Here is a 72,089-nt window from a genome sequence, read left to right as displayed (position 1 = left end):
CAGAAAAACAACAGTAATCCCTCAAGGGAGACTGGTCGAAAAAGAGGACGAAGGTCCCCAAATTGAGGGCCTAAGTGGTAAATTAAGGTTGGTGTCCTCCTTGAGGCCGACAATTTTAGGAATAGATACCTTAAGAAAACATAACATGTAAGAGCGCTCTGCCCCTTCCGGAATACCATAAATTCTGAGGTTGTTTCTTCTATTTCGGTTTTCCAAGTCTGTTGTTTAAGGAGATCAAATTCCCTGGACATGGTTTCAATCTTGGAAACAGTAAGTATACCCGCTAGTACCATGTATTATTCACTGTTTTTTTTCCAAAACCCTATTTGTAAATGAAAATAAACAAAGCTAAACGTATATATGAACTGTCATTGTATTCAGTTTATACAAAAATTAATCAGTCCATGTCAAATAATAACATTCATGATACAGGAACAATATTACTATGCTTAGTAATGCATGACATTAATCACTCTTAATAATGCAAAGGACTCAATAAACAATATTCGGTAGTCCAAGAACATAGTAAACAAAAACGTAGTACATGATGCATGGATACAAAAACATAGAAACTAAGTGCTGAGCAAACCTAAGTGCTAAGCATTCAACGAAGCTCACCTCAAGAACAACTATATGTAGTGCACGCTAAGTGTAGATCATAAATATGGTAGCTTGAAAAACTGGGCCTCCAGCTGGCTCATGTATAGGCTTGCAATACTAGGGGCAACAGTACTGCCCATGAAGGCCCCATGTACTTGTAGATAGCGTTGATCTCCAAATTTAAAGAAGTTTTCCATAAGGGCCATGAGCATGAGTTCCATGATCCACTCCACATGAGCGTCCTAGGGCCATTCTTGTGTGTGAAGTATATTCTCAATTACCCGCAGGCTTTTCTCTTGTGGAATGCTGGAGTATAGGGCCTCCACGTCTAGACATATCATAGCCTCATTCAGAGGGTCATGGTCAAGGTCTGCTAGGATATTAAGCAGATGCTTTGTGTCCCTTACATATGACCTGATTTTAGTGATGAGGGGGCGTTGAAACCAGTCTGTGTATTTAGAGAGAGGGTCCAAAATGGATCCAATCCCGGAGACAATGTTCCTACCAGGTGAAGGGATTCTGCCATTGTGTATCTTGGGGATTGTGTAGAACAAAGGTGTTCTGGGTTCTTCCGTATTCAGGAAGTCTCTCTCATTTTTCATGATCCAATTCCTCTCTAGTGCTTCAACATTGAATGTAGATTTGATTTTCTAGAGACGTGCAGTGTGGTCCCTCTGTAGTTTCTTATAAAGTCTCTCTTCCGATAGGAGGGAAAGGCATGCTGTCCTATAAGCATTAGCTTCCTGTATCACAATTTCTCCGCCCTTATTGGCTGGTGTTATAGCTAGGTTGTTTTGATTGTGAATGAATCCAACGCCTTTTGTTCCTTCTTGCTCAGATTGTTGTAGCTGTACCTTCTAGGTTGTAATGCCTCTACCCCCCGGCTGACTGCTTCTTCAAATGCGATGACCTCAAGAGGCATTAACGATAGGTGTGGACAGAACGTAGATTTCTGTTGTAAGGGGGTAAACCCTGTATCCTTCTCTTGCTGAGGTTTCCCTTCTAAGAAAGGGTCCTTCATGGGCCGTACTTTTGACCCTAGTATTGCATGCCTATACATGGGCCAGCTGGAGGAGGAACACTGTTGGAAGCCAGAATCCCAGTCCCGCACCGCGGTCACCAAATGCAAGACCCGGGACTCCTCACTCAACATTAGGCCAAGCAAGGGCACCGTTTGAGATAGCCCTGCTCACCCCCTTAGTAGCTTGGCACGAGCAGCCAGGCCTATCTCCAAGGCAGGAGTGTACAGTATGTGCAACCACAATCACAGCAACCCTCTGGTGACACCACAAATTGACTCCATACGAGTTTGATCAAATGAGTATAAACTTTATATAAAAAGATATACGATCAGACCACACGATACAAAAGCCAACATATAATAAAGGGTAATATTCGTCCGGCTGGCTGGTAGATTCAAATCCCAACCACCGCTTTCAAAATGCTACACTGGTCACAATGCTAGAATCACACGCGTTGCAATGGACAAACAATAGTGCACTGCGTAGTGATACAATCCTTGCTGGGCAAAGGAGAAATATTACAATGAGTAAAGATGCACCCTGGTGCCTTGCAATGGGAGAAATAATGCAATGCATGCCGCTACAATCATGTACTGCGCAATGAAGGAATGATGGAATGCGTCACATCCCAATCACATACTTTGCAATGAAATAATAATGCAATGTGCACAGCTAAAATCATGTACTTTGCAATTAAGGAATAATGCAATGCGTAGCTACAATCATGTACTTTGCTATGAAGGAATAATGGAATACGAGCCACTACAATCCCGTACTTTGCAATGGAGAAATACTGCAATGCGTAGTGCCACAATCGTGTACTTCGTTATGCAGAAATAATGTCAGGCATCATAAGACAGTCCGGCAGTTCGTTAGTAGCAATATTGGCAATGTGTATTACGACAATCAGCCTCTTCGATAACAGTTGTCCCCCACACGTATCAACGATGACATAAAGTACAGCTTCTCACTCTGGTCCCAGTACTGCAACTCCTTTGGTCAGTACAGGCCCTAATCGCCAGAAGGAATGAGAGGTCGAGAGAGTGTCCCTCCCAGCCCGCACCCCCGTCCATGTAGTGATCCACGTTACCTGGGGGCGCGACCACTCTCCTCGTCTCCTTCAGCGAACTGGGCCTTCCGTGCAGAACTTTCTCAATGGACCTCAGCGGCTTGGCCTGGAAGCTCAGCACCTCCACGGCTGCCGGTCCTGGCCGTGACTGTTAGAAAGGTATCAGGCGGGTGCAGGGCACACGTACCCCACGCCTCTGATATTACATTACTCCTGGTGCAACAGCACCCTCCGGGTCTCCTCTGGCACGAAGCCGCACACACTACGCTGATGCGACTTCACGTCAACTCGAAGGACATGTTTACCAGACACTCCTTCCTGTGGTCTCAGTTGGCACCAAGACACGCACATTGCACTGCAGAGACTCACTTTCTTCAATTCAATTCAAATTTCTTTATTCGAAATGTAAAAACATTATCATAAAAGTACAATAAAATCATGATTAAGATATCATAAATGACATAAAAGTTTAAAAAGAAAGGTAATAGTGGACATGATTTCAGTGTTAGGGCAGCCCTTATCAAATTCATTTGGAGGGAAAAAAGTGCATAACATAGAAAAGAGCATTTATCGTCTAAGGCTGCATGGAAGCCCTTATTCTTACAATTGTTTTCAGGTAAAAAGAGACCACTGCAATAGCTAATGGGTTATCTAGTACTTTCATTTTAAGATAAGCTGTCCTATAGGAACGTAATCCCCACTCACTTTCTTCCGGTTCCCCTATATCATGGCAACCGCTGCAAGGTCGCACACAGCGAGTGCCAAAGGCAAGCCCGTCTGAGCCCGTCTGCGCTTGGACCGCGCCCAGCGCCAGACCCCCTGGGCCAACAAGCACCATAACGCCAGACGCCGCTACGATGCAAACACCCTCCACGCACTCAACGACGGCTGATCCTCCACCTGCTTCCAGGCCACCCCGAAGCTCACCCACGGACCTTTCACCTGCCGAAACTGCAACTACACCTGCCAGCACACACCTGCACGTCCTGCCCACCCCACCAAAGCGGACCACAACCACCTCAGATGCATGCTGCTCAACACCCGCTCCACAAGCACACCGTCGAACTCTGGGACTTACTCGACTCAACCTCTCCGGACGTCGCTTTCCTGATGGAGACCTGGATGAACTCCTCATCTGCACCTGGCATCGCAGGTGATCTTGGCTTTGGATCGGAATGGAGGGAGGCGGACTCTCTGGGTTCTGTCGGTGAGGAAGGAGGTGATCCATTCCAGGGCTTTGTCACGGATCGCCGTGTTGTAGAGTCATGTGAGCAGGGTGCGGTGGCAGACGGTGTCAAAGGCGGATGAGAGGTCCAGGAGGATGAGGGCCCCGGTTTTGCCGTTGTCCAGCAGGGCCCTGATGATGTCGGTGGCGGCGATGTGGGCGGTTTTGGTGCTGTGGATACTGGGGAATCCAGATTGGGACGATTCCAGGGTGTTGTTCTCTTTGAGAAATTGTGTCTGTTGTCTGTTGACAATCTTCTCGATGACCTTCACCGGGAATGAGAGCAGGGAGATGGGCCGGAAGTCCTTGAGGTCCTTTGGGTCTGCCTTGGGTTTTTTGAGTAGGGCATTGATCTCTGCGTGTTTCCAGCTTTCCGGGAAGGTTGCAGTCTTGAATGAGCTCTTACGGAGTTGGGGTGCGATGACGGAGCTCGCTTTGTTGAAGATGTGGTGGGGGCAGGGGTCTGATGGTGAGCCGGAGTGGATGGTGTTCATGGTCTTGATGGTGTCTTCGACGTTGACGTGGTTCCAGGAGATCAGGTGACTGGTGTGACTGGGAGGCGGTGAGTCTGGGATGTCGGTGGCTGTTGGCGAGGTCTGGGTGTTGAAGCTGTCGTGGATGTCTGCTATCTTGCGGTGGAAGAAGGTAGCTAGGGAGTCGCAGAGGTCTTGTGACTGCGGGATGTTGTTGGAGCTGAAGCTGGGGTTGGTGAGTTCCTTCACGATGCTGAAGAGCTCTTTGCTATTGTATGCGCTGTTGTCGATGCGTTCCTTGAAGGAGGTCCTTTTGGCCTTTCGAATAAGTTGGTGGTGTCTGCGGCCAGCGTTATTGAGGGCTGCATGGTTGTCCAGCATTTGCTCACGGTGCCATTTCTTCTCTAGCATCCGGCAGGTCTGCTTGGATGTCTGGAGGTCAGCAGTGAACCAGATGGCTCTCCTGTCGGTGCATCTGTTTTGTGAGTTTCTTGATCGGGCGAGGGTGTTGGCGCAGTTTTCGATCCATCGTTTGAGGTTGCGGGTGGTTGTGTCGGTGTCGGTATGGTTGGTCGGTGGGTCTCGGACGAGGGTGGTGGTAAGCTGGTCTTCGGTGACCTTGTTCCAGCTCCAGTGGGGGATTCTTTGCTGGTGCTTGTGTGCGGTGGTTTTCTTGAGGGAGAAGTGGATGCAGCGGTGGTCGGTCGGTGGAGTTTGGTGGTGTGGCTGATGGAGACATGGCTGCTGGCGGAGAAAATGGGGTCGAGCGTGTGTCCGGCGGAGTGGGTGGGTGTCGTGACGAGCTGTTTGAGGCCGAGGTTGGCGAGGTTGTCCAGTAGTGTGGTGGAGTTGCTGTCATTGGTGTTCTCGAGGTGGAAGTTCAGGTCTCCGAGGAGGATGTAGTCTGTGGAGGCCAGGGCGTGCGTGCTGACGGTGTCTGTGATGGAGTTGGTGAACTGTGGCCAGGGTCCGGGGGGTCTGTACATGAGGGTTCCTCTGAGGGTGGTGTTGGGATAAATGTGCATCTGGAAGTGCAGGTGTTCGGAGGTTCTGTGGGTGTCTCGGTGTTGGTTGAGATTCTGAGGGTATTTCTGGTGACGATGGCAATTCCTCCTCCCGGTCCGTTGGTGCGGTCCCTGCAGGTGATAATGTAGCCATCCGTTGTGCTCAGGGGTCCCCGGCCCCTGCCTAAATCCATTCTGGGTGTCTCCCTCCCAGTGTCACCTTTCTCCCTTTGATACTGGGGGTCTGGGTCCTTAATCACTCAGCAGGAGACGGGTCAATTGTTTTATAGAAGCAACCCAGGCCTCTTCACCTCCCGGGCTTCACCTCCCCCTACTCTACAGATGCCAGTCAGCCTGGTGTCATCTCAACCACTCCCTGGGTCAAGACCTCCCCCAGCTCCTCTCACCTCTCACCTCTCAGATCCAGACAGTCAATCCACATTCAACAGAGAAACACAGAAATGCCTAAAGCACTAAACTCAGCCACTTTCTAAATGAGTGGTTTCTGAACACACAGTGACAAAACCACTTTCATAGAAAGATGTGTTATGACACTGTGAGTTCATACATACTAAACTTCACCTCTCCATTTTAAAACTATGGGAAACTAGGCTAAAAAACACAATAACCAGCTGTAAAGACGAGGCTCCAGGCGGTAAGTAAAAAACACAAGGTTTATTTGTGGAGAGGCATAGTACAACCAAACCATGCAAGGCTGAGGCAATAACTGATAACTAGAGACCTCTGGAACATCCAACGTTCAGGGGTCTCAGCTCCCATAGTTATACCCCTAAATGTCTTTAAAGTTCGTTGTGCTCAGGGGTCCCCGGCCCCTGCCTAAATCCGTTCTGGGTGTCTCCCTCCCAGTGTCACCTTTCCCCATTTGATACTGGGGGTCTGGGTCCTTAATCACTCAGCAGGAGACAGGTCAATTGTTTTATAGAAGCAACCCAGGCCTCTTCACCTCCCGGGCTTCTCCCCCCCCCTACTCTCCAGATGCCGGTCAACCTGGTGTCATCTCAACCCCTCCCTGGATCAAGACCTCCCCCAGCTCCTCTCACCTCTCACCTCTCAGATCCAGACAGTCAATCCACATTCAACAGAGAAACACAGAAACACAGAAATGCCTAAAGCACAAAACTCAGCCACTTTCTAAAAGAGTGGTTTCTGAACACACAGTGACAAAACCACTTTCATAGAGAGATGTGTTATGACACTGTGAGTTCATACATATTAAACTTCACCTCTCCATTTCAAAACTATGGGAAACTAGGCTAAAAAAACACAATACCCAGCTGTAAAGACGAGGCTCCAGGCGGTAAGTAAAAAACACAAGGTTTATTCGTGAAGAGGCATAGTACAACCAAACCATGCAAGGCTGAGGCAATAACTGATAACTAGAGACCTCTGGAACATGGATCGTAAATTGTACAACGCAGGTACAGAGTTCCATGTTCCAAGCTAAGGGGGGCGCGGGGGAAGGAAGGGGAAAAGAGGATGCAACATATCTCACCCTTAACACTGAAAAGAAAAGAGGAAGTGTTAGAAATGGGATCTCTGGTTGGCTAAGGCTTGTGCCAAAGCCAGGCAGAGACCACCACTCTAGTCAGAGCAAGGGAGTTACACACCAAAGATAACCCCTGCTCACCCCCTTGGTAGCTTGGCACGAGCAGTCAAGCTTTTCCCGGAGGCAATGTGTAAAGCCTTTGCGCAACACGCACACAGCCACAACATACTAGGCACACCACAAAAGGAACTCCACAGAAGGTCATATCAAAAATAACCTTTGTATTATCATAAAACACATTAGAATAGTAATCACACAATATACACTGTGCCACCTGGCACTGGGCAATATTTACAGGGGATTATATACACATGACAGGGCCACTTGGGCCACTGTCAGAATCATCACTTGTAAAGATAGTAAATGTAGAACATATAATAGACGTAGAACACAACCAGTAATTACTGGCAAGTACTGTACTAATAAACCATATTATGCACAGTATCACATTTAGGCGTGAAATACATTATGCACCAACCTCATACGCCTAAACATATTGTGCAATCATCTCATAAATCTAAACGCATTAGACAATAACCTCCTAAGCATAACTCACATTAGGAAATAATCTCACTAGCTTAAACCACAGTAGGCAAATAACCTCTTGCCTAAACCACAGTAGAGAATAACTCCAACATAAACACAGTATGCAAAACCTCATAATCACAAACTACATTAGAGGTATGAAACAGGGTGCATAAATTATAGCAGATAAATCACATTTCCTAGCACCACTTAAATCACATTAGGGCTTGGCCCCCTAGTAACTTAACAGTCCCCCTGGCCAACTGGCCTTCTCAAAGGGGCTCACATGCCCTGCGTCCAGAATGGCAGGGCTGCTGCCAAGGCAGCAGAATCTAAGGAGCACCATCGCGCTGGTGCAAAGGAGTGCACCTCACTCCTACCTCTGAAAACCTGCCCCCAAAGAACTGTGGCCTAAATGTGGCAGCTGGCACTAAGTCCAATAAAGGCCTGGCACCACTGTGCCTCTTCAGTCCCTCTCATGGACTCTCTCGCAACAAGGTGACCAAATGGGCATGGGCCCCTTAGGGCCCTACGAGCAAATGCGCCCACGTGGCAGCTGCCCACTACGGCGGCACAGCGGTAACATCACTCGGGAACGGGGGTCCCGGCACCTCTGTGCCCTCAGAACCCCCACGGACTCTAAAAACAAAGATGCCCCCTTGTTGGAGTGGCCCACTCTCTTGCGGGACTACTTAGGCACCGACAATGTGCCTCGCTATGCTGGGGGGGACACAGGCCCCTCTGAGCCCTTGCCAGCTATGTACCCCCCTCGTTGGAGCCACACGGGCTCTGAAAACAAAAGATTCCCCACCTTTGGAGCGGCCCGCAACGGCGGGTCCACTCATGGCAAATAGGTACTGGCACCTCTGTGCCTCGATCTCCTCTCCCCCACCCCAGCCCTCTTCACTCACCGGGCTGCGGTTGCAGGCTTTTCCTCTTCTCTCACGGTGATACACGGGGCTTCCCTCCCCTCACAGGAGTCCCGCTCGGTATCGGCTAACTCACGTCTCCATCCGGCACTTCTCCCATCAGCGCCGGGGCTGCTCGTTGCAGGGAGGCGCATGCTGACCCCAGGGAGCCTGCCAGGCTCCGTTCTCTTCCTTTGCCGCTGAGGGAACCCGCGAGTCACAATCCCGCTCTCCGGCTCTCTGCTTCCAACCCAGTACTGCTTCCGGTCGGGCACGCCTTCAGTCAGGCAGCTTGCCTCACTTCCGGGTCGCCGGTCTTGGTGGCCCGTTCTCTGCAATTCCTTTTCTCCAGGCAAATGCGGGGTGGGCACCCGCCGGTCAGAGAATAAAAATAGCAGCAATGCGGGATAGGCTCCCGCAAATAGGCACACAAGAGGGGTGGGCACCCGCTAGTTCCATATGCATAAAGCGGGGTAGGCTCCCGCTCGGTTTTGGGCAGAACGCGGGGGAATACCTACGTCGAGATTCCCTCAAGATAGGCTGCAGCTCTGCACTGCGAAGCCCCCACTCGTCTCTATCCCTGGGCAATTAAAATATAGCACTCACAAGGCGCTAGGAGCCAAAGTCCTGCAGGCCCTGAAATGTGCAAGGCGCTCAGAGGGCACAAGAAGTAGCCACAGTCCTGGGAGATGAAGGGGGCAAGGCTGGGCCCAGGAAGGCCAGCACACAGGACCCTCCAGCAGGGAGGTAAGCCCCCATGGCGGTTCCTCCTGGGCCCCAGCAGCAGCACAACTCCCAGTCAGGAACAAGAGCAAGAACAGAACAATTTCATGGGGTCAAATCCCCTCCTTTTATACACCCTTTCTCTTTGTGTAAAGTGCAGGGCATGGGGGAACCAGATGCAACTGGTTCAGGGGGGATTTGGAGCACTTTGTTTTGGAAGCTCCTCTTCGCCTTTGTCAGGTGGGGGCTCGCCATCAGACACACCACAGGGGGGCGGAGGCAGCATTCACTAGGGCAAGCACCATCCTATTTAGAGTCAGGGGATTACCCCTCCCACCACTCTTACTCCAGGTGCCCCATTCAGCCCAGCGATGAATCACCCTGCCCCTCCTGGAGCCACCCACACCTATCAGCTCCTGTCACTCACAAGCCAGACATGCAATTCACACCAGGCAGGCAGACACATAGCACACAGAAATGTGAACTTCTAAAAGTGACATTTATAAAATAATCACGATAAATCTGCGCACACCATTGCGCAGCCTTTATTCACACAATTTCCTACATACCAGACTTGACCACACTGCTCCTCTCATAACAGGAATTACCACTGATACACACTGATCAGGGAATCCCCAATGCATTCCTATGGGAGGTCAGGCCAACCTTGCAAATGTAACACAGAGAGCGCACACACTTTACACTGGACCACAGTGCTAAAGTGCCCAGAGGCCTAAAACCACCAATACCATGTCAGGGAAAAGGCAAAAAGTTTAGGGGTGAACCTGCCAAAAAGGGCCAAGTCCAACAGGAATGAATACAAGAAAATCAAGACAAGTACCTGGCAGGTAAAAACCTGGGTCGATCATTACTTTTGACTCTGGATGCCACAGATTGGGTGGAATGAGAAGAGTTACAATTGGAATCAGGAACATCATGTAATGGTGAAACTTCATCACTCTCTGCAGTGAGACTTAAAGACTTGCATTTTGCAACCCTCCTTACATTCCATACTCTACCATCCTGAGTAATGACACTGTTCTTACAAACTGTTAGAAATGGGATCTCTGGTTGGCTAAAGCTTGTGCCAAAGCCAGGCAGAGAGCACCACTCTAAGTCAAGGCTGGGGAGTTACAAGCCAAATATAACCCCTGCTCACCCACTTGGTAGCTTGGCACGAGCAGTCAGGCTTATCCCGGAGGCAATGTGTAAAGCGTTTGCGCACGCACACAGCAACAACACCCTAGGCCCACCACAAAAGAAACTCCACACAAGGTTATATATAAAAAATAGCCTTTGTATTATAATAAACACATTAGATGATAATCACATCATTTACACTGTGCCAACTGGCACTGGGCAGAATTTTACAGGGGATTATTTACACAAGACAGGGCCACATGGACCACTGCCAGAATTAGCACAAATCACCAATTGTAAATGTAGAACATATACTAACTGTAACACAAATTATCACTGTAGAGCACAACCAGTAACTACTGGCGCAATAATGACTTCAGCATTATCACAATAGAATCAGGTATAAAACCTATCCTGTATACATCACAGGGGCATAAACACATTATGCAAACTCTCACAAGTCTAACGCATTAGACCATACCTCCTAAGTATAATTACACTAGGGGCGTATATCACACAGGGAAGTATAATCTCCCTAACATAAACCTAAACAGGTAAACAACCTCCTATGCAGAAATCATATCTAGAGGTATAAAACACAGGGTAAGCAAAACATATTACACACAGTACATTTCCTAACACCCAACGTATTAGTATATAAATCACCATAACACCTAAATCACATTAGGGTCCAGGTTGCACCAGAACCTAAACGTAGCAGCTGCCCATTACTTGCTGGGCAGCTGGGGACAAGAACAGGGCCTAAACGTTGCAGCTGGCACTAAGTGCTGCGCAGCGGTGGAAGGCCAACGATGAGGCATGGGTTCTCAAATGGCCCTTGACCCAATATGCCAAAACGTTGGAGCCACTTAGGCTCTAAACACAACATGTCCCCCAGTACTGTGGAGCCACACGGGGCTCCTGAAATTAATATGCGCCATTACAGAACAGAACTTGCACCAAATCCTTATGGGGTGCACTTGCGTTTCCAATAACATATGCCCCCGATGCAGTCACGCACTAAAAATAGCTGGACCCCCAGTGTTGGAGCCATGCAGGCTCTGAAAACAATTATGTCACACATTGGAGCCACACGGGGCTCTGTAATTAAGGAATGAATAATGTGGGCTAAGCGTTGGAGCCACACAGGATCGGTAACCAAATACATGCCCCCTATTCGTTGGAGCCACCTAGGCTCGGAACAGCTGTGCCCCACGTTGGAGCGTCCCTCTGGCAGGCGGGGCCGCTCGAGACAGGTCCGGCACTGTGCCTCGCTCAGGCACTACCGGCGATTCGCACGGAGCCCCCCCAGCCACTTCCACTCACCGGCTGTTCTCTTCACCCGGTCCCTCTTCTGGGACCGGGGCTTCCTGCTCACGCCACCCGCCTTGCGCTTCTCACGGGGCTCCGAGGCTCCCAGCCACTCAAGGGAGCCCCGCTGGGACGCGAGGCAGCTCCCGGCATGGTCCTTTACCAGGGTCCTCTCCTAGGGCCCAGGAATTCTCTCCGCGTCGCCCGGTCCGCTCTTTCAGACCGGGGCTTCTAAATGGGTGGCAGCGGTGTGCGCGGGACTTCCCCTTCAAAACCGGAAGTCCCGCCCGCCGTCAGGCATCTTGTTGCCTGACGTCCGCCCGACCCACGACTTGGGGCGCAGCGGTGATTTCGACAGCGGCAAATGAGGGGTAGGCTCCCTCGGGGGTGAAAACAAAGTCAACAAGCAGGGTGGGCACCCGCAAGGGCTCACATCAGCGGGGTGGGCACCCGCTTTAATCCCGCCAGCACAACGAAGATGCATGGTGGGCACCTGCGCACCAAAAGCAAAAGATAAGCGGGGTGGGCACCCACAAGGCCGGCGTCACGGGGGAATCCCTCAGCTGGGGATTCCCTCTCTCTCCTGGGAAGCAGCGCAGCAAGGCCTCCGCGCTCTTCCTAAAATAAAGGGCCAAATAAGTAAAAGCGCGCCCAGGCGCTAGAAGAAGGCAAAGGTCCTGGGGCAAAGAAAGATGAATCCACAAAGGTCCCAGAAGTCCATCAAGCATCCAGGGGCTGGGAAGGGCCCAGGGAGGCAAGCCTTCCCCTGGGCCCCAGCAGCAGCACGCCCCTGGTCGATTCGAGTCCAAGAACGAGAACATTTTCATGGGGTCACAGCCCCTCTTTTATACAGAGAATCCTTTGTCTCCAAAGGTGCAGGGAAGGGGCGAACCAGATGCAACTGGTTCCTGAGCACTTTGTTTTGCTCAGCCCCTCTCCCTATTCACAGAACAGGCCAGGGATCATCAGACGCACCACAGGGGGTGGAGCCAGCATTGTGTAGGGAAAGCCCAGCCTTATTCAGGTCCCAGGTGTACTCCTCCCTGCCATCAACATGCAGATCACTCCACTCACCACCGGGGCAGACCCATCCTGACTCCTGGAGACAGACACACCAGCCAATCACAAGCCAGACAGTCACTGCACATTTATTACACAGACATTCCAGCTTCTAGAAGTGGCACTTCTACACGAGACACCGTAACACCGCACACATCATTGCGCAGCATTCACTCTCACGAGTTCGCACATACCAAACTTGACCCTGCACTCCTCTCACATCAGGACTTAACACGGTCACTCAGATCCCCCATGCATTCCCATGGGAGGGCAGGTCAGTCTCACTAAAACATACACAGAGCGCACGCACTTTCCACTGGGACACAGTGTGAAAGCGCCTAGAGGCCTAAAACCACTAGTACAACATAGGAAAAAGGCTAGGATAATGCAAAAAGTTCTAGGGGTGAACTTGCCAGAAGGGCCAAGTCCAGCACAAACCTTAACAATTTTAATAGGATGACTGAACCTGGAAGTACCTTTCACCAAGAAGCCAGGTCGTTTTATCCTAACCCAGTCTCCTACAGTAAAATCTGGAATTTTAACATTCATTTTGGAGTCAAACAACATTTTCATCTTGTCTTGCTTACTTTCCACATGTTTGGCAACCAGATTCACATCAACACATTCATCAACCTTAATAACTCTTTTGATCCACCATGGACAAATTTCCGAAATAGGTTCTCTGCCCTTCAAAAGCCTGAAAGGACTAACTCCAGTCATCGAGTGGGAAGTGATGCGATACATCCATAACTTCTTTCTTACAACATCCTTCCAAGACTCATTAGACATGCCAGCTGATTGAATGCCATCCTTAAGTACACGGTTAAACCGTTCCACTTGGCCGCCATTTTCTCTCGGTTCATATAAGGATGTAGTCACATGTTTGATATTACACATATGGAGGAAACTTTCCATCTCTTGCGACGTGATTTGTACCCCATTGTCCGTTACAAGAACCTCTGAGGAACCCTCACGTGCAAAAACCTCTTTAAAAAAAGTGATGATAACTTGAGTAGAGGCATTTTCTACAAACTTGACCTCCGACCACTTAGAGTGGTAGTCCACCATGACAAGAGCAAAACGGGCATTAGAAGGAAAGTGTTTAAAGAGACCTGAAACATCAAAAGCCACTTTTTGTCAAGGACACTCAGGCCAAGAGACCGGTTTAAGAGGGACAGAGGAAATTTGAAGCATTTGATCACTGCTGATGCATTCGGGGCATTCTCTGACAGCCCTACCTACCATTTTGTCAAGTCCAGGCCACCAAAAGTTGGCCCGGATAAGCTGTTTCATAGTGGACATACCTAAATGTCCTTGGTGAGCAAGTAGTAAAATCTTGTTCTGCAGAGAGGCAGGAGGGAAAATCTTTCCTCCTTTGAAAAGCAAACCACCAATGTCTTCAATCTCATCAGAGACACGACAAAAAGGGGCAATGTCAGCAGAAGCAGACCTTTCTTTGGGCCAGCCATTTTTCACGCATTCAATAATACGTTGACACACATCATCATTATTCATCTCAGACGTCCACTCAGTCTCAGACAAGCAGAAAAACTCCTGAGATACAAAATCCTTGACAGTAGCAACTATGTCCACTTCTTGTTCATCATGGAAAACACACTCATCAGGACACAGCAAACCCGGAAAGAAAATCAGCCGTGACATTGCTCCTGCCAGGGACATACACAGCCTTAAAATCATAGTTTCTGTAGTCTGGATGTGAGGCCGGCTATGCGGGCAGTTAGGTTCCATCCTCCCCATGGGGATAATATACCAACAAGGGCCTTTTGATCAGTTCTGAGAGTAAATCTGTTTCCCCACACATAGTTGCTAAAATGTTCGATGGCCCAGATGCACGCCAACAACTCTCTCTCAATCACGGCATATCTCCTCTCAATAACAGAAAGGGTCCTAGAAGCAAAAGCCACACATCACTCTTCCTTTCCTGAACACTGGCTAAGAATTCCCCCAAGACCATAAAGACTGGCATCTACAGTGACAATGCATCTCTTATTGAGGCAGAATGACTTCAGGGTGGGCGCATTAACAATCTTGTTATTGATTTGTCTGAAAGCTGTCTCTTGTTTATCTGACTAGACAAACTCAGTAGACTTTCTGGTCAACTCTCTGAGGGGCTCCATCTTGGTGGCAAATTCTGTATAAATTTACTATAATATTCACACAGGCCCGCAAAAGAGAGAAGTTTCTCTTTATTGTCAGGAGCGGGTGCATTGATGATGGCATCAACCAAGGATTTTTTGGGCAATGCACCATTACCAGAAAGCGTGTGACCTGGATATTCCACCGATTTGCAAACAAATTTACATTCACCAGCTTTAAGTGTCAAACCACACCTTTCTAACCTAAGGCAAACTTCCTTAACATGATGGAAGTGATCTTCCTCATTTTTGGAGAAGATTAGGATATCGTCCTGGAAGCATTTAACAAATTTGCTGACATCTTTAAAAATGTAGTACATGGCCCTCTGAAACACAGATGCGGCCGAGGCAAGGCCAAAAGGCATCCTCTTGAATTGAAAAAGCCCATTGGGTGTGATAAAAGCAGTGAAGTGTTTGGAATCCCCAGTGAGTTCAATTTGGTGGTAGGCCGACCGAAGATCAAAGGTGGAAAAAATGCAGGCACCATCCAACATGCATACAATCTCGTTAATATTTGGAAGAGAGTGGCAATCAGCGACCAAATTTGCATTAAACGCCCTCAAATCAACACACAACCTAATACTTTTATCAGGTTTTTGGGCTGAAACGATGGGAGAAACCCACTCTGAGGACTCTATTTCCTCAATAATGCCATTCCCAACCATTTCAACTAACATGTTCTTTAACTTAGTCCTAATGCTGATGGGAACTCCCCTTAATTTTTGTTTCACAGGAACAGAACCTTCTTTGACTTTGATCCTGTGACTGAAACCAATAAGTTTGCAAAAGATCATCGGAGAATACATTAGGAAACAAATCAGAGAAATTAGTATTGGCAGAAGATAAAGCAAGGACAGAAACAGGTTCTTTGCTTCTGGGGTTCAACAGAATACCCAACTTGGCCTGGTCACACCAGCCAAAGACATTGACACCTTTGAAAGCTATGTATAACTTGATGGTGGCAGAATTACCCTTGAATTCAATGAGTACTTCCTTGAAGCCCATAAAATCAATGTAGGAGCCATCAAAATTCTGTGCCACAATATCAGGTTTGCATAATAGATTGAGATCAATCAATTCTCCCAAGGATTCCAAGCAATAATCTTTTGTGAGTATAGTCCAAGGAGATCCCGAGTCTGCCATTAGTTCCAACACCCTCCCCATGATGCATACACTACATTTAGGTGAAGAAATGTTATCAGCCTCAGAAACATCAATGGAATCTTGGATCGAAACCACAATACCAGACTCTAAATCCCCCTGAGGATGATTACAAGACGGAAGATCACAAGAAACACAAGAGACTTTCCCTTTGGAGAATTTAGAAGAAGGCGGTACAGACTTCTTGGAGTGCGGGGCACCCCTCATAGTATTCTTACACATTTTTGAGAAATGTCCCAAACGTCCGCACTTACTGCACTCTTTACCAACAGCAGGACAACATGGAAAAGAAGCTATATGGTCAGGATTGCCACACCTATAACAGAAAACTTGTTTGGTACTAGAGTCACTTCTGTCACTGGGGTAACCCTTAGAGGTGCTGGGGTTGATAGTGTTGACCTCACTGGACGTGGAAGATTTGGTTTCTTTGTTAAGTGACTTCATCCACTTATCGGACTGCTCTAAGGCCTTGGCTGTGCTGATGGCAGCATCCAAATTAGGGTCGCCCATTATCCACAGTTGCTCCTGTACCTTCTTACTTCTTACGTGAACAATGATTTGGTCCTTGATCATTTCATCAGTAATCAAACCAAAGTTACAGGGTAAAGACAACGCACGTTGGGCAGTGAGAAATTCATCAAAACTCTCTCCCTCTTCTTGAGCCCTAGTGTAAAATTTGAACCTATTGAGGGCAACACTTGTTGTTGGTTTAAATCTACCCTCTATATGCAAAATGGCCTCATCATACACATTGTGATCACCCCCCGATTTGACAGGGGGAAGGGTCCTAAAAAGTACCTGTCCTTCAGAACCTAAGCAGTGAAGAAAGATGTTCTTTTTGCTCTCAGCAGACATGCGTTCTCCAACAATAGCCTTTAGGTAGGTAATAAATTCCTCTTTCCATCTTGTCCATGGAATGGGTGGTTCTCCTTTTGTTTGTAAAAATTTAGAGGGTGGATCAAACTGTATTGTGATGAGACAGTAACAATACAATGGTAAAAAGAAATTACACAATATATAAAATAAGGTACCAGAAAAAAAAAAGAAAAAGAAGAGAACGAAAGAAAGATAGGAGAAAGAATAAATTAAACTAGAGAAAGAAAAAGAATTACAGGTAAATAATCCTCACAGTAGAAGGTATCTGAAATAGTAATAGTAGACAAGCAGCAAACAATTATTAAAGCGAAAAGTAAGAGTGTGCCTGGTACTCTTGTAAAGTAAACAATGAGTACATAAAGAATAAAGTGTGCCTGTCACTGAAAGAAAGCAGGCTGTGGAGCATACGACTGTAGAATAAACAATGAGTGCATAAAGTACAAGGTGTGCCTGTCACAGAAAGGAGGCAGGCTGTAGAACATATGGTATAACAGTCAAGGTGTGCCTGTCACCGAAGATGAACAGACTTTCCTAAATGTAGACAGATGAAGATATGCTCATAACCGTGAAGGTGAAATACGGGAGAGCAGTCAACGAGGTGTGCTCATCACTGTGTGAAGAAATGCTGACAACGAACTCGAGCCTTCAAGTGAAACAAACGTAGTAAAGGACGAAGATAAACCCTCTCCAAAATGGCCACAGGTGTAACGACGCACAGCGTGGCCAACGTGAGGAGCGGAATTAGCATCCAGCGTCACAGCCAGTATCCAGGCAGCACGTCAGCAGAATTCGCCAGGCAACAGTTGTTGTCCCACGTCTCAGCCGGCATCCAGGTAGCGCGTCAGCAGTGGTGGCTAGGCAACAACTGTTGTCGAGTAAATAGAAGATGGCCGTTGGTCGGCAGAAATTCGCCAAATACGACGAAAAGGCGCTGAAAACACACCAAAAGAGCCAGAAATATGCGATTTCCAGGCTTGAGCACAGAAACACTTCATCCAGAACTCAGAGAGGCTCTGACAGGTGGAGAAGTGAAGAACAAGAAAACGGGTCCAGAAGACGTCACAGCACCTGTGCCTCAGAAGAAGAAGTCTTCAGCCGGTCGTCGCCAATTTGTAAAGACGAGGCTCCAGATGGTAAGTAAAAAACACAAGACCTTCTGCTCCACATCAGACAGACAACATCGCTACCAATCTTCGCAAGAAACCTCAAAACCTGGCTCTTCGACAGACCCCCACCATGACGGACTGGAGCCTGCTAACCACCCCCCCCCCCCAGCATCTTGAGATCCTTACGGGTGAGTAGTCACGCTCAACAAATGACAGATCAATTGACACAATTCACCCATGTAATTCCAGCATACTGGGTGCTTTCATTGTGCTCTCACTCCATTGCCTTGTTGTGATCTACGATCAAACGAGCTCCCTTGGTATCATGGTATCCCATCTAGTCGCATTTAGCGGCATGCAACACATGTTGAGTCCGTAGGTTCTGACGATGGGGGCGCACGGAGCCATGTAGACGTTGAAGAGAGTAGGGCTGAGGGAGGACCCCTGGGGGGCTCTGCAGGTGGTAGGTATAGGGTCCGAGAGGAAAGGGGGAGACTGATCCTCTGCGTTCTGCCAGAGAGGAATGAGTGGATCCAGTTGAGGGCCTTGTCTTGGATCCATGCGCCGTGGAGTATGCGTATTAGGGTGCGGTGAGATACTGTGTCAAACGCTGTTGAGAGGTCGAGGAGGATGAGGACTGCTGTTTCACCTTTGTCCAGTAGGGTGCAGATGTCGTCTGTTGCAGCGAGGAGGGAGGTTTCCATACTGTGTTTTTTTCTGAAGCCAGATTGGGAGAAGTCGAGGATGTTTTGCTCTTCGATGAATGTGGTGAGTTGGTTGTTGATGGCTTTCTCGATTACTTTTGTTGGGAACTGGAGCAGGGAGATGGGTCTGTAGTTTTTGAGGTCAGTGGGGTCTGCCGAGGGTTTCTTCAGGAGGGGGTTGACTTCGGCATGTTTCCATTCGTCGGGGAACATGGGGGTTGCCAGGGAGCGGTTGATGGTGTGGCAGAGCACGGGTGCGATGGTGTCGGCGGCTCTGTTGAAAATGTGGTGGGGGCAGAGGTCCGTGGGGGCCCTGGAGTGGATTGACTTCATCGTCTTCAGTGTGTCTTCGTGGTGAGGGCTGTCCAGCTGTCGATCGCTGGCTTCCGGGTGTCGAGGGTGGTTGGTGAGAGTTCAGTGTTGGTTGTCTTCGTTGACGTTGTCGAAGATGCTCTTGCTTTTGTGGTGAAAAAAGGTGCTGAGTTTGTCGCAGAGGTCTTGTGAGGGAGGGATGTCGGTGGACTCACTGGTGAGTTGGGCGAACTCCTTGATGATGTTGTAGAGTTCTTTGTTGTGTGCGTGAGTGGAGATTCTGTCTTCAAACGCTTTTTTCCACATTTTTCTGATGAGTTGGAGGTGAGCGGTGGTGGCGGCTCTGTGTATTTGGTGTTCCTCCAGGCCTTTTCGAGGTGGCGGCAAGTGCGTCTGGACTCTCGAATTTCGGTGGTAAACCAACTGGCTTTCTTGGCGTGGGTGTTGTTGTTTTTCTTGAGGGGGGCTATGGTGTTGCCGTTGTCAGAGATCCATCTGTGCAGGGTTCGGGCTGCGGTGTTGGGGTCGTCATTTTCCGCGATGGATGGGGTGGAGTTGCTGAGTGATGAGGTTAGCTGGTCGTTGGTGATTCTGGTCCAGTTTCTTCGTGGGAGTAGATGCAGGTGTCTGTGGATGTTGGGTGTTCTGAAGGTGAAGTAGACGCGTCGATGGTCAGTCCATGGGAGTATGGTGGTGTGGCTGAAGGTGATGGAGTTACCTGTTGTGAAGAGGGTTTGTCCTGCTGAGTGCGTGGGTTCAGTCACGATCTGGCAGAGTCCAATGTTTTGGAGGTTGTCCAGGAGGGATGTGGTGCTGGGGTCCAGTTGGTTGTTGCGGTGGAATTTGAGGTCTCCCAGTAGGGTATAGTTGGTGGACGCGATGGCATGCGGGGAGATGATGTCCTGTGTGAAAGGCAAAATGTAAAAATAGGGGTTTTTTCACTTTTTTTCACTTACAGGCGGATACAATGAACTACAGGACTGGATCGTAGATATGTATACCTTCTGCCTTTTCACGAGAGTGCAGCTTTCTGCACCCTGCTTTGAAAAAAGATAGCGAAACACCCTTTTTGAAGGCCCAGGGAGGGAACCTCATTTCACACTGAAGAAAGCCCAGGACCCATTTGGGCCACCCAATAAGGCTGAAACATGTTGACATGACATTAGGGTCATAGGACCATCACCTCCTGATGACCCCATTTTATTTCTTTTTAATATCCGCTGCGACTCCACTTATAAAGGGATACCTGGAGACGGAGGAGGATTTTTAATCTTTATACCCCCCTGGCCCATCTCTCTTGCTCCCTGAAAAATGGTTGAGCCCACCCTGACCTTTAGGAGTCAGTTTGAACCCGATGATGAAGCATGACACTATTAGAGTGTTTGAGGGTAATTTAACAAAAAGTAATTGCTTCCTTTCCCGCGCTTGAGCGGGTCACGCCACAAGAGTGTAGTGCCGAGCTTTTGTTATATAGGATGGGACACGCAGGTAAAACACCATGGGCATTAGATTTGTACTTTAATATAAGGAAGAAAGTGCTGTTTTATTATACTGTTTTGGCTAATGTAATAAAAAATATGAGATTCAAGGTGGGTCACCCTCCCCTGTCGGTTTTCAGCAACAACAAGGTGACCTGTTCAAATTCCACTTGTGGGCGATGCAACCTCCCACCTCTTCTATCTTGATTCCACCATGCTTTTCGGAGGAGCGTTTTTTAAATGAAATTAATATAGAAGAGATATAGTTAAGACCACCGACACAAAAGACATGCATGCAAAAAGGAATATGATAAGTGCTGCTGTCAGCGTGATGTTCATAAAATGTTGACACTGTTACCTCTCTGCCTGCTAATCTTTAAGTTGGGATTTACAATTTGAACACGTAACCGCCTAGTCATCTTGAGCCTTTCTAAAAGATCTTAAACATTTTAATTTTACAAATATTCAAGAATTGCATAGAGGGTAAATATATTTTTCTAGAACGAACTATGTGTTATTATTTTACGATAGGAGCCTGGGCTATGTATAACACACCTTTGCATTCCTAATTAACCTTTCCTATTCGTTCAGTGTCTGAAAAAAAGCACAACTCCATGATGGCAGCACCTTTTTGCTTTCTCCTATGGCAGGCTTTATGGGACTCTTTATATATCGCTTGCTTTAAGGCTCATGACGTAAACATGACGCGCATAGGTCTTCCAAGTCCTATACCATGTTAGCACTGAACCCGCCTGGTGTTGTTTCTGTTCTTCAAAGAGAGTTATAGAGGACTAATTATGTAATTAAATATGTGGGCACCTTATTGTTAAAATGTTTTAATCACTTAGAGGTATTTTACACAGGAGCTCTACTTTGATGTTCTTTGTGAATACTTGCATAAGGCCGACATGACTGCCTCCTTGTCCTGTCCACGGGAAGGAGAGTTTGAGTCATGACATCTGCACCTGACTGTTATAATAAACAAGACATATTCAAAGAAGCTGCCGGTTTGTCCCGGGCTGCTTAGAAAGTGAAAGCGCACGTGGTGCGCTGAATAGGAAAGCACGTCGTGTCTGGCAATGCTATAGGTCTCGCATTTAAATGCGAGACATATCGCATTGCAAACAAACGGCTGCCATTGTTCCGGCTGCTTCAAAAGTGAAAGCGGGCATGTCCTGCTGAACGTAAGCAAAGCACATTGTTGTGCCTAATTTAGGAGAGTCTCAATAAAGAAAATAGTACATGTACCATGTAACAACCAAGTAAAGAGACCAGTAGCCATGGGAGGTTACAAATGACAACACAGTGGTACTAAGGAGGGATTAACAAGCCTATTTAGAAATCAGAAGTCAGCATTTATGAAGGACAAAGACACAAGTCAATGAAAAATATGGGCGGGAAGTGGGGGGGCTTTTCTCCGTACTACACTACAACAGATCATACCCAGGGTAGCGCTTGTACATTGGCTCAGGCTCGACCTAAAAAAAGAAGCAGTCAGCAGCATACTAACTATCTGCAGAAGAATCTGCACTCATTACAGCCACTCCTTTCAAGCCTGGAAGCTTTTGCAGATTATCCAGCTTCCTAATTGAGTACCAGTTAAAGCCCTGATACAGGAGGTGCCAACACAGTGGAACTCAACCTTTTACATGTTTCAACATCTGTTTGGGCAGTACAAATAGAACAATGACTATGTCATTCAAAGAAGAGGGGATGCAATTGGGAAAGAAGTGACCATGGATGCAGACAAATGAGTGGTCCGCACTGGCTGTAGCGGGCACCAGGCATCTCCCCGGTGGCCCCCCGGGATGGGGGCAGTTTTGGACTCCTGGGGGGCTGTTTTTGTTACTAGGGGCTGGCAATATTGGTTCCCTGTAACGAAACTGGCCGTAGCAAACAGCTCGGCCGCATCCCGCCCCCTCTCCCGAAGGCTGCCCGAGCAGTTTACCAGGACTGGTTTTAGTTCCCATTCCGTCCCTGGTTGCAGCTTAGAATCCCACTGAGCAGTGCTGGAGTATCACCTTCCACTCCCAGAGAAGGCAGTCATGTTTCACAGCAGCCAACACCAACAGCAAGAATAATGGCAACAACAGGAATAGAAGGATCAGACACAGCCTCTACATTGGATTGGTATCAAATGGCAGGGCTTAAGTCCAGAGCAGAGGTGATGGCAAAAGAGTTCGAGCAAGAGACAGCACTAATGACCATTTGGAGTATTTTCCAGGGTTATCTGAATGATGCAAAAGAAGTCTATGTGGATCAAAACCAATTGCTGTATTGGTATGGGATGATCTGCCAATGGGAAGAGCTCAGCAGGCTGGCAATAAAGTATCTGGCTTATCTAGTAGCCAGTGTCTCTGCTGAGCGTGTGTTCAGTGCAGCTGGCACAGTTGATACAGTGAGAAAGACCAGTCTCTTGCCTCAAAACATGGACAGCTTGACCATTATCAAAATGAAACAACATTGCATACCCCACAATTACACATTACACATTTCCTGAAGATGATTGGCCTTTACAAACTTACTAAACAAAAATGTGCCTATACGGTACACTCCTGTCTTCTTTTTTTCATCACCTATAAGTGGTGCCCCAGAAAATCTGTTTAATTCCAATATGTTACTTGCATCAAAGAGGAGATACAATTGTGTACATAAGCCCGTGCTTGGATTGGAACAGGTAACTATTGCACCAATGAGTGATATATCATTGAGTGATTGTGTGTTACAATTGATGATTCATGTGGTGAAAGACAGTGAGGAAGGGTGTTTAACTAATTTGTAAACTTGATTTCAATGATTTGCAATGTTTGAGGCCTGATGGGTGATCATTTCTCCTGAAGGTGGTTGACCTTTTCACACTAAGGGCCTGATTATGAGTCTGGCGTCTGATGACTGCGATACTCATAGTGGTGCAGCGATGGTGCCCTGGGAGCACTGCCGCCACTATGGAACCACTGTTCCCTGTGGTGGCATGGCAGGGTAGAGGCAGTAATATGCTTGGCGGGACCACTGCAGTCCACCCAAGCATATGAGTTTCCTCGGTGTCATGGAGATTCCTACTCTGTGAACACCATGGTGTAGAGGAAACAAAGGGGGCCTCCTCTGCATGGGGATGCATGCAAGTAATCACACTATGGGCCACCATATCTTCATGCACCCCAGTTCCTGCAAGGCATGGACTTTCATGTCCATGCGATGCAGGAACCTTGTTGTGCAGTCCCTTTGCGGTGCCTGATTTCATATTTTATGTTTGGTTGAGAACAGGAGGAGAAATTTGGAATATAAGTCAAAGATAGACAAAAATATTTAGAATGAACATAAGTAGACTAAAAATGTAATGGAGTATTTAGAGGCAGGAAATCAAGCAGCATTGACTGTATATTGGAAACAAAGAAAAACTATGCATATTTGTGGAGAGGCCTTCATTTGACAACCACTTTGTGAGAAAGAATGAGTATGACCATATATTTGAAGTTAGGGAAAATTGGAATTTAATCCTGATGGGAGATGACCATGTTATTCCTGGTATCTATTATATTTGTGGAGTGGACACCTATTTCATATTAGCCAGAGTCGGGTATGGTACTTGTTAGCTAGGTGTAGTTTTCCCAAAGATTTATCATGTAGAACATCTCAATGATCCCATGTTGGAACAAAATGTTAAGCCTATTCGAGGTGTTACTGCTGGAAAAGTAGAAGGAGATATTTTTGGTATGCTGCTTCCATCTGTGGGTGTGATTTTAAATTATATCAAAATTAGAAAGTTATCCACCATCGTAGATAAGCTGGCTACCGGTAAAACTGGAGCTTTATTAGTTGTAGATACGGAGACAGTGGCTATCAGGTCCATAGTATTGCAAAACCATCTTTCATTTGACATCCTGCTCGCAAAGGAGGGCTGAGTCTGCCAGATGTTCAAGGTCCAGCAACCTACATTCCTAACAAAAGTAAGGACTTGAGGAAGTTTTTCAAGAATATTTCTGACTTGCACAAGGATTTGAAGGAGTTGGAAGTGACAGGTGTTGAGAAGCTATTGGGAAAGGATTTTATGATTTAGGCAAATGGTTTGGAAACTTTGCAGGTGGAATTGGGTACCATCTTGAAACCTCCTGTAATAATTGTCGTTTGCGCAATATTCCTAGTTGTGATCTTTACAGGATATAAATGCATGAAAGTTAAACGGGTAGTGTAGAGAAAAGGGGCCGACATAGCCTTAGAGGGGAGTCAGAGTCAATATTATAATGACATGAAACGTCTGGAAGAACCTAGACAAAAGATGCGTAAAACCACAAGGTATTATCTGCTCCGTCTGATACAAGCTGATTGTAATCTGTGATGGCTCGATTTGCCATCAGAAGGGAGACTGGAGCAGCGTAATGTTGGCTCCTCCTTTTCGCGTATGAACAGGCCACGCATATATATTTACACTTGGTCACACGTATTTGTCTGACTTTAATTGAATTGAATTGAAGGGGCACTTATAAAGCGCATGGCTACCCTAGAGCATCCCAGCGCTGCAGCAACTCCCAGACCAAGTGGACAAATTAAGGGAACAGAAAAGTTTTTAAACATTTGCGAAACAGCATGTAGTTGGATTCAGATCGAATAGTCAATGGGAGGCCATTCCAAAGCTTTGCAGCATTGTAACCAAAACACCGTCCTCCACTACACATTCGTTTTACAGTTGGTACTAAGGCCAGGTGTTTATTTTCTGATCTCAAAGATCTAGTTGGGCAATAGAACTGAATAAGAGATCGAACAACTGGGGGTCCCTTGTTAGAAAGTGCCTTGTGGGCAATGCACAAGGCTTTGAAATGGATCCTTTGGGGAACCGGCAGCCAGTGAAGTGCTGCCAGAGACGGTTTGATAGAGATCCACCTGGCAGAATTGGTGAGAAGTCGTGCTGCGCAGTTCTGAATAACTTGAAGTCTGTTAATGGCGGCCACAGGGGCTCCTAGGTATAGCACATTCGCGTAGTCTAGGCGTGATAAAATAAGCGCCTGGACCACTGTTTTCCTAACTGTAGGGGGAAGAAAAAGGAGAATCTTCCTTAGCGTTCTGATCAGTCCGAAGCAGCTGGCAGCTACCTTATTTGCTTGATTCTTAAAATTCAGCTCATGGTCGATCCAAACTCCCAAGCTCTTAATTTGTGTTTTTGGAATCGGGGGAGGGCCAAGACAGTTCGGCCAGCAGGGGGCTATCGACGATGGGGGGCAGTTTCCAAGAAACAGAAGTTCTGTCTTGTCCCCATTAAGTTTTAGATAAGAAGCATCCATCCATTTTGAGACTTCTTGCAAACACAGCATGAGATTGGGAGCAGATTTATTTTCTTGGCTGAGTGATACCACTAACTGGGTATCATCTGCATACGTCACGATCTGAATTCCATGGGGAATCACCAGTTCGGCAAGGGGACTCATGTACACATTAAAAAGGGTGGGACTCAGGGACGAGCCCTGAGGCACCCCACAGCCCAGAAGTAGTGGTTCAGAAGTGACATTCCCATCGAAGACCACAAATGAGCGGTCCTCGAGGTAGGACTGTATCCACTTTAAAGCCAGATCAGTGATTCCAAGGCTTTTAATTCTTTGAATCAGAAGTTGATGGTTCACAGTATCGAAGGCAGCGCTGAGATCCAATAAAATTAATGCAGCGCAGCCTCCGTTGTCCGTGATCCTTCTTAAACTTTCCGTCACAACTAGCAAAGCTGTTTCGGTACTTTGTTGGGCTCTAAAGCCTGTCTGAGTTGGATGGAAGCAGTTGTTAGTTTCCAAGAAGGACGCGATCGTAGTATTAACATACTTCTCTGCCAGTTTACCAATACTTGGCAGTAGTGAGATAGGGCGATAATTAGACAGTGTCTCAGGGTCCAAGTTGGATTTTTTCAATAAGGCTCTGACCATAGCTTGTTTCCAACGGAGAGGAACAGAGCCAGATTCTAGGGAGGTATTAATAACTTCAAGAACAGTTGGAGCAATGGTTTCAAAAACTCGTTTTAAGATAGAAAGGGGCGCAACGTCTGACGGAGCTCCAGATTTAACCTGGTTAAAAATGTTCTGAAGAATAGTTAAATTAATAGGGGGAAAAAACTCGAGTTGATTAGTGACAACACGTATAGGGGGCATTACCTGTGATTCTGCGCCAATGAGGAAGGATTGATAAATAGCCTGAATTTTTTTGTTAAAGAATTCAGCAAGTAGATTACAGTGATGAGAGCTATCTTTATCAGTGCTAGGGGGAGCGGGGGGGGGGGTAAGGATGGATTTGGCGATTTTAAAATTTTCACGGGGGCTATTTTCAGCTAAAAGAATTTCTTTTTCATAGAAGGTAGATTTTGCTAGTTTTATTTCATCTTTATAGCTTCTAATTTCACTTCTATAGTCCTTCTTCCTTTCAGCTGTCGGTGATTTCCTCCAACAACGTTCTAACTGCTTGGCGTTTTGTCTAAGGGCACGTAACTTAGGTGTGTACCATAAGTTATGATGACCCCCTCTTTTTTTATGAATGACTTTTTTGGGTAAAACCATGTCCAATGAGGATTGTAGCCAGTTATTGAGTTGGTCATTAGCAATTGCTGGATTAGAATTTAGTCTAGGAACAGTTTCTTCTAGATGCTTTGACCAGGAATCGTATGACAGTTTTGCCAGGGTCGTACTGACTTGGTAGTTTTTTTTACCCTTAAATCAGCTCCTTGGATTGTCCATGAGAAGGGGATCAATATCATTAACATGATGTGGTGCATTGAACAGCTACAGAAAGTGCATTTACAGTATAATCTTGATAGTCAAACAAGTGTGTATACTAATGTTTACCTCAAAGTAATGTCAGAATTGTAGTTCCCATATATATCTGTATTTGTGTGGTTTGAATAAGGCTGTTAACTCTTATATAATCATGTATTCATTTGAATATTTTTCAGCATCTATATTGTAACTGTACACGTATCCATAATCATGCATTTTACGTGTACTGAAATGCTTGCTACGTTAACTTGACCAAAGGCCTTAAGCATTTCGATTTCTTAAAGTTTAACCTTCAATGAGAAGCTTGCACGGGTTGCAATGTTTTTCTCTCCTCTGTAGGTGCAGTTGTATGATGTCAAGAACGGTGAAGGCAGCCTGTGTGTGAAAGATAGTGAGGTTCGGTAGGAGGGCTTTTGTCAGGGACGGGAAGCCTTTACGAAAAAGGGAGGACAACAGTTTGCATACAATTGGGAGGTGGGAGGAATCCAAGGGCGTTCTGATGAGGGGACCAAAGGAAAGGAGTTTCAAAAGTAGCTGCAAAGTTTCACTGTATGAAGGTGAAAATAATGAGACACGTGATATAGGATTCTCGAATGTTCTTTTGTAGGGTTTAGTTGGTAATCACATTTCTGCTTTAGTCAGATTTTTTTTAGATTTAGAGGGGTATAGACCTCAACACAATATTTCTATTGTGTGGCGTTATGAGATATAATCCTCTTTATTTTGGAGTATTTTCCACTATGCTGACAACTTCCTACCTTACTTGTACTGATTAAGGATTCCCCAATCAGTGCTTCAGCTCAGTCTTAGATTAGGAGATTTGCATGATAGGCAAGAAGACCGCATGGTTTATACTGGTAATTAGATTTTATTACTTATATTCTACATTGGTATCACTGAATTCCTTGTATGTTTCATGTTATTGAGGCATACCTTTGCTAAATGATTTGGCCTCCCAGGAGTGACCTTGTATTTTTATACTATGTTCTTAAGACTTGTCTAGATCAGTCTGGCTTTAAATTAAGTAATAAACCCATACTTAATCTAATTTACCGACTTTAGATCCTCATTGTGCAGCTGAATTGGTTACACTGTAAATCGAATTTGTTGATGAAGTTAACTCCCTTTTATTCCTTAGGCACCTAAAAAGATCAGGGAAATTTGGGCCGAAGGCTGAGGGCTTTAGCACACCAGATCAAGTGCAAGATCACTTCATCACTGCAATCCTGCAGATGCTCAAAGAATTTTTAACGGGGAGGATAATCTTGGGAGGTAGCTCAGTCACTGCATGAAGGGAATGGTGGACAGATGGTGCATGCCTTATAGATCAAAGGGAAACAGACATGTCAAAAGCATAAATGGAAGGTCTGGGGGGACATTAGATGGAGTAATATTTGGCGGGCTGGAAGACAATACACCTATTTCTCATGTATTTACATATTTCGATCTGGTGGAATTGGCAGAATTGACAACATAGGGGACAATAGGGTACCTAACCATATCTGGCCATATCTGACCCTGGTGACCATATCACTTGGGAGAGTGAAGGTAGTCCTTAGAAATCGGAAATGAAGTGTGGGCAGATACTTATTACAGGATATAGATAACACGTATTAGATATCCCAAGCATCCCAAACAAGGACACAGGGGCGATATAATTAAGGGCCCATCAAAAAATACTGTAGGTATTGGCTAGGGGGTTAATTATGGCACTAGAGGCAATCACCAAGTGAATGGAGGCTGAACCAGCAGGCCTTGGTACAAGTGTATGAAATGTATTTAGGAAGCGGGGATAAAAAAGATGTCATTACACCCGCCATATATAACCACTTCCTTTGAGGAGTGAGGAGAACCGTATCCCAGAGTTCTTTTAATTCCACCAAAATCAAGAAGGTGGAATCTTTTTTTCGTTCATCACATCAGGCAGCCCGCCTCTTTGCATAGCTAATTTCCTATCTGTCATGGTGCCAAATGGGCCTCAGGGCAAGGGGTGGCATCTCCTGATAAGGGGGAAGCCGGGTCAAAGGTCAAAGGTGGCAGAGATTTTGAATTTCTTGACCTTCATAGGCTAAATCACTAGCCACCGTGCTGTAGGAGGTGTGAACACCTTCCTCCGGAGCAGGCATTAAATGTGGCCTCAGAGAGCATGGGTGCTCACCTGCAGGGGGTCAGAAACCTGTCTGTAGTGGCAGGTTGGACTACACTAGTCATCCGGCACACTAGAGTTTTCAAGGGGCACCTCTAAGGTGCCTTCTGGGTACATATCTTAATAAATGCAATAATGGCATCAGTATGAATTTATTAAGGCAAGGTGTTGGATGCCAAACACCGCAGGTTTTGTTGAAGTCATTTTGTAGCTGGGAAACTCATGTAAAGACTAGTACCCAGTACATATACTTAAGATGGCTTCTCTATTCTCTTGTACTATCTAGCAATTAAACTATGCATCATGGGGGAATATCTGTTCCTGCAAATGTGTCCACACATGTGATATAATGCACCCTGCCTTAGGGCTATAAGGCGTGCTGTAGGGGTGACTTACATATGTTGCATGCAGTATCCATGGACATGGCACTCAGGGTCTGGCCCGTTTCATGCAGCCTGGAAAGGCAGTCTTCAAGAGTTTGGTGGTGGGTCCCTTAGGGTGGCACAATATATGCTTCAACCCTTCAGGACCCTCTTTTGTACCCATGCCCTAGGTACCAGGTGTACAATTTACTAGGGAGTTACATGGGTGCTAAGGGCCTTGCCAAGTGGGGATCAATAGAGCAGTTAGCTTGTTTGAGGGAAAGAGCACTGGCACTGGGGATCTGGATTGCAAGAACAGTGCACTTCAGTCAAAATTGCATCAGACACCAGGCAAAAAGTTTGGGAGGCAATGTCAAACGGGGCACTTCCTATACAGGTATATAAAAACAGTTGGATGACAACTGGTAAATTTTACTGTTTAGAGACAGATTTGAATCAAATTGGACAAACATTTCATAGAGAGGAAATTAGCATCGGAACAGAATCCTATTGTGCCTGCCAAAAGCCCTCAGGCAGAGTCTTTGGTGCATTCCATCAAGACATTATTAAGATATATATATCTTATCAGAATTACATTTGAAAGAACTTGTTGGACAGGCCTCACAGACGGCTTGCTCCCTCCCCGCTCGACAGGGCCCGAACTCCGGCCCACCTGGCATATCCCCACGACAAGCACCTGTACTCCGTCTCCCGACGGACCCTCTGCCCTCGGACCCCTACTCATCACGGGGTCCAGCCCCACCGGCTTCCCCGGCCGGGTCAAGCCGCCATCGGGGGCCCTGCACCACGCGGCCGCATGGCCTCCCCTCGACCCTAACCCCGGGCCTGGCCGGCCCCGACATCCCGGCACCACCATCCACCCAGGAGGTGAGCGGACCACTTGGCAAGTCAATGGGAGAACGAACTGTCAAGGGCTCTCCCCCGCCAGGTGCCGATCGCCCCCAGCTCCCCCAGGCACTGGCTCCACCCCCTGCTGGGTGTCTGGACACCTTCATCCCGGACCCTCCGACCTCCAAGTGCGAGGGTCCGGACATCAAAGGGCACCAGCCCTATAACTGAGGCAGCTCCGGAGCAGGAAGGCAGTTGTATCCTGGAGTCGAGAGACACCGAGTGAACTCAACCTTGACGGTCTACTAGCGCTGCCGTAGCCCGCTCTTGTGAACCATCGTCCTGCCTGCTGGCGCTGCCGCGGCCTTCTGCAACAGTCATCTTCCTGGGATCTGCTGGCGCTGCCGCGGCCCGTTGTAACGACCATCCTCACCGGGACCTGCTGGCGCTGCCGCGGACCGTATATCTCCCGGGGACCTGCTGGCGCTGCCGCGGCCCGTTGTAACGACCATCCTCACCGGGACCTGCTGGCGCTGCCGCGGACCGTATATCTTCCGGGGACCTGCTGGCGCTGCCGCGGCCCGTTGTATCGACCATCCACACCGGGACCTGCTGGCGCTGCCGCGGCCCGTACCACCTAACCACCAAGCTCGAGGATTGTGAGCTCATCATCATCTCATCAGAACTACCTGATTGGTAAATAGACTGCCCCGCTACCCCCTTCCCTACCTTGCGAGACTCTAATCGAGGGGACCCCTGAGTCCAGACCTCCTTGTACCATTCAACCGTACCTTAAATAAGTGCTTATAAAGAACGCTGAACCTTATCCGTGTGTGATATCTGTCTGTGGGGGGGGGGAAGTTACTTGTCTGTACGATCGCTGGAGACGGCTCTCCCCGGAGACCTCTCCTCCTGACCCCGGCCGACCCTCCCGGTCCGTCTACCTTTTCTAACATTGGTGGCCAGCGGCGCGATCCGAATCAACGCGTAATCGTACAGAGAGTAGCTCACCCCACGACAAAACACGATGTCGACCAAAGATAGCAGCTCCACCGAGAAGTTCCAAATGGAGAAATTAGAAGAATACAACCACCGCGAACTGAGACAATTTTGCATAGAACTTGGCATTGCTACCACCGGCCTGAGTACCAAGGATGATCTAAAGCGCGCTCTTGAGTCATGGACAGAAACTGGGGTCGCAGGACCCTCCGACCAAAGCAGCGTCACACCAGACCAAAACAGCATCACACCAGAGGGGAACGCCACGGCTCCCGAGGAACGGGGAACGGGCCTCTCGCAGGAGGAGATACGAGAAAGAGACAGAGTCAGATTACACGAATTAGAGATGGCACGACTCAAGATGGATGGGGAACTCAAGTTAGCTGAACAGAAACTCAACCTCGAGCATATGCGGCTTCGAGAGGAACGAGAAGAAAAGCAGAGACAGAGAGAGCTGGAAGAGAAAAAAATAACGCTCGAGCATGAGCGCCGACTGGCGGAAATAGAACTGCGCAAACAGAATAAGGAACTGGGGGTGCCTGAGCGACCACACACCCCGGGGCCAATTGAGAAAAAAGTTCACATCCCCAAGGATGTGGTCCGCGAGTATGTCCGAGAAGACGACATACAACAGTGGTTTAAAGCCTATGAGATCGCAATGACCTCCCACCGGATCGACCGGAGTGATTGGGGAGCCGGACTTTGGGGGTGATTTATCAACGAGGGTCGCGATGCCCTACTACAGCTCCCCGATCACCAAATGTCGTCCTACGACCACATGAAGGCTGCCCTCCTCGCCCGCTACGGCCTCACGCCCGAGATGTACCGCCAGAGGTTCCGAGACTGCACCCGGATCCCAGGTACAACTTGGGTAGAATACGTGAACTATTTCAGCCGGGCCTTCGAGGGTTGGATCAAGGGAAGTCAGGTCACCACCTACGAACAACTCTTCAACCTTATGGTATGGGAGCACCTGTCAAACAACTGTTTCGTCGAGCTCAGGCAGCACCTACTCGACAGTAAGCTGACTGACCCCCGGCAGCTCGCCGCCGAAGCTGACCGATGGGAAAGCACCCGAGTGGGCCGGAGAGGGCCACACGAGCAGAATCGAAGCAACCAAAGCCAGCACCGTCCTCGGGGTGGAGGAGGAGGCCAGGGGCGAGGGAGAGACGCCTTGCCGGCAACCCCCGTGGCCAGCACCCCGCCTCCGGCCGGCCGGAGCAACCCCCCGTTGCGTCCTGGGTTCCGGGCCAACGTCACGTGCCACCGATGCCAGCGAGTCGGCCACTACGCCAATGACCCGAGCTGCCCGCACAACCAAACACCCAAGCCCCGCCAGGTAGCTGCCGCTGCCCTCGGGGAAGAGCAATCATCGGAGGGACCCGAAGAGTATGAGCCGGCCCAGCAAGGGTGGGAACCGGCCGCCATGGTCCTGGCATGCTTAGGGGGAAGAGACATGGTTCCGCGGGCTCCCCTACCCGCCAACACCAGAAAATACGGTCAGTGGGTGACCATTAATGGACAGAGAGCCGAGGCCTTGCGTGACACCGGCGCCAGCGTGACGGCCGTCCGCTGTCACCTGGTAAAGCCCGAGCAGATCCTGCCGAACATTCTCTGCCCCGTCCGCTCGGCGGATAACTCTGAGAGCATGTGTAAGATGGCCTGCGTCCCGTTTGAATGGGGAGGGGTCTCCGGCCTACTGAAGGTGACGGTCCGGGACGATGCCCCCGTGGACTGCCTCCTGGGGAATGACCTCGAGAGTTCCCCGTGGGCCACCGTCGAGAAAAGAGAGCACTTGGGGATGCTGGGCCTCCCGGACTGGGCCTGCGTAACCACCCGATCCATGGCCGCCCGTGCCGCCCCCCGATCAGAAGAAACCGAATGGCCAGCACCTCCGCCCCCGGTTGCCCCCGTAGAGGACAACGGCGAGTCCGACCTCCCGGACCCGACTACCGAAGAAGACGCGCAACACCAGGACCTCCCGGATCTGGCTCAGTGGCGGCAAGAAGGGGGGCCCACCCAAGAACAGTTCCGCCAGGAACAAAAGACCTGTCCCTCCCTCGAGGGACTCCGCCAACAAGCCAGCACCCAAAACGCCGGGGACACCACCGGAACCCACTGGGTCTACTGGGATAACGACCTGCTCTACAGCGAGCAAAGAATCGCCGAGCTGGGGGCCGGTCGAGTTCTGGTGGTACCGCTCCGCTTCCGAGACTTTCTGCTCAACCTGGCCCACGACGTCCCCCTGGCTGGACACCTGGGCCAGGACAAAACGTACAGTCGCCTGGTGACCCACTTTTTCTGGCCGAAAATGAGGAATGACGTCCTGAACCACTGCCGATCTTGCCCCACGTGCCAAGCCAGCGGGAAGAGTGGTCGGAAGCTGAAAGCCCCTCTGCAACCCTTCCCTGTGGTCACCACCCCGTTCGAGAGGGTGGGGATAGACATTGTGGAACCTCTGGACCCCCGCACGGCGCAAGGACACAGGTTCATCTTGGTACTAGTGGACCAGGCCACCCGCTACCCCGAGGCGGTGCCCCTACGGACAGTGACCGCTCCGGTGGTTGGCCGGGCCCTGATGGGGATCTTCTCCCGGGTAGGCTTCCCCCGAGAAGTCGTCAGCGACCGAGGTACGAATTTCATATCCAAATACATGAAGTCCCTCTGGCAACAATGCGGGGTCACCTACAGATTCACGACCCCCTATCACCCCCAAGGGAACGGACTAGTGGAGCGTTTTAACCGCACTCTCAAAGGGATGATTGGGGGATTGGAAGAGCCTCTCCGTCGCCAGTGGGATGTACTGCTCCCGTGCCTCCTCTTCGCCTACCGAGAAGTTCCCCAGAAGTTTTTAGAGGTTTTAGCCCCTTTGAACTCCTCTACGGGCACCCTGTGCGAGGGCCCCTCAGCCTAGTCAAGGAAGGTTGGGAGATGGCCCCCCTCACGACCCCTCCAGACGTCTTCAAATACATCCTGGCCTTACGAAACCAGACCCGGCGCTTCAGGGAGATGGCCAAGGCGAACCTCGAGGCCAGCCAGGAGGACATGAAGAGGTGGTATGATCACAATGCCTCCTCCGTTGAATTCGAGCCTGGGCAGCAAGTATGGGTGATGTCCCCCACCGAACCATGTGCCTTGCAGGATAAGTGGACGGGGCCCTTCAAAGTGGTCGAGCGCAAAAGCCCCGTCACTTACCTCATCGACATGGGGTCTTCCCGGAACCCCCTTCGGGTCCTCCACACCAACCGGCTCAAACCACACTTTGTGCGATCCGAACTAAGCCTCTTGATGGCTACAGACAGTGGCACGGAAGAAGACTCCGAGCCCCTCCCGGATCTCCTGAAGACTCAGGAGAAGGACGGCTCCGTGGACGGGGTCCGGCTCTCTGACGCCCTCACTTCGGAGCAACGCCAGGACTGCCGGGACCTCCTGCTGCAGTTCGCTGCCCTGTTCTCCCTCACCCCCGGGGTCACCCCCTGGTGTCTGCACGACGTAGACACCGGGGACAGTCCCCCTGTCCGGCACCGGGCCTACCGCGTACCAGATCGGGTACGGGCCTGCATACAGGAGGAAGTGGCCAAGATGCTCACGATCGGGGTCATCAAGCCCTCGGACAGTCCCTGGGCCAGTCCGGTCGTATTAGTTCCCAAGGCCGCTGCCCCCGGCTCCGTCCCTGAACTGAGATTCTGCGTCGACTACCGGGGCTTGAACGCTGTCACCCGGACCGACGCTCATCCCATCCCCCGAGCAGACGAGCTGATCGACCGGCTGGGTGCCGCCCGCTACCTTAGTATCTTCGACCTAACGGCGGGCTACTGGCAGATCGGCCTCACACCCAGGGCCCAGGAACGGTCAGCCTTCTCTACCCCCGATGGCCACTATCAATTTAAGGTCATGCCCTATGGCATGAAGAATGCCCCCGCCACGTTCCAACGCCTTGTGAACCAGGTCTTGGCGGGACTTGAAGAATTCAGCGCTGCCTACCTGGACGATATCGCTGTATACAGCCGCCACTGGTCCGACCACCTCCGTCACCTCCAGGAGGTCCTACACGCCCTCCAGCGGGCCGGCCTCACCATTAAGGCCGGCAAGTGCCAGATTGGCCAAGGGTCTGTGACCTACCTTGGGCACCAAGTGGGGAGCGGGCTGGTGGCCCCACTACAACTTAAGATTGCTGCCATCCAGTCCTGGCAGCCCCCCGTTACCCAGACCGAAGTCCGAGCCTTCCTGGGGCTCACCGGCTACTACCGGCGGTTCGTGAAGGACTACGGCAGCATCGTGGGGCCCCTCACGGGTCTCACATCCAAGAACCAACCGAAGCGGGTCAACTGGACTCCTGATTGTCAAGCGGCCTTCGAGGAGCTGAAGGCCGCCCTGTGCACCGCCCCGGTGCTCCAGGCCCCCGATTACAGTCGGGAATTTGTGGTGCAGACCGACGCCTCCGACCACGGCATCGAAGCCGTCCTCTCTCAGTTGAACCCCGAAGGTCATGACCAGCCGGTGGCCTTCATCAGTCGACGTCTCCTGGCCCGAGAACAGCGTTGGAGCACCATCGAGAGGGAGGCATTTGCAGTAGTGTGGGCCCTCAAAAAGCTCCGACCCTATCTCTTCGGTACCCACTTCCGGGTACAAACCGACCATCGACCCCTGCAATGGCTGATGCAGATGCGGGGGGAAAACCCAAAACTCTTGCGCTGGTCCATTTCCCTGCAGGGAATGGACTTCACCGTGGAGCACCGACCAGGCCAAGACCACGCCAACGCGGATGGCCTGTCCCGCTTTTTCCGCCTCGACGAAGAGAGTCCCCAAGGAGATGGGTGACTCTCCCCGCCTTCAGCTGGGGGGGACGCATGTTGGACAGGCCTCACAGACGGCTTGCTCCCTCCCCGCTCGACAGGGCCCGAACTCCGGCCCACCTGGCATATCCCCACGACAAGCACCTGTACTCCGTCTCCCGACGGACCCTCTGCCCTCGGACCCCTACTCATCACGGGGTCCAGCCCCACCGGCTTCCCCGGCCGGGTCAAGCCGCCATCGGGGGCCCTGCACCACGCGGCCGCATGGCCTCCCCTCGACCCTAACCCCGGGCCTGGCCGGCCCCGACATCCCGGCACCACCATCCACCCAGGAGGTGAGCGGACCACTTGGCAAGTCAATGGGAGAACGAACTGTCAAGGGCTCTCCCCCGCCAGGTGCCGATCGCCCCCAGCTCCCCCAGGCACTGGCTTCACCCCCTGCTGGGTGTCTGGACACCTTCATCCCGGACCCTCCGACCTCCAAGTGCGAGGGTCCGGACATCAAAGGGCACCAGCCCTATAACTGAGGCAGCTCCGGAGCAGGAAGGCAGTTGTATCCTGGAGTCGAGAGACACCGAGTGAACTCAACCTTGACGGTCTACTGGCGCTGCCGTAGCCCGCTCTTGTGAACCATCGTCCTGCCTGCTGGCGCTGCCGCGGCCTTCTGCAACAGTCATCTTCCTGGGACCTGCTGGCGCTGCCGCGGCCCGTTGTAACGACCATCCTCACCGGGACCTGCTGGCGCTGCCGCGGACCGTATATCTCCCGGGGACCTGCTGGCGCTGCCGCGGCCCGTTGTAACGACCATCCTCACCGGGACCTGCTGGCGCTGCCGCGGACCGTATATCTTCCGGGGACCTGCTGGCGCTGCCGCGGCCCGTTGTATCGACCATCCACACCGGGACCTGCTGGCGCTGCCGCGGCCCGTACCACCTAACCACCAAGCTCGAGGATTGTGAGCTCATCATCATCTCATCAGAACTACCTGATTGGTAAATAGACTGCCCCGCTACCCCCTTCCCTACCTTGCGAGACTCTAATCGAGGGGACCCCTGAGTCCAGACCTCCTTGTACCATTCAACCGTACCTTAAATAAGTGCTTATAAAGAACGCTGAACCTTATCCGTGTGTGATATCTGTCTGTGGGGGGGGGAAGTTACTTGTCTGTACGATCGCTGGAGACGGCTCTCCCCGGAGACCTCTCCTCCTGACCCCGGCCGACCCTCCCGGTCCGTCTACCTTTTCTAACAGAACTGTCAACCATCCGTTCAGTAACAGACAGCATGCGCTTTTGAAAACAGCACAGAGGGTTATGTACATTGATATTTAACACAATTAAAATCTAGTTGTCATCAGCATAACTCGTAAAACTCAGTCCAAAGGCACAAATGAGATGGGCCAATTGGTGCATGCACAGAATGAAACAAGCATTTGCAATGCAATCGGTCTCTCCTTTGGGACCTTATATGCTAAAACATGTACTGTTCTTTAACATGGAGGGAAGTAAACACCAAACTGCGGAACACGCCAGGTATGGGAACACATGGAGACAAATACTGCCTATCAGCGGGAAATTGCATTTTCCAAAGCTCTGTTTTTAATATAAAATCAGCCCCTTCTGTAGTCATATCACTGAAAATACAAGATTTGAAAAATATATTATTGTCTACAGGTGCTCGTTGAATAAATGTTTCTATGGCCTAGAATCCAGGGAATACTAAAGTGATTATGGTATTTTACTGACTTCTGCTGGTTGTTTTCTATCAAGAAAGTTAAATAGAGGCAGTTGCCAGAAAAAGAAAAAAAGAAAGTCTCTAAGCAGAAATTCTGGTATTTTACTGACCTCTACTGGTCATTTTCTATCAAGAAAGTTAAATAGAGGAAGTTGAACAGAAAAAAAAGTCCATAAGCAAAGGCTGAAGCAGACAAGTCCTAAGGCTGATCTCCAAATCCCAGAAAGTACATACAACAGATCTTCCAGACAGCGCAAGTGCTGTCTAGGCTCGACCTAAAAAGATTCTACAGAATGCTTGTTCACTCAAGGACTGTTTCAACTACTGAACAGTTCCTAGCATGGAAAACTACCACAGGGATGCTCATGTGGAAAAGAGCTTTCACTATAGGCATACAATCTCTATAATGACCACCTTGTTTCACTACCACCACAAAAGACAGGCCCATCTAGTTACAGTGGTTCCTTGAAAGAAATACCTTATGGTATCCTTTCCAAGTGGGATTTTCTAGACCAAATTGGATGACCCTAATGTCACAGAACATCATGCGAGGCTTCGGAAGCACTGAAACTCAACTAGGAGACCCTGAAAGGAGGAGAACTTTTTCTTGCTACAAAGTGGGCCATGCATGGGGTAAGGCCTACAAATGTGTGATGCAGCTTTAACACACTTCATACATTTCCTTATTTGAGTCACTGATGCACCCTTTGGGTTCTGTGAACAGCTGGCTCCTCTGAGGAGGATGTTTCCTTGAGGTGCACCAGGCTTAAACTTTCTTTTGCTTTTCAGGAAACTGCTTCCAGCACCATCAAATGTGCCACTTTCTGTTCTTCTAGAAACAGCCTATTTATTATGGAGACAGGGAGTTAAAGGTTGTCCAATACTGATTTCATCATTTGTGGGGCAGACTGAAATGTGCTTTTTTGCTTCCTGATTGTGTTCTATTGTTCTGTTGTTCTGTTTATCCAATCTTTCCAAACATATTTTACCAAAAGAGGTTCCTAAAACTTAACAGGGTAATAAAAGGAGAGTAGGTATTCCATCCTGTGCTGCATTGCATCAGCATCACTGGGAAAGAACTTCAACTCGCACTTTAAAAACCTCTCGCTTAGTAAAGGCTGATGCAAATTCTTCATACTGAGCAGTCACCTCAGCATCAGCAGCATTGACCTTCAACACTCCCCTCCATCCACTTCCACTCACGCCTCCTTCTCAGTACTAACCCCCTCCCCTCTCACACAGTTTGGATAGGGGCGGCTGTAGGATATCTTTGAAACACTCAATAGGTTGCGATCCCATGCACCAAAGTGTACTGTCCGCTTTCATGTGGACAAAGGCGGCTGTAATTGTTAAGCAGCTCGGTGTGTGACCTAGTCCAGTGACCAGTGTATTTCTAGGTTTTCTTCACAAAAAAGCAAAGATTGAAGTGATAATATAGGTAGGTATGGTAATCGAATACTAATTTACGTTAAAAAAAGTAGAAATTAATTAGAGATTAAAGTGAAAGTGTTGTAATAATATAAAAACTAATGTATAAAAGCCAAACAAAACAGTGAAATTCAGAAGTTATAGTTTATTGGGAAAACTATAACTTGCACCCCCACCATGCCCTGCTTATGACATCACATTCAGCGAATTTCAAGTTTTTTTTACATAAAGTAAGATCTTATTACCATACCTTACTATAATGTCACTTTAACCTTTGTTTTTTCATTTCAATGAATTTCTCGATGTCATTTTTACCCAACTCTAATATCGAGTACAGCTTTAGGCTGTATACTGCAAGGGATTGCTACAAGGTTTGGCCTGCATGCAGCCAGGCCCTGCACCCAACCCCCACAGGTCGGCCACGCGCTGCTAAGCACTGCCTTCGGTGCCCAACCCTACATGATCAGTTAACTCCCTGCTGCGCACAACCTTCAACCATGCATAGTAGTGGTATAGGCGAAGGGCCTAGTCTGTGGCCAGGCTCTGTGTCCAACAAACTGTGAGCGCCCAACTCCATCTGTAGAACACAGTGGGTCATTATTTGTGTGTTTTTGACATTATTTATACATTTAACAACGGTTTGTGAAAAAAACTGTTTTTTTCCGGAAACAGTCTCTACCACGCGGGAATTACAATGTAATGCCTTTATTATGCATCCATTACCACACAATGCCTTAACGAGGCATGCCTTTACATTGCACGGTAAGTATAATGTTAAGTGTGTGCTTATATGGGAAAGGGTGTTTTTAGGGTTACGAGGTTGGTAAGGGTATAGGGCGGTAAGGGTGATTTTCGGGTTTAGGATTGGGTAAAGACTTATGTGGTAAGGGTGTTTTCAGGGTTTAAGCGTGGTTAAGGGAATTGGGTGGAAAGTGTGATTTAGGGATGGGTAAGTGAGGGTGGTAAGGGTGTTTTAAGAGTTTAGAGGTGGATAAGTGAATAAGAGGGTAAGGGTGTTTTTAGGGTTTATGGGTGGCTAAGGGAATTAGGTGGTAATGGTCCTTTTAGGGTTTAAGGGGGGGTAAGAGAATTGGGGAGTAAGGGTGTTTTAGGGTTTATGGGTGGGTAACTAAATTGGGTGGTAAGGGTGTTTTAGGGATGGGTAAGAGTATAGGGTGGTAAGGAGCTTTTAGGGTGTAGAGATGGATAAGGGAATAGGGTAGTAAGGGTTTTTAAGGGTGTTTTTAGGGTTCAGGGGTGGGTAAGGGAACCGGGTGGTAAGGTTACAAAAACGGGGGATTAGGAGGGTTACCCCAAAAATGTAATATTTATTTTTATAATTAAAAAAGGTTACATTATTAAATAAATATGTGTGTGTGTGTGTATGTGTGTGTGTATGTGTGAGTGTGTAGGATTTTCACTTGAATTATATATGCTTACATTACATTGGAAAGGCATAAGTGGTATAGGTATATGCATCGTAAAGGTTTTCGTAGTAAAGGCAATACGAAGCGAAGCTATTACAATGTAATGGATGCATGGTAAGTGCATGCGGTGTAAATTCAGTGTGCTAATGTCATACAACTATTTTTTTCATCAACTCTTTTTATTAGTTGTATGCTGTTAAAACAATTAACAATACAGGTCAGGTAATACATTTGACAGCCAGTTATGCCCAACCAATTGCCAATCAAAATTACCTCTAGCATCATAAAAGATAAACATGATGAGCAAATGTCAGTAACGTCACATATTAATTCCAGTTTTTTGCTCCCCCAACCCATATGAGAGCATTCCTTTCACTTGTCAAATCTTTTGGCGTGCTTTTTTAAGCCAACCCCTCACCTCATACACCATTTCTTCAATTTTGGAACAGAAATCCATGCCTTTTGACCATTCTCTCACTGCGAAGATCCTTTCACATACAAACAAACAAGATAGCGCAACCCCTAAAACCAAGGGGACAGGGTAAATAAACCAGAAGCAATAAATAATATCCCCCAGGAGTAGCTGAAATAAAATATTATTCACTCCACAATAACACTGTATCTCATATCAACCTGAGGTTAATGTAAACAACTAACATGAATACCATATATATAGAAATTATGTTTTATTAAATGTATATCATCATCAAAAAACTTTATTATGATCACCAGGTTCCTAAAAAGTACACAGCACAAGTATAAGAACAGGGATAAAAACGTATAGAAATAAGTATATTAAAAAACTATTTAATTAAGTAGATGTACAAAGAGCAAAATGCAGCGATTCCGGAAAAAATAAAGTGCTTCATGCAAATAACTTCCCACGCCTAATCCACAGTGCATACCAGAATCTTGAAAGACCAAAGACCATTGATCAATGCACAATGTTCTCATAACCTCAAGATAGTGTCCCGGGCCAACAATTCTACACAATGGAAAAACATATTTTTTTTCTCAGTGATAAATAATAGGGGCAGAAGTAAAGTAAATGGACAATTGATTCTGGGCAGGCTTTACATGCAGGGCACAACACTTTAGTAGAGGAAGCACTAGAGCTCCACTTAAAGCAAAATTGTCTGGTGGGCAGAGTCTTATAGCGGAACTGTAAGAAACGTTTGCGTTCCACCGTTGGGATGATTTCATCTATGGTTGACTCAAACAATGGGACAGATTTAAAGAGCAGAAAGTCTTTTGTTAAACTGTTCGCTGGTTCTGCCAAAGCCATTGCCAATGTCTTTTACCTATACAATTCTTTCAGCTTCACCCTCGAGATTTGCACCATACTTTCCGGGCAGCTAACCCATGTAACATACACTCATCTGACCTCCACACACGACATCTCAATCACGCAACACACACAGGGGCATATTATCAAGAAACGGCGTTAAAATTATCGCCGCTTGAGAGGCAGAAAACTGCCTCTAAAGCGGCGATAATGGGCTTGATAATATGCCCTTGAGAATTCCCATAGAAGCCCATGTTCTGGTGTCAACATGGGCTTCTATGGGAATTCTCTGCGGCATATTATCAAGTCCATTATCGCCGCTTTAGCGGAAGTTTTCTGTCGCTAAAGCGGCGATAATTTTAACGCCGTGCTTGATAATATGCCCCACAGTGTCTGTTGAGGTGCATCCCAGGGATCTCTTTACTGAAGACTTCAGTGCAGCCGATTCCCAAGTAGTCATTCAGCTCCTCCTTGATCTACGAGTAGCCTTCGGCACTGATGGGAAAGCCAGCGTTTGTACACATGGAGTCTGCACAGGTAGTGTGGAGGGAGCTCAGAGCAGCACTGAGGCTGCATGAGGGCTCAGAGGAACACTGGGCCAACATGGAACCTACGAAGAGCAGTGAGGCTGCAGGGAGCACAGAGGAGCACTGAGGCTGCTGGGAGCCCAGAGGAGCACTGAGGCTGCTGGGAGCCCAGAGGAGCACTGAGGCTGCTGGGAGCTCAAAGGAGCACTGAGGCTGGAGGGAGCTCAGAAGAACACTGAGGCTGCAGAGGGCTCAGAGGAGCACTGAGGCTGCAGGGAGCTCAGAAGAACACTGAGGCTGCAGAGGGCTCAGAGGAGCACCAAGGCTGCAGGGAGCTCAGAGGAGCACGGAGGCTGCATGGAGCTCAGAGGAGCACGGAGGCTTCCGGGAGCCCAGAGGAGCACCGAGGTTACAGGGAGCTCAGAAGAGCACTGAGGCTGCAGGGAGCTCAGAAGAGTGCAGAGGCTGCAGGAAGCTGAGAGGAGCACTGAGGCTACAGGGAGCTCAGGGGGAGCTCTGAGGCTGAAGGGAGCTCAGAGGAGCACTGAGGCTGTGGGGGGCTCAGTGGAGCACTGAGGATGTGGGGGGCTCAGAGGAGCATTGAGGATGCAGGGGGCTCAGAGGAGCATTGAGGATGCAAGGGGATCAGAGGAGCACTGAGGATGCATGGGCTCTAAGGATGTGGGGGGCTCAGAGGAGCACTGAGGATGCGGGGACTCAGAGAAGCACTGAGGCTGCAGAGAGCTCAGAGGAGCACTGAGGCTACAAGGGCCTCAGAGGAGCACTGAGACTGTGGTGGGGTGACTGGGGTGACTGTGGTGGGGTGACTGGGGTGCTGTGAGCTCAGAGGAGCATTGGAGGGCAGGCTGGCTCAGAAGCCATGTAAATAAAGCACATGAACGTTGCTTGGGGAACGACTGAGACACAAAATGAGCACAGAACTGACCGGAGGAACTACAGGATCAACAGCAGAGCACTGAAGTGTTATAGGATCCGCAGCAGAGCAGTGACCGGAGGAGCTAACTCCAACCCCGGCCACTCTCTGTCTGAACCTCCTGTCCTGAATCTGGAGCCGAGAACACAGTAGAAATGAAGAGCAGACTGAACAAGGTAGTGCACACATTATACCGTTTAAAGATGGCCGCCGCACTGGCCTTCGGGAAATGGATGCTGCCATTGAAAGCTTCTCTGGCTCCACCTTGGAATGGAAAAGTGATGGAAGGCGGAAGATAACAAACATCGCAGCCTCCTCCTTGTCCTCCAGTGGCAAACTGTCACATTTGACCGTTGGTTGGAGTTCTACACATGAACGTTCTAACGTAGAATTCTCGTGAGCACAACAGACAGGCCAACTTTGTAGTGTTGTGCTGGACACGTTCTAATGTCTCAGCAGACACTTAGTTGGTCAGCCACTCCCTCATGGGTGTGGACACACATGCACCCCACAGCCATCCATCACAGGCGTCACAAGTGACGTGACCCTGACAATAAAAGGGCCCGGGTGCACATGCTCATGGCTAGTTAAAGTGCTATTCTCACTCTGTCTGCGTGCTTTATTTCCCATGAACGTGGGCCTAGGGCCCACTACTCCACAATGGCAACAAGGGGGTCCACCCCTGCGCGTGTGCTGCAGACGTGTGTGCTATAAGGCCCCCCCATACCTGCTTAGAGCGGCACAATAAGGAGAAGCTGGCGCAGAACAAGGGAAGTGTCCAGGAACCCCTTTGAGGTTAGGCACAGCCCAGAATGAATATGTTGCAAACCCGCAAGGGAGATGAGCACAGACGGAAATAGGTATCACTGGAGCGTTTCACTGCGTGCCATAAATATGCTGCCTCACCACCCGATACCAGCCACGTGCTGTCGGCGCCCCTGCAGCTGGGGAAGTGTGGTGCCTCACTTGCCTGCAGAGATCTGCAAAGTGCATGGAAGAAGTACGGTGATTGGCCAGCCAAGGAAATGTTGGCACGAGGCCACATCACCAGCCAGCGAAAGCAGCACAGGAATTCCCCAGCCCTGCACTTCCCAGAGACTCCCCAGTGAAATGATAGCAAAGAAAGTCTTTGCAGCAACCCCGCGGGAGGCGCGCCTGATGAGGCCAGCCTGCAAGTGAATCAACAAGCATTTGCCATGCAACAGGTCTCGCATTTACGTGAGTTTACAATGCCTTTGACTAACCTATTTCTAGATGTTAAAAACTCCACTAAATATGAGGACTACTGGGATTTTATAACTAAACCAGGTGACAAAAAACTTTACTTTCAGTTTAGAGTAGGTACCCTTCCGGTAAATGCCTTTACAAGTAAATGGAAGAGTTCACTGGGCAATTCTTGTGTTTTTTTCCCGAGCAGCCTGAGACAGTTCCCCACATATTTTTTTCCTGTCCGGCATATAAATCCCCTAGAGCCAGATGGATTAAAGTCTTATGCTCTAATATGGGCACTCGATCCTGTGCCACTGCTCTTCGTATATTAACATCAAACACTGAGGAACATATTGTGATAGCTGTGTCCAAATTCTTGAGCTGGGTGTGGAAAATAAGGGCAATTAAGCTGAAGACAACTTGAGTATGTGCTAGCCTTTTAAGTTATAACCAAATTATCTACTGGCCTAGGGGGAAAGAAAATAATGGCTCTCATTTTATGCTTGCTTTTATATCTGTTTTAGAATCAAATGAAATCGTTTTTATTGACATCATTTTAACACTCAATGTTTTATTATGTATTTCATTGTAAATTGTTTTTCTATATGTGTCTTTTATGATCATAACGATCGAAATAAAGACGTCTTGACTGACTGACTGACAATGCCAATAGCTTAAACAAGCTGAAATGCGAGACCTATTGCATTGCATTGCAAATGCTTGTTCATGTCTACTTGTAAGAATCACTCGCTCTACATCTCCTCTTCCCAGGTCTTTGCTGCTTCCTCAGACTGATGGACTAGTTGTACCTGCCCCAGAATGTCAATTTAGTAGTTGTACTATCTAAAGTGCCCCAGGGCACAACATGCGTGTGCGTTCGCTTTAGGCATTTTGGTACTACAGAAGGGGCCGCAGATGCTTGTGTGTGGATTATGCTGGGGAGTGCTCACAGGGCAGGAACCAACTCACGGGGGCATGGACCCTGGCAAATAAGGAAAAACACTGCCTCTGTGCCCGAGCTGTAGAGCAGACGCGAGCAGAAAGAAAAAGGACGCTGCAAGGCGCATTGATTCTGTGCCAGAGACAGATAGTGCACAGTCAGTGTGTCCCCTAGACATCCTTCTGCGGTTGGATGCAGTCACTCACCTACAGAGGAATCCCTGCGCCACTTCCCCCCCTTTCAAATGTAGGTCCACCTTTCACTAAAACGTTGCCCCAGGACAGACATGAGTTTGTGGCAGCATTATGGACATTCTCAGTAAAAGGGTGAATTGACCCAGACTACGGCCCGCACACCCAGGTAAAGGTGCATCATGGCACAGACTGGAGCAGCACACGCATACATACATACAGAACATGGATAACACGGCCTCTGGCATTCAACTTTTCTGCCAAACAGGAGTCCTAACTTTGTCATTTAGTTTTTTCCTTTCTGTATTTTCATTGTTGTTATGAATGATTTTACATCTTTTTTATATTACGAATACGCTATGGTAGGATTTCTAATCTCATTATCTAAACCTTCAAAGTTCTAATTTGTATATTTCACATAACCTCACTTATGTGAAATCCTGAGTCCTAAGAAAATGCACAGTTGACATAGATGGCACCTGAAAGGGCATGATTTACCCTATGTTTTCAAAAGGAACAGTACATAAATGATTTGAATCTAGAATCACATTATGTTAACCTGTCTCATGAAAATAGGGTATGAATCCAGTCATCTATCGCCGGTCGTGGTAGTCTACTTTGGATCCTGGAGACGATGACGTTGAAGAAAAGGCCATCCCTTCTCGAAGCCAACCTACCAACAAGAAGATATCACAGGTTAGCGGATGCCCAAGAAAAAGAACCACTTCTAGGGGAGGAAAAGCTAAAAGAGCAAAAACCTCCAAGAAGACTCCAGAAGGGCTGGAGACACTGAGAAGACTAATCTGGAACAGGGACACAAGCATAATAACTAGTAAGAACTCAAGGAACTAACTAGGAGTGTGAACACAAAACGAGGACGTTTGCATCGCACTCCTCACAAGGTTTCAGAGCCTTATTTACTGTAAAATAACCAGGAACAGAAATCAAACTACAGGAAGCAAATGGTCTCCAACTTAGATTGGGAATTCTTCCATAGGGAACAATAGGAAAGGGGCCATCCTGGACTGGTCATAAAGGAAAACCAAGATGGCACCACCTGCCAAGGACACCAAAGAACCCAGTAAAACCCCTAGGCCTGCACTTAAACACACGACTACCCACCCTGCAGGTGAGAGCCAACGCAGGCTACTGTGCCTCATGCTCTGCCTGAGCAGCACATAGAAAGAGGCATGTTGCGCTCAGTGCTCTGCATGCCCAACACCAGTCCTGGTCAACACGGTCGCAACAGCGTGTGTGCCCGCTTTGTGTGCCCCAGGGGCACTATGGTATCACAAAAGGAGCTGCAGACACTTGCACGGCCCCTTCTTTAATACTGATAGCGCTGTTACCCAGGGGTGTGGCCCCATGCAAATGAGGGGATCACTTAGCATTTATGGCCACACCCTATTAAGGTGTTCCACTGTAAGTGTGCCCCCTTGAAGGCAACCCTCTGAAGGGAGCAAATGAACATCCTTAGAAAATCCCCCTGCAGTCACCTAATGCACCTGCCTGCAGGGGTATCGCTGACCCTTCTTAAAGTGCAGACAACTGCCACCTGAGGTGTGAAAACACAGAGCGGCTTTTGAGCAGCCGCTCCCAATTTCACTTAAAACACCGCCGCCAGGTCAGCGTGACTGTGCGGCTGCATTTCGGCCAGGACACTGATTGTTATAGGTGCATTTACCCTGCTGGTGACCGATGCAGCAGCTTAAAGATACGCCAAGGTGCAAACAGGGTCAGTGTGCCCATCATATAATACGAGCCCTGAACATTGATGGCAAAGACGTCACTTGCTGTACTAACTAGATGGTCAAGTTGTTTTCTTTCTAGAATTTAGCAAGTTATAAAATGATCCATTGTTCCATCCAAGTAGGACCACACTCTTCACAAGGCAACCGACTCCAGCCAAACAAGCACGCTGACCTTGCCACATAGCAGCAATGAAACCTAAGCGGTAATAGGACAGGCAACCCTAGTTCAAAGGTTTCTAGGACTGGAATTACAATATTCAATGTCTACATGTTGTGCCCAAAGTCGATGTGCTGGGTGATCTGTCAAAATCTGCCACTGGCTGAAGATGGTGAAGCAGGTCAGACTCTGCCACAGATATTCATCAAACCAGTTCAGAGTAGGCAAGTTTTTAATTAACATGTTACTTAAATTAACCCAATCAGCAATCTATATGCTCCCAACCAATTCTGCTCCCATAAAAAGGTCTCTTTTCAAGCTTTACCATTGAGAGCTCCAATCATGTCTGAGAGTGTTGCCATTTGAAGCAGATGCCTTTGGTCTCTGCGCCGGAGCATTACCAGTCAGCAGAAAAGAAGGGTTTTTAACAGTGAAATAGTGAAAGATAAGATTATTTAGATCGTCAAGGAGTAGACAATGGTAAAAATGGTTACAAAGAGTGTAAATAATTAGCAACACGCATTGGCAATGCCCATACATCTGGCTTTAGAGGAATGTTGTATAATAATGTTAAAGATTACAAGTACGTAGCATAAATATTTGTGTGCAAGCGAAGAACTGTACAAAAATAATGGTGTAAATTTAAAGGTCAGGTGGAAGTTACAATGACAAGCCAGACCTAAAAATCCATGTAGGCTACTGACTGTCCCCCATCTGTTGTGCTGCCTGAGAAACGCTAACACTATAAAAGATCTATTTATCTATGATACCTTTACAGAATTACAATGTCATGTGTGTGCCCATGCAGGTTCAAGCTCAGCCATCTGGATAAATAAGCAAAATGATCATAGCTGGTGGAGTACAAGCCCATTCTTTGTGGACGCATCCAACTTCTGCCCAATCAAAACATAGTCTTGGCTCCCAACATGTGGGCGGAGCCAAAGCCCCTCTCTATTGGTTCACACATAGTCAACAGCTGTTCTTTCACGCCGACCATAAAAAGGGAACTAGGCTGGATGAGCGGAGGGCTTGCTCCATTTCAAGGTTCTGCGAATGTCAACAGAGCATTCTGTATCCTTGAGCCAATCATTTAGAGGAATCTGTTCCATAACTGCCGCCTAGCTTTATCTCTCTACCCCCCTATTCCAAAAACCTGTTCGAAACACATGCTTTCCAGTTGCAAAGAGTAGATGGCAGGTTATTCCAGACTCGATGACTGGAGCTCTCGTTTGCACGTTATGAGGAGTTTGGGAGCGAGAGCAAAGATTTTAAGTTCAGGTGCAAATGAAGATCTGTGGGGCACATCAGCAACAACCGGCGATGATTATCGCTAAGCTCACTTAGTGCTAGGATAATTATCGCCAGCTAGCGTGGATTTTTATCGCTGAGATAGCGTGCTATTAGCAACGCTTATCTCAAAAGCGATAAAAATCCTAGCGCTAACTTAGCCATGATATCCACCTTCCATAGGATATCATGGCTAAGTCAGTTTCAAAGCAGGCGTAAGGAAAGTAGCGATAACAGAGGTTAACGCTACTTTTTTTGTCGCTATGCTGCTTTGCGTGAGGCTTGATAATAGGAGAAATGTCGCTTAGCGACATTTCTTCCGTTATCCTGGGGAGGAACGCCCACTTTGCATCTCATTAGAGATGCAAAGATGGGCGTTAGGAATTCAGGCGCTAAGGCAAGGTTTCACGCGATAGCGTGACCTTGCTGATATAGCGATAAAAGTATCACAGCATTGTAGAAATGCCCCTTAGTTTTTTGGCTTAGAGTAAGTATCGTTTTGTAATCCTCCTCCAAAGGATCTTTGTGGTATATTTGAAGCCCCTGCACAATACGAGCCGATAAGGTGTCACATTAATAAAAAGTACACATAAAAAACGGTGACTTGCATCAGAAGCTGTGTAGTTCGCTTTAAATATCTGCTTGTTGTAGTCAAGTCGTTTTGGAGTCTTAAATGTTCAAATGGTTTTATTTCTTCAGTTGTAAAAACTATTGTATGAATTCTGTTAATTTTAAATCTAGATCGGAAGTGGCTTCAAAGTAATTTTCCACTTAAGCGATTCTCCAGCATGAAAAATTATTTTCGTTCTACATGTTTATGGTAGAAGCAACGCCCTTTTCATGACCAACCAAACAAATTTGACAGGGTCCTTGAGGTCAAAGGTTAGGGGCACCATACACAAGACATACAATTGATGGACGGAATGCTGAACAAATCAAAACATTCACCCCCAGTGAAGAGACCTTTGTTAAATCCATCATTCTTTTGCTCACCATACCACCCCAGTTTAGACCTGCCATATGCAAATCAGCCTTGACCCTTGGCACGGCTCCTCCTATGTTATTGGTTGAAGATTCGTGATTCAAAATGGTGGTATTTCATCTGCTTGTCCTTTCAAGTTGACAGTGAGGAAATCTTCCGTGAAGACTGAAGGGGGGGAGGTAGATGAAGACAGGTGGGAAAGGTAGATTTATATTTTATATTGTGGAGGTTCTCAAAATGTACACCCATTTCTTCCCATTTTCTCCCTCCCACCCCAAACGCCCTGCTGTCAGTCTTATTAATGCAGAATAAAGGTCAGCATGTAGGGCTCAGAAAAAACTAAAAATTCCGAATGAATAAATCTTCCTTAACCATTTCTCCACAAGTATATCTATGAAACCTCAGAGAACTCTTGAACTCTGAGATTCCTAATTTTCCACCCGCTACTAAAACAAAATCCAATGAATCTCTGGGTTCCTCTTCCTGGCAACTCGTGTAAACGGCGTGATGTAGTTCTCAGAGGCCTCAAGCAGCTGACATTTCCATTGACCGGACAGGAACATCTTCTTGGTGAACCACATATGGGTAGTTGAGACTTTCTCTCTCAAAAGAAGAAAAGAGGAGGAAACACAGGTGTGCAACAAAAAGAACTGCTACTATTGTTGTTGACTAATCTAAAGAGGGACTTAAAGATAAACATTTCTTAGCTTGGTGATTTACCAACTACAAAAAAAGATGGATTTCAGCAAGAAATATGCTCAAAGAATAAACGCAGAATATATGTGTGCCTTTCTTCCAACACTAAAGAGGAAAATACACCCTTTTTAAAATCGTTTTTTGTTTTCAAAACACAATTTCGGTCAAGGACCTTAAAAGCAAAATACAATATTCAATCTCAAGTTGACAGTGAGGAAATCTTCCGTGAAGACTGAAGGGGGGGAGGTAGATGAAGACAGGTGGGAAAGGTAGATTTATATTTTATATTGTGGAGGTGCTCAAAATGTACACCAATTTCTTCCCATGTTCTCCCTCCTACCCCCAACGCCCTGCTGTCAGTCTTATTAATGCAGAATAAAGGTCAGCATGTGGGGCTCAGAAAAAACTAAAAATTGCGAATGAATAAATCTTCCTTAACCATTTCTCCACAAGTATATCTATGAAACCTCAGAGAACTCTTGAACTCTTGCTCTGATTTACTTCACGGGGCATCTAGATTGGCAATGGGGACCCAGCAGTGGAAAGCAGCTCCTTCCTCATTTAGATACAGGCAGGGGCGTAACACAGGCCCCCGTGGCCCCAGCGGTGCGGGGGGGGCCCCCAAGCTCCAGGGGGCCCCCGCAGCACAGCACTCGGACTGCAGAGCTCCTGATTTAGCCCTGGGGGGGGGCCTGCACGTCCCTTGCAGGGAGGCCCCCTCGAGTGGATACAGGGACTCAAAGGGTGTAGTCTGGGATGATCCGCTTGCCATAGGAGTGGCCAAATCATGAATTCCACTAACAGACAAATAGTCTACTCATTTTAGCAGAGTTTGAAGTTGTTTAGAAAATCTTTCAAAGTCTCCATGGGAACAAGATGCAAATTCATATTATTTTTCACACCTCTCAGAATGAAGACTGTCTTTAGCTCTTACTCCCAGGACATAAGCTACCAAGAAAGGGCTTGACTGCTCTGGGCGTCAATTGTAGTAGTGGGTCCAACTCTGGAGGCCACCTCTGAGGCATGGTTTCAGTTTTTGGGGCCCCACCTGGGGTGCATGGGACACTTTTGCGATTGCATCGAGAATTCGGCCCAGTTCTGGAGGCCAGAGCAATTCATAAATATTTCTCTACGAAAGTTCCCAATCCCGGGGGCGTGGCTTGGCGCCCGCGAGTGATGGCGACGCCCGAGTAACGCTCCGGAGCAGCACCGTGAGACCAGCCGGTTCCTGCTTCGCATTCCTGGGGGCGAACAGATGAAAATGTGTCGGAATGTGTCCTGAGCGCACCCGACGAAGATTAAAGCCTTTTCGTGCCTTCGCGACGATGGAATTGCCGTTCGAACGCTCCCTCAGGCTTATTTCGTTGCGGCGGCCATCTTAGATCTGCAGCCTAATGCGAGCTCTCCTGAGGTAACTGCTTCGCCAGCCCAGCGCTATGAGCGCTTGATATTACACGCTCCCTATGGCTTATAATTCACTTTTTTGACTATTTTTTTTTTCTCATCTCTACACTGATTTCTGCAATGCCTCTCTCTTATTTGGAGCACTAGTCACGCATATTATATGTGAACAATGTTCCTTCACAAAGCGCTCTTCACACCTATATTTACCGCTGTGCTCTTTTCCAAGTTGTGACATTATCAACGCCATACTGGGATCTTCCCATGCCTTTTCCATAGTTACGTGCCTGGCTGTTTCTTTATCATTCATGTTATTGGCTGACGTAGGTTTCTGTGAGGCGCTTGGGAAGCCATCCTGCTTCGTATCTCACTGATTTGCTTCAGAACACCTTGCACTGCGAAAAGGGATGGCGCTGACATTCTGCATAATATTGCCATACCAATAGCATTCTGATACCACCGCAATTGGTTCTTCTGCTTCTTCCCATTAACCCTGACAAATGATTGCGTCTGAGTACTATGGAGATGGCTGCTTTTTATGCTTGACGTACTCATATGCCTGCTGTGTCTTCTCCTGAGCTCTCTTTGATCCAGCTTTTTGTGACCTTCATCGAGCCAACCATTCCACGGCTCAGTCATATGGGGAGACTCAAGTCAGTGTCGCATTCGTCTCGCCCGCTCAAACCTCAGATTCTGAAGAACTCAAAGGTTTTTTCTGCTCTTTCACGACTGGAAGACTCTCTTAATTTGTCGAGCTCTGATACACCAATGCATCCCTCCAGGCACTCGCCGGATAACTCTAAATCCAACACAAAGAGGCTTAAGTCGGACTCCCTCTCGCCTCCAAAGCACTCTAGTCCAGTGTCCATGGAATTATTGTTAGAAGAAATAAGATCCTTGCGCCCCTTCATGGAAGAGACTAACAGTAAGCTCCAGGTTCTCACGGACAACTGGTCGCAAATGGAGACGAGGGTTACATCAGTTGAAAAATCTGTCCAGTCGTTCCAAGAAACGTCCTCTGTTGTCTCCAACCTGAAATCTCAAGTTTCAGACCTCCAACAACAAGTAGAGCAGTTGGAAAATTGAAACAGACGCAACAATCTTCGCATTTATGGCCTAGTTGAAGGTCTCGAAGGGTCTGACCCAATTACTTTCTTCAAGACGTTTCTTCCCAAGCTCTTGCATCTGCCACAAGACAAGGCCCTCAACATTCAACGGGCCCACAGACTGGGTCGGCCACCTTCCTCTGCTTCTTCCTCACAGAGACCTAGAGGGGTCATCATCTACTTTTTGGAATACTTAGATCTCTTGATGGTTTTGACAGCGGCCAAATCCTCTCCGAATTTGTCTTGGTCTGGCTCATCCCTATTATTTGCACAGGACTATGCTAAGGCCACCGCCAATCGTCGCAAGGTGTTTCTGAGCTTAAGGGAAGATCTACGCGCGATGGGGGCAAGATATGGCCTTTATCACCCATGTTTTTTCAAAGTTACTTATAATAACAAGACTACAACCTATGAAGACCCTGTGCGTTTACAAAGCTTCATTAATGCGCACAAATCGTCCACCATGGATGTCGCCGGACCATCATCCTCTGCTCCTGGTTGACTAGTGCTTATGTGACTTTTTGAAGGCTCTCCCTATCTTGTTTTTGTTTAGGGTCCCCTGTTGGATTGCGGTTACCCTAAGTTCTTCTGTTTATTTATATATCAACTTGGCCGATGTTCTACTGCATATGTATGATGTTGTTCCTTGTTCTATTTGTTAGTCATGTTCTCGTCATAATCCCCCAGCATGATTTAATTCCTTGTTCTTCTTTTTCGCTTTACAGGCATTTCTTTCGTGTTCATTGGTGTCTCCCGGTCCATGCTTCGTTGCTCGTGGATGTGCTGCCTCACCCATGTGGTTCCTCCCCTCCCCCACCCTCTCTCGCACCCTTCCTCTGTAGGTACGTTCTTCCATTATTCCCTCAATTGTTCTCCCCGTACATCCATTGTCCTTTCATTTTGTCTCTTCCCACTCTTTCTTCCCTTATTCTCATTTTTGTCCATTTGTATCCATCTTGTCTTCTTACCTCTGATCGGAACTTTTAGATTGTGTAAAAGATGTATCCCTTGCTTCCTTGCTCATATTTGTTTCTCCGCTGTTTTCTTACTTATGACTTTCTGCTTAAACTTCTGTACTCCTCTCTTACACTTGTCCTTTCTTGACAATAAGTATGCTCTTATTTGCACTCTTTTCTTCCTTTTTTTCAACACTTTCACGTTACTTTCTCCTCTTTCCTTATATCTTCTTTTCCTTTCATGGGTTTTTCATTCATTACTCAAGCCTATCATATCTTTTGTGGAATTACTATTCTTATGTCATTAAATGTATTGTCATGGAATGTGAAGGGTATTAATTCTCCGATTAAGCGTCAAAGGATTTTGTCACACCTAGCTAAGTTGAACGTTGATATTGCATTCCTTCAAGAAACGCATCTAACTGATACAGAATCTGTTAAACTCAAACGTGGATGGGTGGGCGAACTCTTTTATTCACAGGGTGACGGTAAACGAAATGGTGTGGCAGTTCTCTGCCGTAAATCTCTCCCCTTTCAGGTCCTCAACCAAGAATCTGATGCTTCTGGTAGATGGGTCTATGCCAAGCTATCACTTAGGGGTGTTCCAATCTCTCTCCTTAACGTTTATGGCCCAACCATGGGTGAACCCTCTTTTTGGGCCACTTTCTCTCCACTTCTAACTAAATTTATGGACCACAATTTTATTTTGGCGGGAGATTGTAACCAACCGCTAGATCCCTTTATTGATAGAACATCTAAGACCCCTTATATTCCCAACAAACCCCACAAGCTATTTTGCCATGCGATCTCGCAACATAAGTTAGTAAACTCTTGGCGCTTATGTAACCCAAAATTACGGGAATATACTTTTTATTCTCCTTGTCACCGTTCCCAGTCACGATTAGATTACATTTTTGTCTCCCATAATCTATCCCAGTCACTTTTACACTCAGAGATTGGCCCGATACTGCTTTCGGATCATGCTCCTGTCCTCACATGTGTCGATGTATTCCCTAAAATTGTGGGTCCCAGAAGATGGCGTTTTAATAACTCCCTCCTTGCCGATTCCAAGTTTACAGCTACCTTCACTTCCTTTTTTGCTGATTTTTTCTCGATTAATGATACCGATGCCCTCCCGGAGCATACTATTTGGGATGCCTTTAAAGCAGCGGCACGTGACTTTATCATTAGTTACGTCGCAAACAAACGTAAAACCGCTCGACGGTCCACCAAAAGCCTCCTTTCAGATATTAAGAGATTGGAACATGCCTATTTCACATCCCACTCTTCTGATAGCTTGACGGCCCTTGTTGCAGCAAAAATGAAATTTAATGAGAAATCTACAGAAGATGCCTCCCTGTACTTGTTGAAGTCGACTGCTAAATTTTATGGGGGTAGAAACAAGGCAGGGAAGCTCTTAGCTAATTATTTGAAGATTAAGCACAATAAGTTAAATATTTAATCTATTTTTGACTCTGATGATAATTTGAAACATGTAGATGCTGACATTCTTGCTGAATTCTCTCGTTTTTATGAGACTTTGTACACACCTGGTACTCAACCCTCTCCTAATTCCCTTGCCCGCTTTTTCTCTACCATTCACACACCAGCCAATTTCCCCCTTGACCTCTCTTCCTTAGAATCTGACGTTACACAAAAAGAACTGCTCACTGCTCTGCAACTTCTCAAACTCAACAAGGCTCCTGGTCCAGACGGGTTTACCGTTGAATTTTACCTTCACTTTTCTAAGTTGCTGATCCCACGATTGCATTCCCTCCTTCATACTTTCATTGCCCAAGGCGCTTCCTCAGGGACGTTTTCAGACGCTCATATTTGTTTGATACCCAAGCCTGGGAAGGACGTTAAATATTGCAAAAATTATAGGCCTATATCCTTAGTCAATATTGACTACAAGCTCTTCGCTAAAGCATTGGCGATTCGTCTAGACCACCTCCTTCCCGATCTTCTGGGTGAAGAGCAATCTGGATTTGTCAAAGGTCGACATATTACGGACAACACCAGACTCCTATTCAATATATTGTCAAAGTCCTCCCGCTGTCAGCACTCCCTTGCAGCAGTAGCCCTTGACGCTGAAAAGGCGTTCGATCGGGTCGAATGGCGCTATCTTTTTCACACCCTCACTTGGTTTGGCTTTGGACCTAGATTTATTTCTTTAGTCTCCCTGTTGTACTCGCACCCCAGAGCTGCAGTATTTGCAAATGGTCAAATCTCTTCTTATTTTGACTTAGGAAGGGGCGTCCGTCAGGGTTGCCCCCTTTCCCCCTTTCTTTTCAACCTTGCTTTAGAACCTTTTTTGTCCAAACTACGTCAGAATCCCGCTATTCATGGATTCCAGATTGCTGACTCTCAAATTAAGCTCGCTGCTTATGCAGATGACATTTTACTTTTTCTTTCCAATCCTGTAGAATCCATCCCCGCTTTTCTAGACGAAGTCCGAAACTACTCCTCCATTTCTGGATATAAGCTTAATCATGATAAATGTGAGATCTTACCCTTGACTAAATTCACTTTCAAACAAGACTTTAGCGTCTCCCAGTTTACTTGGTGCCCCTCTCATATTAAATATCTGGGATTATATATCACTTCTTCCATTCCAGACACTATCTCTTTATGCATGTCCAAATGAGCACAAAAGATCACGGACCTCACTACAAGGTGGCATCCTCTATATCTGTCCTGGTGGGGTCGCTTGGAGACTATTAAAATGATGATTTCCCCCATTATTCTTTATACACTGTCCAACATTCCAGTATCAATCCCATCGCGATTCTTTAAAAAGTTCAATTCAATATTATCCTCTTTTCTCTGGAACTCAAAAAAATCCAGAATGTCTCTCGCCAGATTGATTCACCCTGCTTCTGAAGGGTGGTGTCAATTTTCCTGACTTTCCTGCATATCAGAAGGCCTTTTTGTTACGTCAAGCTTCCCTCTGGTTGCATGATCCCACCTCTCCCTGTCCTTTGTGGGTTAAGGTTGAACGCGATCTCTTATCCCCATTCTCTTTTGCAGAATATCTTGCTTTCTCCCGTAAACCCTCTTCACTTCCCACTCTTATCCACAAGTATACTCTCAAGCTCTTATTGTCTGCGGCCCCTAATCCTCCTCTGACCATTGATGATTTCCTCTCTTCTACCATCTGGCATAATAAATATCTCTTAATTAGTCGTAAGCCCTTCTACTGGAAATCTTGGAGAACTCGAGGTTTGATTTGGATCGCGCAACTTTTCTCTGGTCCCACCTTTCTTTCTTTCTCTGATCTCTGCTCTTCCTTTGGTCTACCCTTATCCTTTCTTCCAAAGTATCTTTTACTCAAAGCTGCTGTTCTTGAGACTTGTGAGCGGATCTCGAACTCTCCGCCTCCCCTTGCTCCACCCATCCCTACCTCTCAACTCCACTCTTTCCTACGTACCGCCCCCAAGGCATCTCTTATTTATAAACACCTTCACACACATGAATTGCCTAGACCTAAATCCAAGGTTGAACATCAATGGGAATCTGATCTCGGAATTTGCTGGCCGATATCTATATGGGATAAGATTTGGGCAAAACTCCGTAAAACCTCCAGAGCGGCTTCCCTGACACAATCCTTATTCTTTATCTATAACAGATTGCTCCTTACACCTTCCACACTAAATAAGCGTTTTTCAAACACCCCAGATGTTTGCTGGTCGTGCGATACCCCTAATGCTACCTTACTCCACATGCTATTTCTCTGTAAACATGTGCACGACTTTTGGTTACAGGTGTGGGCTCAAATTAATGTTATTTTTCATACTTGTATTCCTTTCTCTCTCTCTCATCTCTTTTTAGGTAGCCTGTCTCCTTGTTGGGACAATGTAGATATGCATGTCCGCATTGTTGATTTATTACTGGCTATAGCTTTTCAACAAATTACTGTTAACTGGAAAAATGCATCTAATGTCTCTCTCAAAGCGTGGTGGTATAACGTCTGCCATAATCACAGACTTGATAACGCCTTTGTTTTTCCTGTTCACTTAGCAGCTAAACGTGCAGACTTATGGCTTCCCATTACGCTGTATTTAAATAACTGTGCTACTCGTTCTTTCAGTCCTATGCCTGTTCAACAAGAAGTCTCTAAACCTCCATGATACCCTTTTCACATTTTACATGTTTCTAACATATTGTTTTGTTTTTATTCTTCTAAAATTTGCTGTTTAATTTATAACGGTTATGCCTTTTATGCTTCTTTTCTAATGCCCATGATTACTGTTTCATTGTAGTTTTCTTAGTTCCTACATTTTGATTTGTTAACCCTCCCCCCCTTTCCCCTTCCCTCCTCTTTCCTCCCCCCCCTTTTATAGCTGATATTGTGTATTGATTATTCCTTTTTCATTCTTTAATAAAATTTCATTGAACTTAAAAAAGAAAGTTCCCAATCCCCTTTTCTTGTGTCTCTCCTAGTGCATTTCCTCCTATTCCCGCCCTGCATTTCTAATTGCAGTTTACTTTGCAGAAAAACACACCAGCCCACCGCCTCCCGATCACATGCTCCTCAGAGATTCCTCATTTTCCACTCGCTACTAAAACAAAATCCAATGTATCTCTGGGTTCCTCTTCCTGGCAACTCGTGTAAAGGGCATGATGTAGTTCGCAGAGGCCTCAAGCAGCTGACATCTCCATTGACCGGACAGGAACATCTGTAGTAGTTGAGACTTTCTCTCTCAAAAGAAGAAAAGAGGAGGAAACACAGGTGTGCAGCAAAAAGAACTGTTACTATTGTTGTCGACTAATCTAAAGAGGGACTTAAAGATAAAACATTTCTTAGCTTGGTGATTTACCAACTACAAAAAAAGATGGATTTCAGCAAGAAATATGCTCAAAGAATAAACGCAGAATATATGTGTGCCTCTCTTCCAATATTAATCTTCCAACATTAAAGAGGAAAATACACCCTTTTTAAAATCGTTTTTTGTTTTCAAAACACAATTTCGGTGAAGGACCTTAAAAGCAAAATACAATATTCAATCTCATTTAAAAACAGCACTCCCAGTAGGTAAAATTCAAATCCGACATGCCACAGGTGCATTCATATAGTTTTCATTACAATCTCACGTATAGTACAAATGTAGTAAAGTGCTTTAGTGAGTGAAGTTGAACAGATGTTTCTTAGGAATTCCATAGGAAATACTTATCATTTAGTTGTACTAAAATGCCTTGATTTTGCCGTTTTAAAATAGGACAGCAGTGATTCGAATTTATAATAGTAAGTATTTTGACTATATCTAGAACTCGATAGCTCAGTCACTTCTAGTCCTGGCAACGTAATGCAACAAAATACGTATAGATAAAATCAAAATCCGACGACACATCGCAAAATACACTCATATAATTTCATGTATAAATCTCGCATGTAGGACAAATGTAGTAAAGTGCTTTAGTAAGTGCAATTGTACAGACACATCCTAGGGTTTCCGTAGGAGATCACTTGTCATTCAAATATAAGAAAGGGCTTTGATTTTGCTCTTTTAAAATAGGACAACAGTGATTCGAATTTATAATAGTAAAGGTGTTGACTAACATTAATAGTTTGCTCCCCTTCAGTCAAGGCAACATAGTGCAACATCATATATACAAAGATATATAAATAATACATTTTTAAAATGATATCGAGCCATGAGCTTCAGCATCTAATATCTGTTTGGTCCAAAAGGTATCTTTAGCCTAATCCACCTGACACAGGTGTTTGAAGTCTGAAGAATTCTCGCCCACCTCTGCATCTTACTTCTGATTGGATCTGACTTGGCCATCATGATTGTGATGAGCCACCAAGAGCACCGAGGCGTTAACATCTAGATCTGCGGGAGCTGCGCAAGGACCAATGTGTGCATATTAAGAACCGTATCAGTCTACGGGCCTCATTAAGAGTACTCGGGCGGGGGGTATCCCAGTGGAAGATACCACTCTGCCACACTACGGGTTGTCCACTTTTCTGACCCTGAATTTACTGGGTCCAAAAACACCAGACCCAGTTTTACCGGCGTGAATCTGCACCCAGTAAAAGCACAGCTGGAGAGGGACAAGGCCTTCAGGTACTGCCCGGCCCGTCCACTCCGACCAGCACCACAGGAAGTGCAGGTAATACTCCATCCAGCCGGGCTACTGACTCCTCTTGACCTGGGTGACTTGCCTGAACTTCACATACCATTCCTGACATGTCAACCTGCAGAGAGTAGGTGTTAAACGCCATCTGATTTGTCCCCGGAATAGTGGAAACCAGTGCAAAACAACCTGTAATTCTGAAATGAAATGAATGAAATGAAAAAAATGAAATGAAATGAAAAAAGTATTTGATAAAGCGCACTGCGGCCAAGCGGCTTCCTGGCGCTGAAACCTGATCAGGACTCACATAAATCGGACCGAAGGACTAGGGAGAAAAAGCCTGAGAGAAAAAAAAGGTTTTTAAAGCTTTACGAAAATGGGAGTAAATGGGGATGGAGCGAATAGAGAGGGGAAGACTGTTCCAGAGCTGAGGAGCCAAAACCGAGAAGCGAGTGCCTCCGGTCCTGGATTTGCGGAAACGAGGAATGTGTAGGAGAGAGAGAGAAGAAGAGCGAAGAGTGCGGCAGGGTGCATAAGGAGAGATGAGAGAGGAGATAAAGGAGGGGGCAGAGCGGGAGTGGGCCTGAAAGGCTAGGCAGGCCAGTTTGAAAAAAGATCGGAAGTGGACGGGAAGCCAGTGAAGGGTTTTAAGGGCGGGAGTGATGTGAGAGGATTTGGGAAGGGAAAGAATGAGGCGAGCAGCTTGGGTCAACTTCCTCACTCCACAAGCTCCTCATGGAGGGATTGTGGGGGCGTTATTGGGGGGGTGTACTGCCTGGAATCGGAGTCTCCGGGCCCCTTCCGCACACCGGAAACTGGTCAACTCTTGATGAATGCCTATACATCTCGGGGCAGATATATGTTTCCTGGCGCATCCCTGCAAATCAGCAAGGATGCGCCAGGAAAGATGCGTCACGCAAGTTTACCCTTGCGCCACACATGATGCGCCGCATTTACAATGCGGTGCATCATGGCGCAAGGATAAACAGATGCGTGACGCATCCGATGGCGTAAGGTTGGCGCAGTGCTTCAGTTGCGTCGCAAGCGCGACGCAACTCCAGCACTGTTCCAACCTACCCTATCCCTAACATGGTGCGTCAAGCCTTACGCCTGCTTCAAGCAGGCGCAGGGTTTTGGCGCATCAGCGTTGGGAAAGTGACTCAGTCAAATCTTATAGATTTGACTGAGTCACTTTTCAGGGGTGTTCCTGCGACGGAACGCCCCCCCCTCTGTCGACACGCCCACGTGAAACCTGACGCAGGTTTTACGTGGCGCAGGGCTTTACATCGTGACGCATCTCCATAGATGCATCACAATGTAAATATGGCGCAACGTGGCGCAGGGTTTACACCGCCGCTGCGTCACAAAAGTGACGCAACGGCGGCGTAAAAGTGCCGCATCTCCAATATAGATCTGCCCCTTAATTTAGTATCAGTCCTTGTTCCCAAACTACGTCATCATTGATGGAAACGTTGGCAGAATCCTCCAAGACTAACCATCAGCACTTAATACACCAGGAGGCCAGAACTACAGGCAAACGCGTTAGATGTGGAGGCTCTAGGGCGCAATAGCAGAGATCGCTGGTCGGCTCTTTCCTAACATGAAAGGGACAGTAATGCGGTGACTGCTTTTATCAATGCTTGGTGCAACTAAATTACAACTATCCCATCTAAGTAATGCATTGCCCCCGCTGTTCCCAGAGGACAGGCTCACACACAATAGAACGCATTAGACAGAACATCCTGTGTACATTCACCACAGGATAGTTATACCAGAGCGCGGACCATCACATTGTACCCAACACCAGCAGCCACTAGAGAGACTTCAACATCACAAATACGAAAGAATGCGCACGATGGAGCAGCACAGAAACATGAACACAGATGAAATACAAACAACAGCCAGCAGGACAATAAAACAGACAGACTCAGCAGGGATCCCATTGTAAGGATGCATTTGTAAGCCAATGGAAAAGCTCTGCGGCCGCACCTCCCCAACACTACAATAGAAATATGGAAAAGCTCAGCGGCCACACCTCCCCAACACTACAATAGAAATATGGAAAAGCTCAGCGGCCACACCTCCCCAACACTACAATAGAAATATGGAAAAGCTCAGCGGCCACACCTCCCCAACACTACAATAGAAATATGGAAAAGCTCTGCGGCCACACCTCGCCAGCACTACAATAAAAATATGGAAAAGCTCAGCGGCCACACCTCCCCAACACTACAATAAAAATATGGAAAAGCTCAGCGGCCACACCTCCCCAACACTACAATAGAAATATGGAAAAGCTCAGCGGCCACACCTCCCCAACACTACAATAGAAATATGGAAAAGCTCTGCGGCCACACCTCCCCAGCACTACAATACAAATATGGAAAAGCTCAGCGGCCACACCTCCCCAACACTACAATAGAAATATGGAAAAGTTCAGCGGCCACACCTCGCCAGCACTACAATAAAAATATGGAAAAGCTCAGCGGCCACACCTCCCAATCACTACAATAGAAATATGGAAAAGCTCAGCGGCCACACCTCCCCAACACTACAATAGAAATATGGAAAAGCTCTGCGGCCACACCTCCCCAACACTACAATAGAAATATGGAAAAGCTCAGCGGCCACACCTCCCCAACACTACAATAAAAATATGGAAAAGCTCAGCGGCCACACCTCCCCAACACTACAATAGAAATATGGAAAAGCTCAGCGGCCACACCTCCCCAACACTACAATAGAAATATGGAAAAGCTCAGCGGCCACACCTCCCCAACACTACAATAGAAATTTGGAAAAGCTCTGCGGCCACACCTCCCCAACACTACAATAAAAATATGGAAAAGCTCTGCGGCCGCACCTCCCCAACACTACAATAAAAATATGGAAAAGCTCAGCGGCCACACCTCCCCAACACTACAATAGAAATATGGAAAAGCTCTGCGGCCACACCTCCCCAACACTACAATAGAAATATGGAAAAGCTCAGCGGCCACACCTCCCCAACACTACATTAAAAATATGGAAAAGCTCAGCGGCCACACCTCCCCAACACTACAATAGAAATATGGAAAAGCTCTGCGGCCACACCTCCCCAACACTACAATAGAAATATGGAAAAGCTCTGCGGCCACACCTCGCCAGCACTACAATAAAAATATGGAAAAGCTCAGCGGCCACAACTCCCCAACACTACAATAAAAATATGGAAAAGCTCAGCAGCCACACCTCCCCAACACTACAATAAAAATATGGAGAAGCTCAGCGGCCACACCTCCCCAACACTACAATAAAAATATGGAAAAGCTCTGCGGCCACACCTCCCCAACACTACAATACAAATATGGAAAAGCTCAGCGGCCACACCTCCCCAACACTACAATACAAATATGGAAAAGCTCAGCGGCCACACCTCCCCAACACTACAATAGAAATATGGAAAAGCTCAGCGGCCACACCTTCCCAACACTACAATAGAAATATGGAAAAGCTCAGCGGCCACACCTCCCCAACACTACAATAGAAATATGGAAAAGCTCTGCGGCCACACCTCCCCAACACTTCAATAGAAATATGGAAAAGCTCAGCGGCCACACCTCCCCAACACTACAATAGAAATATGGAAAAGCTCAGCGGCCACACCTCCCCAACACTACAATAGAAATATGGAAAAGCTCAGCGGCCACACCTCCCCAACACTACAATAGAAATATGGAAAAGCTCTGCGGCCACACCTCCCCAACACTACAATAGAAATATGGAAAAGCTCAGCGGCCACACCTCCCCAACACTACAATAGAAATATGGAAAAGCTCAGCGGCCACACCTCCCCAACACAACAATAAAAATATGGAAAAGCTCAGCGGCCACACCTCCCCAACACTACAATAGAAATATGGAAAAGCTCTGCGGCCACACCTCCCCAAAACTACAATAAAAATATGGACAAGCTCTGCGGCCACACCTCCCCAACACTACAATAAAAATATGGAAAAGCTCTGCGGCCACACCTCCCCAACACTACAATACAAATATCATAATGCCACCTATCAAACACTACACCACTGTTGGTGCCCCCACATTCAAGCTCAATGCTCAGCCTACGCATCACACACTGAACACATTAAAGTCTTCGGGATGGACACGAACACCATGCCTGAAAGGGAACATCAATGATAACTCAGACTCTGGTCGGTCAGAAAACCCCGTAACCACGAAAAACACACATTCTAGACGCCCATAGCACGACAAGGCTGTACTCAGGTGTTATTAAAGAGCTTATAGTGTTATCGAATATATTCCCATTTCTAGGTTTTGCTTTATTTGTCAAATCTGTGGAGGATAAAAAGAAGAGAAATTGCTGTGAAATACAGAATTGGGCCCTTTGTGACTGGTGACTCAGACAATGCGCGCTTCAGGCATCACAAGTGAAATTTAGGAGCTGATCTTTTATGCACGTAATTGACGCGGGATACCAAAGGCCTGTTCCCTCACAGACATGATACTTCAATGAGTCAGGTACAGTTGTTTGATGTTATATTAACTATAAGTATTGAGTACACATTCACTCAGAGGTTTCTTGGCGCTAAACAAATTAACAAATTAGAAAGGACTAAGACATGATGCTGGCCTGCAATATTTTGGTTGAACAGTGTTTTTGGGTGTTGCTGGGTTGGAGCAGCATACAAACACCGCAAAGCCCACTGGAAGATTTTAGACAAAACACTTATATGAACGTTGAGGCGATTCTATGTGACAGAGTAAGGGAGAATGGTAAAACGAAGTGCAGAGCTAACAAGAAACCATCCTTCCGCTCACACACACATCGACCCACACACACACACACAGACACACACACACATCAACTCATCATAAAGTGTTCAACCATGTAGTGATCCATTCAAGATAATATCCCACATATACCCATACAACCACACATTCACACATCCCGACTCCATCACCCACCCCCTTGAATACTTTTCCACTTAAATCTACACAGCCACTAATCAACAATAATGTATATATATATATCCAAGCAAACCCAGTCATCCATCCACTGAAATGTGAGTGTGTGCCTGAATGTGTTGTCGACGGCTAAGTGTATCTGTGCACTCCATTCGTGCATCTAGTGGCTGTGAGTGCTATTTTACAATTATGGTGGTTGGATGCACACCTTAGTTTAAATCTAATCCATGCTTGTCCATAATTGTCCAAGAATGCGTGCACACCGATTGGGTGCCATGCCCAAAAGGCACCCGGATTGACAACAACAACGTTAAATGGGGCACGATCTTGCCCCAAAACCGAACGCACAGCTAAGTTGTGCCTCTATGGCAAACAGTTCATATTATACTCTATATTTACTCCATTTTTAACCATGTTCTCCATCCTTTTTATACCTCTGTTTTCCATCCACATTATGCTTTAATCCACACACGGGATATTATGCCATTTTTCAAGTTTTTTATGTTGAAGCTGTACACATTCAAACTAATCCTTCGCCGGATGGTTTAAATGTTCAAAGCAGGTGCCCCTGACGAAGAGCGCCTGTAGCCCGAAATGCATTGGGTCTTTTTAAAATAAACGCCGCTTTGAACGAACTCCTGCACATGTTGTGTTTTAGCAAGAGGTCCGGATGGGCACGGCTTCAACATAAACAAGCATTGGCATAGCCAATAGGTCTCGCCTTTGGGACCTTATAAGTATTTAGTTATGCAGCACAATATCCATCGTACAACAACATCAACTGTTGCATGGCTAAACACTTATAAGGTCCTAAAGGCAAGACCTATTGGCTATGCCAATGCGTGTTCCAAAGTGCAGTCAACCTCTTTAAATTTCAGTTTATGACCAACGACGATTACCCACAATTTAGTGTGTCGTGCATAAAAGTGGTGCATATTACAGCTGATGGCGGCTTCATCGTGTGAGATAGCACAACCCCTCCCATAGCGCTTTTCCTCTCGAGAGTTAAGGTTCAGGGTTATATCAGGGGTGAACCAACCTGGTAACACGTTTTAATGGTGTGAATTCACAAGTGTAAAAGAAACAGAGGAAAGGTAGTAAACAGATGTCTGCCAAATGGAGGACACGGGGTTGTCTGGTTAGGGTTAGTGGACAACAGGTCAACCACACACAATAGCAAAGCCTCACAACGGGAATGTAGACACATTGGAAATTCATAATTTGTTTAAAAATGTCAATCCTGCTGGCACATACCATCTACGAGAAGGGAAAAGACACACAAGATCTCCTTGGTAGATGAAGAGCAGCTAAACCTGTAAGTTTGAAACCTACAGATAGAAGGATCAAATTGTGTCGATCCATATACTTTCATTGTGATGATGTTTTTATGGTCTGACTTGAAAGAGCAGCTGTCGCCAGACAATTGTGAACATCACTAGAAAGGGGCTTTGGCTCTGCCGACATGGTGGGCACCTGAATATGTGTTTTGATTGAGCGGAAGTTATATGCTTCCACAAAAAAGAGCTTGCCTTCTAGGTCCCGGCAGCTGTGACTCATACACATACTGTACTCATAGTGAGGCCCGCCACAATGTCATACGAAATCAACCTAACATATAGACGCTTGATGTACATGAGATGTAATATACATATGTGATTCCAGTGCAGGGATGTATTTGATGTTATTTGTGGTTAGTACACTGCTGAAACCTATAATAAAAAAGGCTTCTATTAGATGTTATTGTTATGCTTTACTCAAGCCAACCACTTTGAAACGTCCCTTGCGTTGTCCTTTTACAGGATACAGCAAGTTGTATCTACGTATTTAAGGATATGGGGCCAGGTTTTCTGGCCTAGTGTGGTCAAGTACCATGCAGGTGCTCAGCAGAGCGGTGTCTTATGCCAGCGATGCAAATCCATAGCTAATCAGAGGACCCTACTGAACGAGATGGTCCTGAAAACAATGTCAAGGCATGTACTGCATTACGTTCGGACCCTGTGGTCTCCCCAAAATGCGGGGCAGGTTTAACTAAACCTAAGTGGAAGCTCCCCATTTTAAAAGAAGTAATTTGTTGTTCTTAAACTGAGTTGGCTTTTTAAGGGGCCTTGGAGCACATGGCAAAAATGAAGAACATGGAGACAAAGTCCTTTCTGTGCACGGAATCCACTCTGGCATTACTCTGTAGTGAAATGCATCACCCAACCAAGCGGTCAATGTGTATTCGGACCATGAATTCCAAGAGTGTGTTGCTTTCCTACAGCTCCTTGTGCCTCTGAACCTCTGCTCATTTCTCCTGCTGTCTCGCCCGTAAAATTACTGTTTATTAAAAACACGATTTGCTAGCTGAAGAACTACGGAACACATTTGAAGGGAGGTAGTATGTGAACATAAATGAAGAACATGGATGTAAAGTCCTGCAGCATGCTTCGGGGTGATAGAGAGGGTACACTGATTTACAAATACGTAGCTGGGTCATTCTTCGTACATAGTTTGCAAAGGGGAGGGCGATCAGCAGCGGAGATTAAATACTCAGATCATTTGTCGCCATCAGAAATAATGCAAAACAACAAAATCAGCCTGGTGTGATAGCAAAACACTGCTGCATCAACGACAGTCAGTTATCACCTCCAAGGAAATCATTATATTGCAGACAGATGTTGTTCACATCATTACAAGCTGCCTGGCGTGCTGGCTCCACGTTTGGTTTGGATAGCGTCCAAAGTTTACACACACATATTTCGGCACTGCGCATCTGTGTCCTCAACGAAACGTACGGCTCGATGACCAAAAGTAACAATTATTCAAATTACGGTTGAAGCAAGCGAGCCGAAAATTAAACCAAAGAAAGCAGGAAAATAAGACACAATATGGGGCACTAGATAAGGTTTACCTAATGGTCGTAGCTTTTTAGCTCAGCTCATTTAAATTTAAACAAGCGCTCCAATACCATCGGATTGAGCACAAAAAAAGCAGCAGTGACAAGGGAGGTAGTGGGGGGGAGGGTCGAGCAGGAGGGGATGGGGAGATGGGCAAGCAACAACAGAAAAACAAGCGCGCGCCTCGTGCTAAAAGTTAAAAAAAACAAGCATTGGCCGCGCGATCGTAAACGCGCGGCCGCGAAAGTGAAAGTGATCGCATTCGCAATCAAGCGCGGCGAGCGATGCGCTTAATGAGCATGAGGAGGAAAGCCTCTGCTCGTAAGCGCGCGCCTGCACACATGCACTGTAGCTCTAGGCCGGCCATGGCAGCATTTTCTTAAGCCCTCACAAAAAGTAATTGTAATTGTAATTGTAAAAATATTTGTTGAGCGCGGTTGCTGCCCGTAGGCGTCCAAGCGCTGAGTTGAAGCAGAGAGGTGACGGGAAGAGGAGTTAGACAACATAGGATTTGGCAAACAGAAGTGTCTTTAAGCTTTTCCGGAATGAGAGCAGGTTTGGGTTGGACCGGAGTGAGAGGGGGAGAGCATTCCAGTCTCGCCAGAACAGCGCATGCGCTGGGTCAGGCGAGACCTAAAAACTTGAAAAATGGCATAATATCCCGTGTGTGGATTAAAGCATAATGTGGATGTAAAACAGTGGTATAAAAAGGATGGAGAACATGGTTAACAAGCATTTGCAATGCAATAGGTCTCGCATTCACGCGAGTTTAAGCTATTGGCATTGTAAATGACACTGCCTTTTATTTAAGTTTTAAAAAAGAAAACGAAAATAAAAGGCATTGTTATTTGTAATGTGAATAGCTCAAACTTGCGTAAATGCGAGACCTATTGCATTGCAAATGCTTGTTCTGCAAATGTAGAGGGGAGTAGAATTACGTGGTGTCAAGTAGAGTGGAAATATGCAGAGTGAAATTATGATGTGTGGGGTGAAATTATGTGGCATGAAAGTATGTTGAGTGGCTTGGAACTGTGTGGCATGGAGCTGAATTGTGAGATGTGGAATTGATTGGCGTGGTGTGGCATAGACTGCAATTGTATGGAAATGAATTATGTTACCTAGAGTGAAATTATGTGGCATGGTGTGGAATTAAGGGATGTGGTGTGGAATTAGTTGGCATGGCGTGGAGTAGGATTATATGGTGTGGAGTGGAATTGTGTGGAGTGGAATTGTGTGGCATGGAATTGTGTGGCATGGAATTGTGTTGAGAGGAATGGAAGTATGTGTCATGAAATGGAGTGGAAATATGTGGCATGGAAAGAAATTGTGTGGTGGACTTGAATTATGTGCCGCTAAGTGGAATTATGTTATTGAGTGGATTCATTAATAGTGGAGTGGAATTATGTGGCATGGAATTACGTTCCATGGAGTGTAATTATGTGGTATGGCATGGAATTAATTGGTGTGGATTTGTGTGGTGTGGCCTAGAATTGTGGTGTGTTGAGGGAAATTGTGAGACATGGAATTGTGTGGCGTGGTATGCAATTGTGTGACATGGAATGCAATTCTGCGGAGAGGAAGTATGGGGGTGGAGTGGAATTATGTGATGTGGTGTGGAATTATGGGGTGTGGTATGGAATTATGTGGCATGCAATTGAGTGCCATGGAATGGAATTATGTGGTGTGGATTTATGAGAAGTGGAGAGCACTTTATGTTGCATGGAATTATGTGGAGTGGAATTATTTTGCATTCACTGAGATAGACATGTTACTGTGTGGCGTGAACTACAATTATGTGACGTGGTGTGCAATTGTGTGGAGAGGAATTCAGTGCTGTGAAGTGGAATTATGTGACATGGTGTGAAATCAAGTGGTGTGGCATAGAATTAGGTGGCAAGGAGTGGAATTATGCTCCGTGGAGTAGAATTATGAGATGTGACATGGATTGGTCTGGCATGGAATTGTGTGGTGTGGAATTGTGTGGTGTGGGGAGATTAAATTTAGGTGGTACAGTGTGGTACAATGTGGAATTATGTGGTATGGATTGGAATTATGTCTCATGGAGTGGAATTATGTAGCATGATGTGGAGTCATGTGATGTTGCATGGAGTGAAATTATGTGGGATGGAGTTGAATTGTGTGGCATGGAATTGTGGGGTGTTGACTAGTGGAATTATGTGGTGTAGAGTAGAATTAGGTGGCGTGAAATTATGTGGAGAAGAATTGTGTTGCATGGAATTGTTTGGCATGGTATTGTGCGGCATTGAGATGATTGGAATTATGCGATATGGAGTGGAATTATGTGGCTTGGATTGGAAATATGAGGGTGGAGTGCACTTAGGTGGCATGGAGTTGAATTGTGTGGTGCAGAATTGTGTTGCATGGAGTGTAATTGTGTTGACTGGAGTGGAATTGTGCAATGTGGAATTGTGTGGCGTGAAATGCAATTGTGTGATGTGGAGTGCAATTGGGTGACATGGAGTGTCACTGAGTGGAGTGGAAATCATATAGCATGGAGTGGAATTATGTGACATGGTAATGAATTGTGTGGTGTTGAGTGGAATTGCGTGCCGTGGAATTATGTGGCATGGAGCCGAATTATGTTGATTTGAATTGTGTGGCATGGCATTACATGCCATGGATTGGCTTAACGTGGCGCAGAATTTTTTGGCATGGAATTGTGTGGTGTGTAATTGTATGGCGTGCAATTGTGTGCCATGGAGTGAAATTTTGAGACATGGAATTGTGAGGAGTGCCACTGTGTGACATGGAGTGCAATTGTGTGGATTAAGTGATGTGGAGTGGAATTATGTGACGTGGTGTGGAATTATGTGGTGTGGAGTGAAAGTGTGTGGCATATAGTAGAATTATGTGGCATGGATTTCTGTGATGTGCAATTGTGTCGCATGGCAAGGAATTGAGTTGAGTGGAAATATGTTGAGCTGAATTATGTGGCATGAAAGGGAAGAGGCATTATGTGACACAGAGTGGAATTATGTTGTAGGGAGTGAAATTATGTGGCATAGTATGTGGCATGATGTGGAATTATATGTTGTGCACTGAAGTGGAATTATGTGGTATGGAGTAGAATTATGTGGCATGGAATTGTGGGAGTGGAAATTTGTGGCATGAGTGGAATTATGAGATGTGGAATTGTGTTGCATGGAACTGCGAGGCCTTGAGTGGTGTGGAATTATGTGACATGGGGTGAAATGATGTGGTATGGAGTGGATTGAAAATAGGTGGAGTGGAATTATGTGACTTGGAGGGGTAATATATGTCCTGAAATTATGTGGTGTGGAGTTGAATTACGTTGCGTGGAACTTGGTTGCGTGGGATTCTGTGGTGTGGAGTCGAATTGTGAGACATGGAATTGTGCAGCATGGTGAGCAATTGTGTGGCATGAAGGGCAGATGTGTAACTTGGAGTGCAATTGTGTGATGTGGAATGCCATTGTGTGGAGTGGAGTCATGTAGGGAGGAGTGGAATTATGTTACACTTTGTTGAATTATGTGGTGTTCTGTCAAATTATGTGGCATGATGTGGAGTGGCATTATGTGATGTGGAGTAGAATTATGTGACATAGAATTGTGTAGCATGGCGTGGAATTGTGTTGCATTGAGTGGTGTAAAATTATGTGGCATATAATACAGCATAATTATGTATAGAGGATTTGAGCTCACTGATGGATTGTTATTCAGCTGCTCACTGCATACATGTATTGTAATCAATTGCTCTTAAATGCACATCGGAGGTCAGCGAAATTAATTTAAACCGCCTTCCTTTTCTTAAGTCATGGAAACAGCTGTATTTGTGTTCATATTTTTCAAAAATGTCTGT

This window comes from Triturus cristatus, chromosome 2_2 (assembly GCF_964204655.1).
Source record: "Triturus cristatus chromosome 2_2, aTriCri1.1, whole genome shotgun sequence".
Classification (NCBI taxonomy): Eukaryota; Metazoa; Chordata; class Amphibia; order Caudata; family Salamandridae; genus Triturus; species Triturus cristatus.
This window is presented reverse-complemented; position numbering follows the sequence as displayed.